Source organism: Humulus lupulus, chromosome 4 (assembly GCF_963169125.1).
Source record: "Humulus lupulus chromosome 4, drHumLupu1.1, whole genome shotgun sequence".
Lineage (NCBI taxonomy): Eukaryota > Viridiplantae > Streptophyta > Magnoliopsida > Rosales > Cannabaceae > Humulus > Humulus lupulus.
Window position 1 is genome coordinate 62,516,166 of NC_084796.1, and position 72,089 is coordinate 62,588,254.

Below are 72,089 nucleotides of genomic sequence, written 5' to 3' on the forward strand. Positions count from 1 at the left end.
GACCTGGATGACCCCCATCCTTGAGTATCTCACCGGGGGGAAGCTACCTGAAGGGCGTAATGATGCGCGGCGACTACTGTATCTAGCTCCCAGGTATACGATAATAGACGGGGTGCTATACCGATGAGGGCACTCCCTACCTCTCCTACGATGTGTTCTTCCAGGTGAGGCAAAGGCCATCCTACAAGAAGTGCATGAGGGCTTTTGCGGAGATCACACTGGGGGGCAAAGCTTGGCCCTAAAGGTCCTGAGGCAAGGATATTACTGGCCCACTCTGTCCAAGGATTCGATCTCGTATGTCAAGAAGTGCGACAAGTGCCAGCGGTTCACCACAGTTGCCCGAGCTCCCCCAGTCGAGCTGAAGATGATCTCTTCCCCATGGCCGTTTCAAGTTTGGGGAATCGACTTGGTTGGCGCCCTCCCTACTGGAAAAGGCGGGGTCCGCTATGCCGTGGTGGCCATTGACTACTTTACGAAGTGGGCTGAGGCAGAACCTTTGGCAACGATAACTTCCAAAAAAGACCTCGACTTTGTGGTTAAGATCATTATCTGCCAATTCGGGCTGCCCAAGAAAATCGTTTCCGACAATGGGACTCAGTTCGACAGCGACCTATTCACCGAATTTTGCGAAAGGTACAAAATTGTGAAAAGTTTCTCCTCCGTGGCCTATCCTCAAGTGAATGGCCAGTCGAGGCCATCAACAAGATGTTAAAGGTGAGCCTCAAGAAGAGACTAGACGAAGTGAAGGGGGTCTGGCCAGAAAAGCTCCCCCAGGTTTTGTGGGCATACCGGACCTCGCATCGGACTCCTACGGATCATACTCCTTTCTCATTGACCTTTGGGAGTGAGGCAGTCCTCCCTGTGGAGATTAAGGTACTTTCGCATAGGGTCCAGGCATATGATCAGGATCGCAACCATGAGCTACTCTGCACTTCCCTCGACTTGGTTGATGAAAGACGAGAAGATTCACAACTCCAGCTCGCACATTATCAGCAAAAAATCACTCATTATTTCAACTCAAAAGTCAAAAAGCGCGCCTTTAGCATGGGCGACCTGGTCCTTAGGAGGATTTTCTTAGCCGGTAAGGATCCCAAAGACGGAGTATTAGGACCGAACTGGGAAGGGCCATATCAAATCATCGAGGTCATTAAAGAAGGAACTTACAAATTAGCTCGGCTCGATGGAGGTGCAGTCCCACGAACTTGGAATGCCATCCATTTAAAGAGATATTATCAATGATTCCCTTGTAAGGCCTAAAAGGCCATTTTTTATGTATTACCCAATGAGAATTAACTTTTTCGTTTATGATTGTACATATTTACAAGTGTAATCTAAAGTAACCACGAAAGACCCTTTCCCAGTTACTTGGGGGGCATATGGTGCCTGGATATAACCAGGTCGCCATAAAAGGCTTAGAAGTTAATTCAAATCGATTGATCTTTGTTCTTCTTAAAGAGCACGAGATATTGATAAAAATTAACACGAACTAAGTTGTACCGTAGATATAACTAGGTCATAAAACTTAGAAGTTAACTTAAACCGATTGATCGATGTTTTTCTTAAAAATCACGAGATATTGATAAAAGTTAACACGAACTAAGTTTTCAAATTAAGTTTCTGGATATAACCAGGTCATAAAACTTAGAAGTTAACTTAAATCGATTGATCGATGTTTTTCTTAAAAAGCACGAGATATTGATAAAAGTTAACACGAACTAAGTTTTCAAATTAAGTTCCTGGAAATAACCAGGTCATAAAACTTAGAAGTTAACTTAAATCAATTGATCGTTGTTTTTCTTAAAGAGCACGAGATATTGATAAAAGTTAACACGAACTAAGTTTTCAAATTAAGTTCCTGGAAATAACCAGGTCATAAAACTTAGAAGTTAACTTAAATCGATTGATCGATGTTTTTCTTAAAGAGCACGAGATATTGATAAAGGTTAATACGAACTAAGTTTTCAAATTAAGTTCCTGGAAATAACCAGGTCATAAAACTTAGAAGTTAACTTAAATCGATTGATCGTTGTTTTTCTTAAAGAGCACGAGATATTGATAAAAGTTAACACGAACTAAGTTTTCAAATTAAGTTCCTAGAAATAACCAGGTCATAAAACGTAGAAGTTAACTTAAATCGATTGATCGATGTTTTTCTTAAAGAGCACGAGATATTGATAAAAGTTAACACGAACTAAGTTTTCAAATTAAGTTCCTGGAAATAACCAGGTCATAAAACTTAGAAGTTAACTTAAATCGATTAATCGTTGTTTTTCTTAAAGAGCACGAGATATTGATAAAAGTTAACACGAACTAAGTTTTCAAATTAAGTTCCTGGAAATAACCAGGTCATAAAACTTAGAAGTTAATTTAGATCGATTGATCGTTGTTTTTCTTAAAGAGCACGAGATATTGACAAAAATTAACGCGAACTAAGTTTTTTCAAAATAGTAACTAAAGTGCGTAAAGACAAGGAAATAAGTCAATTAAAAATAAAATTGATAATTAGATTGTCTCGAGGTGGAAACACCTCATGCAAAAGTTACACAAAAATTTGAGAATATTAAAGGAAAGGGTGCAAAAGAGGAAGGCCCTAAGCTCCGCCAGGCTGCCCCATGGAGGTCGCCGTCTTGCCCTCCTTCTCAGCTGCGCCGGAGACTTCCCCAGTCTCGGAAGGTGCTTCTTTCTCGAGGCGAGCTTTAAACCCCTCCAGCAAGGGCTCCCAGACGTCCGCTCCCATGAAGGAGAAGTCACCGTCCGAGTTGTAAACCCAGCAGTGATAGAGCATGTCCTCCATGGTGGTGCTGGAGGCTGCCTGCTCGGCTTCCAGGGCGGCCTTGGTCTCCTCGGCCCCAGCCTTCACGGTGTCTAGCTCAACCCGCGCAGCAGCGAAGGCGGCTTTGGTTGCCTCGGCCTCCTGAAGCTTGGGACAGGCTTCTTCCAGCTCGGCCCGTGCGGCCGCAAGGGTATCCTTAGCCTCCTACAAGGAAGTCTGGTGGGTGGCCACAACCGAGTGGTGCTCGCCCCTCATATCCTCGAGCTGGTCCTTGGTCCTGGCTATGCTCCTGTGAAGGGCCAAGGCACTCTATAAAAACGGAGAAGCAACTGCCTTAAGAAAAAGAGAAGGGAGAAAGGAAAAACAGGGCAAGGCATGCTAATCAAAGATCACAAAAGGATAAGGTCAGCTTACCGTAAGGGCCATGCCCAAAGAAGATTCCAGCACGCCCACCGGGCTCATCGTTTCGATGGCCCGTAGCTCCGTCTCTTTAAAGCGGTAGAAGTGGCTGACGGCGTAGTTCGCCGTCTCGTACACCATCCCGCTAAAGACATCTGGGATCTTCTCCAGATCCTGGGGGTTTACCGAGATGCGTACCTCGGAAGGCACAATCGCTGAAGTCCCGAGCTCCACCCTTGTGTCCCGGACGAAGGCCGGAGCTCGCGGAGGGGGTGGGGGCATGCTCCCTCCTACAGCAGGAGGTACAGTTTTCTCGACCTGGGCAGCTGGGGGCTACTCTTTCTCCTTTGCAAGAGACTTGGTTGGGGTCCCGGCGGCTTTCTTCGCCATCCGGAGCTTCTTCATTTTGGGCCCAGAGGCCCCAGCTGAGGGGTTCCCCCCGGAGAACACAACCCGCAGATTTTTTCCCCCAGACTAAGACATCTCCTCTAGCAAAACAAATATATGGTTAGTACACAAGTTAGCAGCCATGCAAAAACAAAAAGAAAGGGAAAAAAATGAGAAATTCAAGTATATATATGTACTAAAGGGAATCCTACCCCACCGAGCTAGAAGAAGAGTCTATGTTTACGACCATCGGCCCCGGAGCTTCCGCGGGGGAATCTAAGGCAATTATTTCTCGAGCTGGCGCAGGTTCTGGATCCAAGGCTGCCACAGGACTAGACTCTTCTACGTACTGCCTAAGACCTAGAGCTACGGCACCCTCCCAGAGTGATGGCCATGACCGAAGGTTAGTCCCATACTCCTCAAGTAGGATCGACCTAAAAGCTAGGGTGTTGTCTACAACTATGGTACCCCTAGGACGGCTACTTTTGTAATCCAGCACGAGCTGGTCGACGCAGTGGAGCAGGGTTTCATCTAAGTCTGGGTCACTTCGATGGCGTTGGACGATCTGTTTGGGATTGAACCTAGCTAGCCGGGGGTCTGCAGTGGCCCTATCTAAGTTCCTAAACGTGTAAGGGTTACCTTGGCCGGAGGGACCCGCAGCTGCTCCGGACCAGATCCTTTCCTCGTCCGTTCTTTGGGCGACCTCCAACTCCCGCTTCTTCGTCCTCCTCGTCCTCCTCATCTTCATCCCCTGCGACCTCCTCCACGATGATAAGCCTCATATCGCGAGCTGAGGGAGGCACCCGGGGCCTCCTCAGGTTCAGAGTCTGGCCTGGGGAGATCAGCTTACAGGACAGCATCGTCTCGTCTATCACGAGCTGACGATAGTCCTTTTCATTAGGGGGCAAGCCCACCAATGTCTCGTACTGGCTCTGATAACTCTACAAAATAGAGTTATTTTACCACTTTTTATGTGCTAATTGTTGCTTAATTCTTGAGTTTTTAAATAATTTATTAAATTTTTAAGTAATTTTGAATTTATTAGTCTTATCGTGATTTTATATACTTTTGTGTGTTTTTATAATTATTTTGTTGTAAAATATTGTAGTTAATTATTTAAAATTAATATTGTTAAATTATGAGTAAAAAGATGCAATTTTGAGCTTAAGTGTTTAAGTAAATTAAATTTTAATTAATATTTTCATGGAACTTTTATTGTATATTTTATTATTGGAAATATTTAGTTTTAATTTAATTTATGTTGATTTTTGTAGAGAATTTGTTGCAATTTTTGCTCTTGAAAAAGCAAGAAGAATAAAGGAAAATTGACATTTTTCAGGAAAAGGAAGAAGGGAAATGGCATTTTTAAAAAAGGGAAATGACATTTTTAAAAATGCCATGATCAAGCCATGGGCCCAAGCCCAATTTCTCCTTCCCAGCAAGCAACCTCACGTTCAACTCACCTCCTCCCTGATGCTCCAACTCCTTCAGCAAATACATAAGATGCTCCCCCAGCTCCTTTCCACGTGACCCATTTGCAGCTGCCTCCAGCCACCTGCTTCATCAAATTCCTGGGCCCTCTTCAGTTCACTCCCCAGGCCCATGCCGAAAACTTCCCAAGCCGCCTGGCAGCGCCAAGCAAAGCAATTCCCACGCCCAGCACCTACCCAACCAGCCCTTTATTTACTTGAGCCCAACAAAAGCTTGCTTTTGTACTCTTGTCTCTTTATTTAAAAATACCACTTCTTACTCCACTTTCTACACATTTTACCCTAAAACATCATTATTACACCCTATAATTTACCCATATTTGCCATATTATTATTAATTGAATTAATTTAATCAATTTAAGTAATTTAAATTGATTATTTTAATTATCATTTTTTGGCTATAAATAAGGGATTTGGGGTGTCCATTTGGAAAGAGGTTACTATACCATAATTTCTACACATTCAAAACCTCTCTATTCTCTTCATCTTCTTCTTCTTTTTGGCTATTTTCTATGTATTTTTAGAGGAAAAATTTGGGGGTTTCTCCTCCAAATTTTCCTATTTATGTTTGTAATTTTTAGTTTGTATTTGCTATTCTAGTTATGTGTTTCTAATCTTCTTAAGATTATTAAGGTGATGATGAAACAATATGTAACTAGATAATATTTATTTTGTATGTTGATTTCCCATTTTGTGCAACAAAGTTTATGGAATTTTCTTCTTCAAATATCTTCTTTCATGTTAAATATCATGTATTTTGGATTGTTAGCACATATTTAAACTTTGTTCTTCATTAGTGCAAATACATAATATTCTTTGTGTAAGATGTGTCATTAAATTGTACACATCCATGCTTGGAACAAAAATATTATGTTTTGCCTTATAAATAATGTTCATTGATTTATTTGTTATTTCATTAGATTGATTTACACTAAATGCTTTGAAATTATAATTTTGAAAAGTGAAGAAAAATCTTATCTTTTTAGAAGTAATTTGTGCTTAAAATTATAAATCTATTTGAAAAATGATAGTTTGATTTATTTTAACTATCACTAAAACTTGGGAATCAATGTACTTATAAATATTATTAAACTTATATTTTGTAGATTCTAATCCTTAATAATCTTATTTTACCATTTTGTTTGCAATTATTAATTTAGTAATATATATTGTCTTTAATTTCTATATTATTGTCTTTTATTTTTATTTTCATTATTTAAATTTTCATCAATCTTTGGGGCTAGGTTAGAATTTGTTAATTTTTGTTTAAAATGGTTTTCTTTTCGATTTTAGACAACTTCTTTGGGTTCGACATCCTTGCTTACACGATCACTATTCTATATGAACGATTCGTGCGCTTGCGAGTTATAAATATTTAAAACATACCCGTTTTGGGTCCATCAAGTTTTTGGCGCCGTTGCCGGGGAGTTGCAAGAGAAAAGAAACGAAATTTATCTCAAGGTTAGTGAATTCTTCTACTAGTTATTTTAATTTTTTGCACTTAAAAAAAACTAAAAAAAGAAAGATAAAAAGAAAATTTGGGACGATTCTACCACCCATAAAAAAATATAGTTATATTTTTATATTTATTGTTTTTTTTTTAGTTGACGGCACTTGTGCCTCCTGTCTATCCTTTTAATTTTTATAGTCGATGGCACTTGTGCCTCCTAATTTTGTTATAATTTTGTTGTAATTTATCTTGTTGTTATTTTTATTTTTTTTATTTTTGCAAGTTACTAGTTGATGGCAATTTTGCCTCCCAGTCTTTTATTTTATGTTTTAGTTGATGGCACTTGTGCCTCCTAATTTTTACCTTATTTTTGTTATGGTTGATGGCATGCTATGCCTCCCTACTCTTGCCTAATTTTTGTTAATCTTACTTAATTTTGTCTTATTTTTCCTTATCATTTATCATATTATTGAGAAAATATATATATACTTGAAAGTAAGAAAAAAAAGAAACTCAAATCTTGTCCTAGCTCTTGTTTGCATTTCTTAATATTGTTTATGTTATCTTTATTTTTATTTTTTTTTTGTGTTTAGTACTCTTCTTAATTTATGTTTTAATTGTTTTTCTTTAAAAAAAAAAAAAAACATCTCTTCAAATGGATCATTTTAATTATAGTTGGAATTCTGAGTACAACTATTATGAGCATTCAAATTTAAATTATGGAGAAACTAATGATATGCATGATTATGGTGAATCTTTTGATATCCATTTTGCCCCCACCTATAATCCAAATTTTTCATGGAGTCATACCCAGTCTCCAATAGAGCATGAATTCAACATACCTAATCCAAGTCATCCCCAATCCGACCTATCATATCCCATTGAATAAGAAACGAGCCCATCTTTAGAGGATACCCTACAACAGTTTATGCAATCAACCTACCAAATCTTACTAGCCCAGTCTCAGTCAATCTCAAAAATTGAAACAATAGTAGGACAACTTGCAACTGTTATAGAGTCGGAAAAACAAGTTTATCCCAACCAACCCATTCCCAATCCAAATAGTCAAATTCAAAGTGAAAAAGAGAATGAAGTAGTTGAAGAACTTGTAATATGCATCCAACCCCCTAATGAAACAAAAGAGTTGGATGAAATAATTTTCGAGGCACATAAGGAAAATGAAAAAGATATAATTATATTTCAAGAGCCCATAAATGAACAAATTTTTATATTTACTCAAAATGAAAAGGAGTCTAATATAAATATGCAATTTTCTTATTTTATTGAAATTCCATTAAAATTGTATATTTCTAATTTTCTTGTAGGTGTGATGTTATTAATTATTATTTATGGAATTTGCATCAAAGTCATAACTCACTCTACAAATGAAATTTTACACCATCGATTGGGTGTACGTTAAAAAAAAAAAAATTTATAGTCGAGCTAAAGACTATAAACTAAAGCGCTTTGTGGGAGGCAACCCATACTTTAATGTTTCATTTTATATTTCACTTTTTGTTGTGTGTGTTTTGTTTCATGTTTTTCAAAAGCTTGAAGGAAACTTCTTGCCTAAAAAGAAAAGAAGAGAAGAGAACAAAAGAGCCAAATCAATGAAGCATTCATCAAAGGGAGTATTTCTTAATTTTTTTCCATTTGATCAAACATTGAGGACAATGTTTCATTTAAGTTTGGGGGTAATGTGTATGTATTTTTCTTTGTGTTTATGTGTGTTTTTCTCTGTATTTATGCATGTTTTTCATTTGTTGTAAAATTCAAAAAAAAAAAAAATTCTCTATTTGTTTTTCTTTTTGTTTTTATGTGATTTTCATTTGTTATATAATGTTAAAAAAAATATATATTTTCTTTGTTTTGTTTGAAAAAAAAAAATATTGGTGATTTTCATTTTCTAATTATAAGAATTATGATTGAAATTGTTCTTAGTTCTTAAAAATATATAAATAATTAATAAGTTTTACTTTTAATTTCTAAGTTAGTTTTATTTAAATATATATTTTTCATAATATGTCATTTTTCTATTCTATTCAAATTTGTGATATTTGGATATTGTTTATTTAAACATTCAATTCTTTAAATCTCTAAAAAAAAAAATTGAAAAATCCTAGAATTTGCTTGATTATCTCTTGAGATTTAATTTATTTTTGTTTGCATAAGCTTGTCTAAATGTTCACATGATGATTTGATGTTTTTGTATTAAATATCTATTTTGAAAACAATTTTAACTTTTTAATTAATTACATAAGCTTTATTTTTATTTGTGATTTTCTTTGAATTATTTTCATTTTGTAATTTTTGAGTTAAACATTTGACATCACCAATTAAAAAAAAAAATGTGTGTTTTTAATTTTTCTTTTGCTCGAGGACTAGAAAAATATTAAGTTTGGGGGTGTGATAACTCTACAAAATAGAGTTATTTTACCACTTTTTATGTGCTAATTGTTGCCTAATTCTTGAGTTTTTAAATAATTTATTAAATTTTTAAGTAATTTTGAATTTATTAGTCTTATCATGATTTTATATACTTTTGTGTGTTTTTATAATTATTTTGTTGTAAAATATTGTAGTTAATTATTTAAAATTAATATTGTTAAATTATGAGTAAAAAGATGCAATTTTGAGCTTAAGTGTTTAAGTAAATTAAATTTTAATTAATATTTTCATGGAACTTTTATTGTATATTTTATTATTAGAAATATTTAGTTTTAATTTAATTTATGTTGATTTTTGTAGAGAATTTGTTGCAATTTTTGCTCTTGAAAAAGCAAGATGAATAAAGGAAAATTGACATTTTTAAGGAAAAGAAAGAAGGGAAATGACATTTTTAAAAATGCCATGATCAAGCCATGGGCCCAAGCCCAATTTCTCCTTCCCAGCAAGCAACCTCACGTTCAACTCACCTCCTCCCTGATGCTCCAACTCCTTCAGCAAATACATAAGATGCTCCCCCAGCTCCTTTCCACGTGACCCATTTGCAGCTGCCTCCAGCCGCCTGCTTCATCAAATTCCTGGGCCCTCTTCAGTTCACTCCCCAGGCCCATGCCGAAAACTTCCCAAGCCGCCTGGCAGCGCCAAGCAAAGCAATTCCCACGCCCAGCACCTACCCAACCAGCCCTTTATTTGCTTGAGCCCAACAAAAGCTTGCTTTTGTACTCTTGTTTCTTTATTTAAAAATACCACTTCTTACTCCACTTTCTACACATTTTACCCTAAAACATCATTATTACACCCTATAATTTACCCCTATTTTCCATATTATTATTAATTGAATTAATTTAATCAATTTAAGTAATTTAAATTGATTATTTTAATTATCATTTTTTGGCTATAAATAAGGGATTTGGGGTGTCTATTTGGAGAGAGGTTACTATACCATAATTTCTACACATTCAAAACCTATCTATTCTCTTCATCTTCTTCTTCTTTTTGGCTATTTTCTATGTATTTTTAGAGGAAAAATTTGGGGGTTTCTCCTCCAAATTTTCCTATTTATGTTTGTAATTTTTAGTTTGTATTTGCTATTCTAGTTATGTGTTTCTAATCTTCTTAAGATTATTAAGGTGATGATGAAACAATATGTAACTAGATAATATTTATTTTGTATGTTGATTTCCCATTTTGTGCAACAAAGTTTATGGAATTTTCTTCTTCAAATATCTTCTTTCATGTTAAATATCATGTATTTTGGATTGTTAGCACATATTTAAACTTTGTTCTTCATTAGTGCAAATACATAATATTCTTTGTGTAAGATGTGTCATTAAATTGTACACATCCATGCTTGGAACAAAAATATTATGTTTTGCCTTATAAATAATGTTCATTGATTTATTTGTTATTTCATTAGATTGATTTACACTAAATGCTTTGAAATTATAATTTTGAAAAGTGAAGAAAAATCTTATCTTTTTAGAAGTAATTTGTGCTTAAAATTATAAATCTATTTGAAAAATGATAGTTTAATTTATTTTAACTATCACTAAAACTTGGGAATCAATGTACTTATAAATATTATTAAACTTATATTTTGTAGATTCTAATCCTTAATAATCTTATTTTACCATTTTGTTTGCAATTGTTAATTTAGTAATATATATTGTCTTTAATTTCTATATTATTGTCTTTTATTTTTATTTTCATTATTTAAATTTTCATCAATCTTTGGGGCTAGGTTAGAATTTGTTAGTTTTGGTTTAAAATAGTTTTCTTTTCGATTTTAGACAACTTCTTTGGGTTCGACATCCTTGCTTACACTATCACTATTCTATATGAACGATTCGTGCGCTTGCGAGTTATAAATATTTAAAACATACCCGTTTTGGGTCCATCAGGCTCCCGAGGATCACAGACTTCTCTGTCCTCGCGAAGATAGCTGTAGAATTAATCTAAGTCATAAATGGAAACAGGAGGAGCTAACTGGTACTTAACTTACGAGCTAAGGTTGAAAGGCGCCTACGAGGTCGATTGAAGTAGTGCAGCTCGCAGTTTCGAAACCCCGTCGACATAAAGAATTGATCTTTAAAGTCGTTGGGGTGGCTGGACAGCTCGATGACCGCGGCCGTGTTGGGAAACCAGGTTAAGTAATAAAACCCGTCACCTCGCCCCCGCTGCTCCGGGCTGGCCTTGAGGCTGAAGAAATACAAAATGTCTGGAGGAGTGGGGACCTCCCACTCCTATTTCAAGAACAAGTACCTTAACCCCGCCAACAACCAGTAAGAGTTGGGGGGGATCTAGAATGGGGCCAACCTCACGTAATTGAGGAAATCGGCGAAGTACTGATCCAATGGGAGGAAGGCCCCCGCCTTGAAATTTTCGTCGCTCCAGGCCGAGAACACCTCATCAAGCGGCGCGCAGCTTCGCTCGCCCTCTAAGGGAGGTCGAGCAACCACGTTTCCTCTCCCCAACTCGATGTTATGGGAGAGGAATATTTTGTTCACCCTCGCCTAGTCAGTGATCTTTGAGACGATCCTCTCCGCCTCAAAGAATGCATCGGGGGCTACCTCGAGCTCCCGTTCCACTGCTGGCCCGAAGTGGGGGATTGGGGATTCAGCCATCACCTCATTTCCCTTGTTTTGTTGGGAAGACGAGCTGCCTACAGACTTCTTGGGAGCGTTCTTCTTGGGTCCCATCTGGTCGCCTAACGAACAAAAAGAAGAAATTTTAGAAGAAGGTGACCTAAAAATGGAGAAGAATCTGAATGTGTTTCCTTAACACGAGCTGAGGTAAGCCCAGTCCGTGGAGAGTGAGACCACGTGGTTCTATGAACACGCGCCTGAGCTCCCAACAGATCCCCGATTACTCGGAATTCGTGTGTCATGAGGGTCAGGATAGAATTTTCCTTGGGGGGGGGGGGGAAGTTTCAGTAGGCAAGCAAGGCAAAACCGCCTGTGAAGCATGTCCCCTAAGCTACCTGGTTTTGCACCCAAATTACTGGGTACTTTAAACATGCATACCCAAAATCCTACCCAGAAAATTTCTCCAAAAAACACACCAATGCTCCTAAACGGTTTTCTACTGTAAAGATACCCTAACCTAAAAGGCTTCTACCTTTCATGCCCGCAAAAAACCAGCAAAACCTTGCATGTGGCTACAATAAAATATTTACCTAAGCTACAGTGAAAATTAATTTCAAAACATGCACAATCAGGAGACTTACTGAGTGTTCTGGTTGAGTAGAGGGTGAAGGGGTCGTCTGGGTTGGGGCTTCACCGGCATGGTTGATTCCAAAGCTTCGAAGGGGACCGTACACCTGAACTTCTTGAGTGCTGGGAATGACAGCCAGAAAGAAGAGGATTTTCTCTTTTGAAAATGAAGAGAGAAGAAGAAGAAAATTTCTGAAAATTTTCAAATGAACGGGTGGCCCATGCGTAAGGTGGCCACCCCTTTTATATACGTGAAGGGCCACGTGAGGAGGGCCGTAGGATTGCCCTGATGTGGGATCCAAGGCCCTCCACTCGAAAGATGAAACGACAGCTGAGCATAGGCTAGGCCATTAAATGCGGTTCTCGGAAGACATACCGTCACCAACCATGATGTTCCACGTATTCGGCACATGCGTAAAATGTGGAATATGAAGAGTTCATGAGGGAGCCTAAAAGCTCCTACTGTGGCCCTATACGACGTCGTGTACCATGAGCAGGGACTTGGGGGCCAAATGTACGCCCTGGTTTTCCCACGAGCTGTTAGCAAGCTGAGGTACGGCCTAATCATATCTACCACGTGAACATCCCCAAGACTGGAGCTGCCATAGAAGGATCCTACCTCCTCAGCTCAAGGTAGCCTAAGGGTTCGCCAAGATTAGACTGAGTTTGGACTCTAAAGGCCACAGGTCGAGGGAAGCATCCAGCTCGTGGTACGAGCTAGGGTTGGAGGCTGTGACCTTTTATAAAGTCAACCACGCAAGGTAAACGTGCGTATATCAAACATCACGTGTCTGATATATCCCTGACTTCTCGGACAAGCAGCATGAACGTGCACATTCAGACACCCACGACTAGGTTGGGCCGTGCGGACCATTATCCCTCTTTCCTATTGATTAGACCACACTTCATGTATCCGGTTTTAGGAAGTAATCATGAATGTCACAGAGTTGACATGATAGGTAAGAAGGTCACGGGATGACCTTCTTAACAACTCCCAGGTGCCCTCTCCTATAAATATGGAGACCCTGGGAATTGCAAAGGGTTGGATTCTATTGTGTAAGAAATACCCTGTAAAAGAATACCAAGCATCTAGCAATAATATTGACTGGTGGAGTAGAAGGATTTTAACCTTTGAACCACCTAAAAATATGATTGTGTCACCAGCCCATTCTTAGAAAGATCATTCATCTATTTTGGTTCAACATAAGCACTAATCCCTTCCTCTTATTTTCTTAATTACCTGTTGGCGAAGAACCGCGTCAACAATATCTAACTCCAACCATTCAATACTATTACTATAAAATACAAAAAAAAAAGAGTTTATTATATATTTATACTATTACTATTACTATTACCATATAATATATATTTATATGTATACTATTACTATATAATATATTTATACTATTACTTTCTTGTCAACATTAGGCAAACATATATTAGCAAAACTAGCTCACAAGAATAACAGTAACACAGTAAGAAGAATCAAATGTAATAATGCACAAGAATCTGAGATTACACCATAAGTCTTTATTAAGCATCAACAATCTGAGATTACACCCTATACACAGTTGAGAAGAACTAGCACACTCAAATTATAACAGTTCACACATAATAGAAGTCCTGAAGAAACTCTCTCACAAAGCTAGTTCTCTCTTTCTTAAAGTCAATCTCTAAAAAATATTGTATTATAGAATGAGGTATATGCCATTCTCTTTGGTTTTCCTTTGTTAAGATTTTTAGAGAGCTTTTCATCCTCTGAAAAACAACTATCAGTGTAATTTACTATTAACACAGTTAGAAGAATAGTCTATCAAAAAACTTGATCTTGAACAAATATCCATAAAACAAATATTATCACTCAAAAGTTCTTAATTACAAGTGCCAAATGTACAACCACACATATTCTTTATCAACAACATTAACCACTTGTCAATTGAAAACATGCCAACAAATAATCTCATATTCTAGTTGTTGTATTATAAACCCCTGCAAAAACAGATTACAAACACACAGAAAAATGGCTAACAATATCGAAGACAAAGTCAGCTGACAGAAATTTAATCAAACACACCAAAAACGCCCAAGTTTTCTTTGTTCAAACTTAACCAAATCAGGTTAGTCCTACAGCCAAGGCAACAGAGGTCCTTAGTCAAATTCACTGTCAAACATGAGATTACACACTCAAGGCACACAATGACAAGAAGTTTTCTCAAGTAAGTCATATTCTGTTATATTCCACACTAGTAGGTAAGACTATAGTCAAGTAAGTCAACTAGTCATCTCAACAAGTTTAATATCACTTGTATCAGCATACATAAAATAATTTCTATTTAAGAAAGACACTGTGTGGAATAATTAGAGTAAACATATCTTTCTAGTGTTGTTAGAAAGCTGGCTTATAAGTTAGTTATGTAAGTTATATCCTACACATTGTATAAATGTTCCAGCTGTCTTATAAAGCTAGTTGGGTATTGTGAGGAAGAAAAAAAACTCAAGAAAAGAAGAGTGAAAACAGCGAAAAAAAGCTGAGAAGTGATATTCATTCTTGCAAGGTTGAGTTCTGTAATGGTGTGTGTTCTTTCTTACTTTCTTTTCTGGTTTCTTGCAGTGATCATAAGGTGTTTGTGTGTGCTATTTAATTCTTTAACTGAGCTTTTTGTTTCTTATTGAAAACATTTGGAGGTTTGGAATTGGTGAAGTAATATCTAAACAAATGCATCAAGTTCATTTAATTTTTAAATGTAGAACATCATATTGCAGTTGATTATATATTTAGATAGGAAATAACTTGGCTTAAAATACACACTATATAATGCATAATCCAAATGCAATGACAAATGATGCCAAAGCAATTATTGTAGTTTCCACTATCTTTTTACAGATTGAAACTTAGAATCAATAAAGAGATTGTCAAGCCCTTGGGGCTGGTTTTGGCCGTGGAGTAGAGTGGTGTCTAGCCAACACTCATTCGAACCATGTATGTGTTTGTGTTTGTGTTCCTCTTTATGTTTCATTTCTGTTTTGATTTGATTCCTTGATTAAACGAGTTTTGTCTTTAAGATTGACTATTGATCAATTGTTTTCTGGTTTATGGTGTGTTTTTTGGTTTATGGTGTGTTGATTTTCACTACAATTTATCAAATATATATCATCATTAGGACTATATTATTATTATTATTATTATTATTATTATTATTATTATTATTTAATTCATTTTCATTGGTCTTGCTTTAAAATCTTTCCAGATACTAGCTGAAGCAAAGATGAAGGGAGAAATAAAGCATTGATAATTTTCCTTTTCTCATACGAAATTAAAATTTATTATTAAATGTATTTAAATCACGATAAAAATGAATGAATATTACGCATGCGGTGAAGTTTCTATTTGAGAGAAGAGCTTATCTATACAGTTCCTATCTGAACACAATTCAAAGAATGAATCTCAAAGAACTGCAAAAGTTGAGCTAGTACATATATATATGTCACAATAAACATTAAACACGATCAGTTGGTATCCAACTCAATCTAATTTCACACTAACCACATAATTTTGGACAACTACAAACCACATTTCTCAAAGCTGAGTAACACATTAGAGCATAGAAAACTCACTCGGATATGAAAAATCAGAAAGTTCATTCAGAAAAATCACATTTATAAAGTTCATTCAATAGAAAAATCATAACAACAATTTAAATGCAGACAATTCTCTCACCCAAAACTCTTTAAGAATGAAGGAACATTCTCTTTAAAAACAAAGGAGTCAGAAAATTTCAACAAAAGTGAAAGTGCCCAGCACATGTAGTCTCTTAGCATTTTTCACAATTCAATCATGCGCCATTAAATTTAAAAGAGTCAATCCAAAAACAGAATCAGGTCTTGCTTTAAAATCTTTCCACAAGTTTTATGGAAAAGTAAAATAAAATGAAAGGCTTTCCAAAACAGAATCAGGTCTTGCATATGAATGTACCATACAACTCTACACCAAAGGCTTTTCATATTATGCATACACCAAAGGATTTTCATGTATGAAAAGTTAGAATATGATATTATACATAAAGCATTATTATACAAAAACCTGGCTGTTAGAAAGGAGAGGGTCAATAAAAACCTGCCTAAGTTCATACGCCACGACAGAACCTCTTCCAGCCCTTCTTTAAAGCTTCTAGGGTTGTAATTCAACTCTACTTTGGCCTTCTCACAAAAATATACCAACTGATGCCTTCATCACTATTCGCTTTCCAACTTTATACCGCCATCATCACGTTTGTACCTGTCCGTCAGATCAAATACCGAATCTAGCCAATGGCTCAGATTAGCCCGACCTTTGACCTCCTTTTGGGATTTACATATATAGCCTCATCTCCTTTACTTCTTCACTTTCATTTTCAAGCTTTCAAAGAGAAAAAAAGAAAAACTAGAACCCAGACATTGTCTTGTCCTTGCATGTTTTCCAAACCGAGAAAACAAAATAACCTTGGCTGGTTCAACTCTGTGAGATCGTTCTTGCAACCACTCCTCCGGTCATCAATCTCTCTATATCCGGAAGCCACCGTGTGTAAGTTTATGTTCTTGATTCCGTATGTTTATATATATTCTGCTTTTATATTTCTATGTTCTCGTTGCACCATAGGCATATTTACTAGTTTTTTCAGTAGTTTTATAAGAATTTAGTAATCTCAATCACATTGTTTAGCTGATATTGTGTAGACTTTGGGTTCAAAAAATTCCTGATATCATGGGTTTCAAACCCAGATTCAGTGTAGAGGATGCAAATGTAGATGTTTTTTTATTATTTTTTAGACTACGGGTGATGTACAATGTAGACCAAGAAATGGGATACTGAATTAGGGTTTTAAATTGCGCGTTTCCCAATATTAGCACATATTTGAGTAACCGTCAACTTTTTCCCTGAAAATCCGAGATTCTTTACAACAAATCCACTTCCCCTCTTTTGCGTCAAATACACGCTCGAAGTCTGACCCTTTCAATAGCTCAGGTTTCTCCTGAGTTCGACCTGTTCTTTCAAGATTTCGATCTCAATCGAGCCTATCCCATTGTTTTCGAGCTTTCAAGCTCGAATCTCCTTGGATTTTATTCTTCATTTCTTGTGTGCCTGGCCCTCACCCTTTTCCTTCTTGTTAGATGTCGCAGAATCTTGAAAAACGGCGGGGGTTAGTGCTCACAATTCCCTATTATCCGGCAACTCCAAGCCCTGAATCGCCCTTCACTCGAAATCAGCGACTAATTTGTGAGCACAAAGTGAGGTGTGAGCAAGAAGATATTCGAGCTCACTTCCAGCGTCAAATCGACGAGGTTGAGGAAAGAAAAAGGAAAAAACTTCAGGTCGCAATCTATCCAGACCCGGACCCCGAGCTTAGACCGATCCCTCTCGACCCCAAGCTCAAAGTAATGGTTGCCTTCAAGCCGGGTGATCTCATATTCTCACTCATGGAGACATCAAATTTCCCGTCCACCTCGTAACCAGTTGCCATTCCTACCTCGAGGGAGGAATTTTTTGAGGCCGAGCATTATTGGAGCTCGGTTTCTTCGTTAGGACAAATCACCAACATCCTGGCTCGTCTCGGCCTAGGATTGTCAGGCTCACTGAGGTGTCGAGCTCCTACCTCCAACGAGCGAAGCTACTATGCCCCGAGAGATGGCCGCCCCGACAATAAACTAAAGCTTGCGGCCTGGAGTCGCAAACATATGAAGGTAGGGGCTATACTACCCTTGAAGTCCTCTTTTAAGGACTTTTTGGATTTTGTTGGGCTCGTGCCCTTCCAGCTCCAGATCAATTCATACAGGGTCCTGTCAGCCCTGAGGTCGCTATACCATGAACTGAAGTGGTAAGGACCTTCACCAAGGGAGATCCTGTATCTCGTTTGATTGAAAAGCAACCCCTCCCGAGCTCGGGGAGGAGATGGCTTCTATTACCTGTCGAGCTATCCATAGGAGAAGAAGATCTTTGAGGACATACCCAACCATCCTCCCAATTTCAAGCTGGCCTTCTTTTGGACAGACGGCCTAGCTCCCTCAAAGTTTTATTCATTCAGAAGAATTCGTAAGTATATGGCCCTCTTTCCTTTCATGCTCATCTAATGTTTAGGCACGAACTAATTATAGCATATTTGACCCTTCAGCCAACTATCATCGTCCTACCCCTACGGACACAATGAGGAGCACAAGGAAGTTCTGCTCCACCTGCCATACGGTAGGCACTCCCTGTCTTATCTTCTTCATGAAGATAAGCTTCGATCCTGCGGTCTTCTGGAGCAGGACCAGTCAATGGACGGCACCGCCTACCGGAAGTACACCATGTGGGAGCATGTGCTACTCCCTACTGACAAGCTTCCTTCGAGGCAGAGGTCAACAAGCTCGAAAGCACGATCCCCAGCTCGCCGTCACAGGAGTCCGTCCTCGGGGAATGACGCCAACGACAAGGCCTCGAGCTTGAGTGACAGAGGTAAGGTCATTCTCAGCTCGACCTTATGGTCTTCTTCCATTCTTAAACATAGACTCAACACCCTGATCTTATTCCCAGATTATAGGGATAACTTCCATGTATGATCTTGGGTAGATGATAGGGTCCATAGGTTCGATAGCTGGCTGGGGAAATACCAAACAATGTATATTCTGAATGAAGTTTGGGATGGGATATCCGTCCAATACGGAACAAATGAATATAGGGACCTTTCGAGGTTAACTTCCATGTATAGGGAAGGGACTCCCCCAGCCTCCTCTGAAGATAGGGGGATTACCTAGTCGCCGAGCATGAGCTCGGGGGAGAGTTCCAGTCAGTTTTCTTGTCACTTGTCTTTATTTCCATTAACTGTCTGCTTCACGCTTACTTTAACATTTTAAGCTCGTTTTCTAATGTGATTTGATTATGTAGGCACTATGGACTCTGACCTCGAGACCATGCTCAACAGCTGCTTGGGGGCCAAGCAAAGCAAGCGCCTGAGAGCATCCCAGAAAGTTGGTCGGCCTACTAAGGTCCCCAAAAGGACCGAGGTGACTCCTCCTCCTCCGGGCCCCCAAGGCCTGAGCTAGGTTGTGACCTCAGACCCCCAGGTCGAGGTTCCTATGGAAGCTGCTCCTTCCCTGCCTCCTGCTACCCAAGCCCTCCAGATGACCGCACCAGCTCCAAAGAAGCCAGTTCCAACTCGGGAGCGCTTGCTGTCGATTTCTACTCATTCTAATGAGTATGTTATCGACAGTGCTGCGGGGACTCACAGAGCCACTCTCAGCTCGGACGTCTTGTCTCGAGTGGGCCAAAGCTTCAAAAATCTTGGGGCTCCTCAATGGCAGTTCCTCGTCAATGCTTGGGACTCCAATGTCCTCTATGTCAAGAGTACCGAGCTCATCTCCTCGGTAATTTTTCTTAATTTGTCATTTATTTGAGTTTTGTTCTCGGAACATGTTATAACTAAATGTTTGTGTGTTAGGCTCTCTTTGCAATTTCTCAGCTAAATTACAAGCTGAACAACGAGGTTCACGTGAGCATGTCCTACGCTTAGGAGTCGAAGGATCTCCAGCTTAAGCTCGCTGATAAGTTTAAAACGTCCAAGTCAAAGCTAGAGGCTGAGCTCGAAGAGAGGAACTTGAGGATCAAAGAGCACGAGGAGAAGAGTTCCAAGGTCGAGGAGCTTGAAAAGCTAAATGCCAAGCTCGAAGAGGAGAAAAAGGCCACCTTTGAGATAATGGAGGGTGAAAAGGCTCGCCTCCTCAAAGAGTTCAAGCAGAGGAAGGATCAAGCAGTTGACATGGCCATGTACAGGATTTGGGCCAACAATGCCGATCTCGATACGAGCTTCTTGGGCACCCTTGAGGACGAGATTCTAGCTAAGTGGCAGGCTCGGCTGGAGGCGGAGGAAGCTGAGAAGGCTAAGGAGGGGTCAAATGTTGCCAAGGGGGATGCTCTTGCTTCCTAGGAACTCGGTCATGGGTTGCATCCCATTAAATTTTTTGTAATAATTAGAACTTTTTCACTTTTATGCTTTCGTGGCAGTTTTAATTTACAGCTCATAAAAGAGCTATTTTTGTTTATACAAGCTTACACTTGGTATTTACTTTAATATTTTTGCCTTACATTTCTCATATCGAAATATTTTAAGCAATTTATATTAAACTTTTGCCTTTTATGTTTGTTTATTCATATGAACATCAGTTGGATTTCATCTTGAGTTTTGATGCATTCATGCATAGTTTGCTCTATGTATCCATACCCGATCTCGTTTTGTGTCAAGGTCGGATCTTACTTTTACCACACACTCAAAATTACTTAAGTGGTATGTAAGCTAGGTAGTTTAGTTGTATATTGGTTCTTATAGTCACTTTTCCTCTTCCTAAGACAATTCCTTGAGGTTATGAGGTCGAATATTTTGTTGCAAAATACTCCAGCCTCAGTATCAGTTTTAGTTGATTTGTTCCAAAACTATTTAGGTCGTGTTTGGTTCGTAATCCATACACTTATATATTTTTGATCTAGTTATATCCAGATCACATTAGTTCGCATATCTAGTCGTATCTAGACACTTATTTTTTAATAATCTGGTTACGAACAAATTATCTTAGCTCGCGCATCTGGTTATATCCAGACACTTTATTTTTTAATAATCTAGTTACGTCGAAATTATCTTAGCCCGCGCATCTAGTTATATCCACACACTTTATTTTTTCTGGTTACGTCCAAATTATCTTAGATCGCGCATCTGGTTATATCTAGACACTTTATTTTTTAATAATCTAGTTAAGTCCAAATTATCTTAGCTCATGCATCTGGTTATATCTAGACACTTTAATTTTTTAATAATCTGGTTACGTCCAAATTATCTTAGCTCGTGCATTTGATTCTTTCTAGACACTTTATTGTTGACGCCGTTTTTCGTCAGCAGTGAAAGAAGAGCACGTAAATAATAACTGATAATGGCCAATTTAAATACGACAACACAAACACACGATTTTTACGTGGTTCAGTAGTTAAATCTGCCTAGTCCACGAGTCTCTGTTATTAAACTCAAGATTATCTCTGAAAATTCTTTAAACATGAATTATTCAGAGTTTTCTCTCAAGGTTCAGAATTTCGGTCCATTACAATGGCGCATGACCCCTCTATTTATAGAGAAGGCTGCAGAATACTATCCCACATATTTTGGGTAGTTACTCTTTTTGTGAATAAAATTAATGGCTTTAAATTCCTATAATCAGATATAAAAGGAAACGTCCCCTGAAGACCAGGGGACGTATAACTGACCAAATAATATCCCCAAGGCCTTACAACAATAAATGCAGACTGCGTCTCTTATGGATAACACTTATAGATATTCTAGGTTTTTATCATATATCTCCAAGGCCTTAGCTTCCCAGGTTTCTCGTTAGCTTTCGAGCTAGAGACGTCTCCCGAGGTCACATGGCTTTCGAGATCGTATGTGCGTCGAGCTCGGGACCCCTGATCCGAGGTCATCCCTGAGGATGGATGCATCTCCGGAGCTACCTCTCGAGATCATGAACACTTCGAGGTCACCATATCCGAGGTCGTCTATGTCTTGCAGGCTCGATATTCAATCCTGGAGCATACTTCAAACCTTATGAGTCCACTTGCTGCGAATCCACCTTTCGAGGTCATATATTTAACATAGCTCGAAATCTGGGTATAACATCTTGCCCCCTCAAAATTATTCGTTCGAATCCTAAGAGAAGGAAACTTTTGAACTACTTTCTTTGAGAACTGTACAGTCATACACTTTTGAAAATGGACACGCGTCAGCTGGGTATTGCTCATTTTTGGTACTTGAGTACCTTGGAAACATGCCCACGATCATCCGTCTGCCACCTTTTCGGCGCCATCTTGTCATTGATCCCCATCCGTTGGATCTAGCAAGGATTTCATTCAACGCCCCAGATTAATCCCCCTTTTTCCATCTATATATACGAGACCCCACTCTTCATCTTCTTTTTTACCTTCGTTCACCAGGAGCAAGAAAAAAGGAAAAACAGAACCAGAGACCTTCCTATAAAGCTTCTATCCCGTGCATGTTTTCTCAGCCAAAGAAACAAAGAAACCCTGGTTTGTTCGAGTCCGTGAGTTCTTATTTGCAACCTCTCCTTCAATCAACGATCTCTCTGCAATCTCCATTATTGTGTAAGTGTGCAATCTTCGTTTTCCATTTTGTTAGTTTTTGTTCATGCTGTTCTTGCTGTGTATGTGTATGTACTAGTTTACATCCTTAGCATAATACGATAGGAGGTTTTTATCCGATAGGCTCTTGGCTTTTTTTTTTACTCCCAACATAGAATTTGCATCACTGGTTCATACCCAGTTTTGATGTTTGAACAAGGTTCCTGCTTTCTGGGTTTTAAAATTTTAAGAGACGTTTCTTGTGCACCAAGATTTCGGGTAAAAAACATTGGCCTTGACAAATGCACGAAACCCAAGGCTGCCTTTTCTGGTTAACCGCCACTCTTTTTTCCCTTGATTTTCGGGATTTTCAAAAAATTATCCACTCTCCTTCCTTTTTCGTTGAACGCACGTCCTGACTCTTTAATAAGAGCCTTAATATGTAGCTTGTTTTGTTCCTAAACCCCGAGCTCGTAACTATCGAGCTCGAAACTCTTGCATGCATGGCCCTCACCATTTTTTCTTTCTCGCTAGATGTCACAGAATCTGGAAAGACGGTGGGGGTCATTGCTGGCAATCCCTTACGAGCCAAAATCTCCGAGCCCAAAATCATTGTTCGCCCGGAATCAACGTCGGATAAGAGAATACGAGCTTGCGCGCGAGCAAAATGACATTCGAGCTCACTACCGCCGCCAGATAGACGAGGTCATAGAGGGGAAGAGGAGAGTTCTTCGGGAGGCCCTCTATCCGGAATCCAATTCAGGACCTAGGCCGATTCCCCTCGACCCTGCACTAAAGGTCACCGTCGCATACCATCCAGGAGAGCTCCAATTTTCACTGATGGGGGAACCTTCTTCCTCGCAGCCGAGGAGAGAAATGTTTGAGGCCAAGCACTATTGGAGCTCGGTTACCACAACTAGTCAGATAACTGAAATCCTGGCTTTCCACGGCCTTAGCCTGTCAGGCTCCTTGAAGTGTCGAGCTCCGGTCGACCATGAACGAAGCTGCTTCGCCCCTGGGGGCCGCAACGCCAATGTGAAATACGTGGCATGGAGCTAGGAACACATGAGGGCGGGAGCACTATTGCCCTTGAAGTCTTTTTTCAAAGACTTCATGGATTTCGTTGGGTTGGCTCCGTTCCAACTCAACACCAATTCTTACAGGGTGCTGTCTGCCCTGAGGTCCTTATACCACGAGATGGGGTGGAAAGGATCTTCGCCTCAAGAGATTTTGTATCTCTTTTGTCTGAAAAGTAACCCCTCCCGAGCTCGGGGAGGGGATGGCTTTTATTATCTCTCGAGCTATCCCAAGGAGAAGAAGGTCTTTGAAGATCTTCCCAATCATCCGCCTGATTTCAAGAGGGCCTTCTTCTGGACAGACGGTCTGTCCCCGTCTCGACACTACTCGTTCAGGCGGATTCGTAAGTATTCTTGTTATCTTTATTTCTGTGCTCGAGATTTTAGCTCTTAGATCCGTACTTAGTAGAAATATGTCTTGTCTTTCAGCCAATTTTCAGCATCCCACTCCTGACGAAACAATGAAGGAGCATAGGGAGACCTTGCTCCAACTCCCCCATGGCAGGAGGTCTCTCTTATACCTTTTACACGAGGATAGGCTCCGAAAGTGCAGACTTTTGGGGGAGGGCCAGTCCACCTTTGACTGGTCCAATAAAAAATATGAACACTGGGAGCAAGTGCCACTGCCCACAGGCGCCCTTCCTCCGAGGAGAGAAACGAGGCCGCCACTTCCAGTTCGCCTGAGGAGTCCGCTGTCTGGGAATGAGGCTAATGATGAAGCCTCGAGCTTAGATTCAGATGAAGGTAAAGTACTCCCTACCTCGAGAATGTGGTCCCCCACCTTACTAAAACATAGGCCCAATAGGTTAGTCTCATGCCCACAGGATAGATACCACTTCTACATATGGAGTTGGGTAGATGACTGTGTCCATAGGTTTGATAGTGGGCTCAGGAAATACAACACCATGTATACCACGGACGAGGTGTGGAACGGGATAGCTGTTCAGTACGGGACCAACGATTATAGGGACCTTTCGAGGTTATCACCCACATATAGGGAAGGTACTCCCCCCGCCTCCTCTGAAGACGGGGGAATTTCATGGTCCCCAAGCTCGAGCTCGGGGGAGAGTTCCAATTAGGTTTCTTCTATCATCACTTTACATGTCTGTGATACTGAAACAACTTGTATGCTTCTCTTTTATTAACTCACTCTGTGTTGTGACTTGTGCAGGCAAGATGGACTCCGACCTCGACAACATCATCGATGGTGCTGGCGCAAAGAGGAGCAAGCGTCCCAGAGCGGGGTCACTGAAGACCGACCGGCCGGCCAAGGGCCCCAAGAGGTCCAAGAAAACCCCTCCTCCTGCTCCGCCGGTTTCGAGCTCCATCGCTGCGGCGACTTCCCAGGTCGGCGCTTCCACGACGGCGCCGCCCTCGCAGGTCGTCGCCTCTGTAGTGGCGCCGACTTCGCTGGTCGGTCCCTCCGTTATGGTTGAGTCCCAACCTCCTATGGTGGTTCAGTCATCCTTACTTCCGCCTTCTAGAAGGCCTTCTGCTTCTCGAGCTCAGAAGCAATCAGTTTCCACCCACATGGATGCATATGTGGTCGACAATGCCGCTGGGTCCCATGGATCTACGCTGGTCTCGGATGTTATGTCCCGGATCGGCCAGAGCTTTGGCAGTCTCGAAGCTTCCCAATGGCAATGCTTGAACGATACCCAAGACTGCACTATCCTCTATGAGAAGAGTATCGAGCTCGCTGTCGCGGTAAGTATCCTTCTATAGTCCTTCTTGGTTATAATCACACAGACTTGCTGTTAATGATGACTTTTCCTTTTTCAGTCTCTTGCCTTTACCGCCCAGCTCAATTATAAGTTGAACAACGAGATTCATTCGAGCAAGTCTCATGCCCAAGAGGCAGCGAATGCGAAGCTTGAGGCAGGAGCCAAGGAACGTGAGGACATGGCCACCGAGCTCGGGAAGCTGAAAACTGAGCTCGAGGAGCATAAGAAGGAGATCACCCAGCTTTAGGAGATCAACAAGAAGCTTGAAGAGGAAAAGGCTGCTACCTTTGACATCATGGAGGATGCAAAAGCTCGTCTCCTTGCTGAGTACAAAGAGAAGAAGGAACAAGCGGTTGACTCGGCCATGTACCGAATGTGGGCCTACAATGAAGATCTGGACACCAGCTTCTTAGGTCCTCACGAGGCGACTCTTCTTGATAGGTGGAATGCTCGGCTCGAGAAGGAAGAGGCTGATGAGCTCGAGAAGGAAAAGGCTGCTCGGGATGCTGTTTCAGAGGGAGCCCAGGAGGATAGCCATGCTATTCGTCCTGAGGAATCCGGTGCTGCTGATGCTGAGAAGGCCAAGGAGACTCCTCTTCCTTAAATCTGATCTAGGGGAAACCATCTATTGGGGTTGCGTCCCCTTATTTTTGTAATTATTTTAATTTATGCCCTCGGGGCTGATACAATTTCTTTAAATATTACTTATATATGCTTTACATTTCTTGGCTCGAAATATTTGGCACATTTTTTATGGATGGATCATTTATGTTTATTTATTCATACAAACATATTGTGGATTTAGATTCGAAGCTCAATGCATTCATGCATAGGTTGTTCAAATTATCGCTTCCGACCTCATTATTTTTCAAAGTCGGATACTACTTTAACCATGAACCCAAAAGTACTTATATGGTATGTAATGTAAATGATTTGGTTATATCTTTTTTGCTTAGTCACTTTTCCTCATCCTTGGTTTTCGTTCCAAGGTTAAGAGTTCGAAACTATTTTTCTTTAAGACATTCCAGCCTCGATCTCGACTTATCCCGAAGTAGGTGTAGGTTCCTACTTATCGTCGATTAGTTTTTTGGCTGGTTTGTTCCAAACCTGTTAAGTTTGCACATCTGGTTAACTCCAAACGTTTTCAGTTTTTGATAATTCGGTTATGTCCGAACTATCTAAGCTCGCGTATCTGGTTACATCCAAATACTTTATATGTTTTTGATAATTCGGTTATGTTCGAAATATTTAAGCTCGCGTGTTTGGTTATATCCAAATACTTTATTTTTGATAATTCGGTTATGTCGGAACTATCTAAGCTCGCGCATCTGGTTATATCCAAATATTTTATTTTTGATAATTCGGTTATGTCCGAACTATCTAAGCTCGCGCATCTGGTTATATCTAAATGCTTCATATATTTTTTATTTTTTAAGCTGATGGTATATATACCAATGATGCCCCCTTAATATCCTATGACTGTGACCATAGGTTATTAAATTAAGAGAGATTGCAAAAATAAAAAATAAAAAATAAACAGAGATAATATACTGAATGAAATAAATCTTTATTTGGTGGTAATCAAAAGACAAACAAACTAATACAAATAGAAGCTCATGGTTATACGCAACACTTTCCTACACTACTGATAGTAAGGTCTAAGGTGTTCGCCATTCCATACTCGGGGTACTAGGCTCCCGTCCAATCTCGCAAGTTTGTACACACCAGGTCGGATGACTGACTCTATCTAGTATGGTCCTTCCCAATTCGGCTCGAGCACTCCAGCTGTCGGATCTCGAGTTGCCAAGAATACGCGTCTCAACACCAGATCTCCCATTCCGAACTTTCGATCTCGAACCCTCTTGTTGAAATATCTGGTAGTTCATTGCTGGTAGGCAGCATTTCTCAGCTGAGCCTCTTCTCTTTTTTCTTCAATCAAGTCTAAGGTTTCCTCGAGCTGAGTATGGTTTGAACTTTGGTCGTACATCTGAGTTCGGATCGTTGGGATTTCGACTTCTATGGGCAACATTGCCTCGCAGCCGTATGCTAGAGAGAACGGGGTATGTCCTGTTGAGATTCGAGTCGTTGTCCTGTATCCCCAAAGGACTTGGGGCAATTCTTCAGGTCACCGTCCCTTTGCTTCCTCCAACTTTTTCTTTAGAGAACTCTTGAGAGTTTTGTTCACAGCTTCGACCTGGCCATTCGCTTGAGGGTGAGCCACTGATGAAAAACTCTTTATTATGCCGTTCTTTTCACAAAAGTTGGTGAACAAGTCGCAATCGAACTGGGTTCCGTTGTCGGATACGATCTTCCTCGGTACCCCGTATCGGCACACGATGCTCTTTACTACAAAATCAAGGATCTTCTTTGAAGTTATAGTTGCCAAGGGTTCAGCCTTCGTCCATTTTGTGAAGTAATCCACGGCGACTACAGCATATTTCACTCCGCCTTTGCCAGTCGGGAGAGAGCCTATGAGGTCGATGCCCCATACCGCGAAAGGCCATGGGGATGTCAACATGGTCAGCTCGGATGGTGGGGCTCGAGGTATCGTGGCGAATCTCTGGCATTTTTCGCATTTCTTCACATACTCGAAAGAATCTGTTTTAATGGTTGGCCAGAAATATCCCTGGCGTATGATTTTCTTGGACAGGCTATGCCCCCCGGTGTGATCTCTGCAGAACCCTTCATGAATTTCTTCAATGATTTTCTTAGCTTTGGGAGGGGTTACGCACCTGAGTAACGGCATGGAATATCCCCTTCGGTACAGCCTTCCATCCAAAATTGTGTAACGGGGAAGTTGATACATCAACTTTCGAGCTTGGTTCCGATCTTTTGGAAGAACTCCGTTTTCGAGATAATCAACTATCGGGGTCATCCAGGTCGGCTCTGTCTCGATCATACACCCATCTTCCTCTTCTGGCTCGTTAATGCTAGGCGCTGATAGGTGTTCTATGGGTACAACATTCAGCTCTTCGTTTTCGACGGACGTGGCGAGTCGAGCTAAGGCATCTGCATTCGAGTTCTGCTCACGGGGAACCTGTTCGATTGTATAGAATTCGAAACACTCTAACGCAGATTTTTCCTTCTCCAAATAAGCTGCCATTCTCGTGCCGTGAGCTTGGTATTCACCCAAGATTTGATTAACCATTAGCTGGGAGTCACTGTAGCAATGTATAGCTTTAGCTTTGAGCTCCTTAGCTATACGAAGTCCTGCAAGTAAAGCCTCATATTCGGCCTCATTATTCGACGCATTGAAGCCAAATCTTAGGGCAGAATGAAATCTGCTTCCTGCGAGGGTAACTAAAATGACCCCTGCCCCCGCTCCATTTTCATTTGGCGAGCCTTCGACGTAAAGTTTCCACAGCTCGTGGGCCGTGGTTATTACCTCGTCGTCGGCTATACCAGTGCATTCCACTATAAAGTCCGCCAGTGCATGTGCCTTAATGGTCATTCTCAGGTGGTAGGTGATCTCGAACTGACCGATCTCAACAGCCCATTTAAGAAGTCGACCTGAAGTTTCTGGTTTAGACAGAACTTGCCTAAGTGGTTGATCAGTCAGCACATGGATGGGATGTGCCTGAAAGTAGGGGCGGAGCTTACGGGATGAATGAATTAGACTGAGCGCGAGTTTCTCCATCAATGGATATCTTGACTCTACCCCCAGTAATCTTTTACTGATGTAATAAACAGGTCTTTGCACCCTCTCTTCTTCTCGGACGAGCACTGCACTTATCGTGTGTTCGGTAGTTGAAAGGAATAGGTACAGTATTTCCCCCGTTTCAGGTTTTGACAGGATGGGTGGTTCCGCAAGGTGCTTTTTGAGCTCCAGAAAGGCCAGCTTGCATTCCTCTGTCCATTCAAACTTCTTACCTCCTCTCTGTAAGTTGAAAAATGGAAGACCACGATCAGTAGACTTCGAGATGAATCTGCTTAGGGCCGCCATCCTGCCAGTCAGACTTTGGACATCCTTGTGCCTTCGAGGTGAGGGCATGTCAATCAGGGCCTTGATCTTGTCGGGGTTAGCCTCGATTCCACGAGAGTTCACAATAAAGCCCAGAAATTTTCCTGAAGATACCCCAAAAGTGCACTTCTGAGGATTTAGCTTCATGTTATACTTCCTGAGTACGCCGAAGCACTCTTCGAGGTCATCAACATGGTTCTTGTCGAGTCGAGACTTTACAAGCATGTCATCAACATAAACCTCCATGTTTTTCCCTATTTGTTCTGAAAACATCATGTTTATGAGCCGCTGGTATGTGGCTCCAGCATTCTTGAGCCCGAATGGCATGACATTATAGCAGTATAGCCCTTTATCTGTGATGAAGCTCGTATGTTCTTGGTCAGGGGCATGCATGGGAATCTGGTTATATCCAGAATAAGCATCCATGAACGACATCAGGCCATGCCCCGCCGTGGCATCTACGAGCTGGTCGTTCCTTGGTAACGGAAAACAGTCTTTTGGGCAAGCTTTGTTGAGATCTGAGTAGTCAATACAGGTTCTCCACGTCCCATTGGGCTTTGGGACCAACACCGAATTGGCTACCCAGTCAGGGTAAAAGGCATCCCTAATGAATCGGTTCACCTTCAACCTGTCAACCTCTTCCTTTAACGCCTTCTTTCTGTCTTCATCCAGCTGTCTTCGCTTTTGTTGCTTTGCGGGAAAGCTTTTGTCTATGTTTAGAGCGTGGCTTGCTACATTCGGGCTTATCCCCACCATGTCTGAGTGCGACCACGTGAAGACATCCTGGTTTTTCTTCAAAAAACAAATTAATTGCTATTTTGCCTCGTCTTGGAGGTGTTTTCCGACCTTCACCTTCTTCGAGGGATCAGCTTCCTCGAGCTGAATTTCTTCGAGCTCCTCTAAAGGTTCGAGGTCAACTTTCTCCTCAATCCTCGGATCGATCTCTTCGTCAATCTCTAAGACCGTTCCGTCTTTGTTTTGTACGATGACGAGTGCTTGAGCGTTCATTTGTTTCTTTCCCCTCAAGGAGATGCTATAGCATTCCCTCCCTGCCAATTTGTCTCCTTTTAATGTCCCGACTCCGCTAGGGGTCGGGAACTTAAGGGCCAGATGCCTTACTGATGAAACTGCCCCTAGCCCGACCAGGGCGGGTCTCCCGAGCAGCACATTGTAGGCAGATGGTAAGTCTACTACCACGAACTCCATTATCTTGGTCACCGAGACTGGATAGTCTCCCAAGGTCACGGGGAGCTCAATGGATCCCATACAGGCAGTTCCTTCTCCTGAAAAGCCGTACAAAGTAGTTGCACATGCTTTCAAGCCGTACAAAGTAGTTGCACATGCTTTATAAAGGATGTTGACTGAGCTCCCATTATCTATAAGAACTCGGTGGACCCTTTTGTTGGCCAGCTGAAGAGTAATGACCAGCAGATCATGATGAGGGAACTGGACATGGGAGGCGTCTTCCTTGGTGAAGGTTATCGGTTGTGTTTCAATCCTCTGGCTTTTTGGTGCCCTAGGTTCGGGTTCATAAGGAGACCCGTCCCCTATCTTCAATTCGTTAACATACCTCTTTTAGGCATTCCTGCCCCCTCCTACAAGATGAGGCCCTCCCGAGATGGTTATTACATCCTCTCCATCTATCGGTGGGGGCCTGTCTTCTTCCCGAGCTCGGGAGTTATTGTTTTGTGTGGTCGGAGGCGCGGCTACTCTCTGGCTCGCGGCCGCCTGACCAGTACTCTGGTTTTTGACATAATGCCAAAAGTAACCTCTCGAGATCAACCCTTCGATCTGGTCCTTCAGTTGTCGACATTCATCAGTTTTATGTCCGGTGTTTCTGTGGAACCGACAATATTTACTGGAATCCCTCTTGGATTTTTGATTTCTCATCGGGTCTGGGCACCTAAAGGGGACCTGGTTCTCATTAGCCATGTATATGTTCTCCCGAGACTCATTGAGCTCGGTGTATACTTTATACACGGAGAAATACCTTTCCCCTTTCATTTTCTTTCCTCCCTCAGCTTCGGGGTTACTTCCTTCGTTCTTTTTCCTCTTGGAGGGGTTCTCCGTGGCAGGCTTTAGAGCTGCTGGGTTCGCAAAGGTTGAGGCAGAGTTGATGTTTATCGTTGTAGTTTCGGACTGGGAGGTCGCTTTGAGCGTCGACCTCGCTTCCTCTACATTGACAAACCTCTGCGCTCGTCTGTTAAACTCGGTTATTGACCTTACCGGTTTTCCTTGCATGTCGTCCCAAAGGGCACTTCCCGGTAATACACCAGCTCGGATAGCCATTAGGTGCCCACTGTCATCCACGTCCCGAGCTCGGGCTACTTCTAGATTAAATCTCGTTAGGTAACTTTTCAATGTTTCGCCCGGTTGCTGCCGGACGTTAGTTAAGGTGGATGCTTCTGGTCTGACCCCCACCATTGCTCTGAACTGCTTCTTAAAGTCTTTAGACAACTGCTCCCATGAGGTTATTGAGTGTCTCTTATACTTTTCGAACCAACTTTTGGCAGGCCCTGCCAATGATGTTGGAAACAACATGCACCTGAGCTCGTAACCCACGTTACTGGCTCTCATGATAGTGTTGAACGTGCTCAAGTGACTACACGGATCGCTCTTTCCTTCAAACGTAGGGACGTGAGGAATCCGAAACCCTTGAGGAAATTGAGTGTCAGAAATATGGGGAGCAAACGGCTTGAGCTCCTCATCAGAGTCCTCATATCGACCATTCCCTCGTTCATTCTTTAAAAGCCTAAAGGCTCTTTCGAGCTGATCGATTCTTTCTTGGACTGGGTCAGTAGGAGGTACTGTCTGGAATTGATTGCCATCGATCGTGATTCCAGGCTCGCGTCTCCGCAAGGGATCTCTACGCCTATTCAAGCGATCCCTTAGGTCCGGGTTTGTTTGCTCTCCATTACCCCAACTCTGGTTCAGGTGATTTCGCAGGTCGGGACGATTCTTGCGGCTTCCAGTGTTATTACGACCTTGGTCATGTTTACTAACGGACCTGGTCTCTCCGGACTCATCACTGGTGAAGCTCATTGCTCGGTTATTCCGTGATGGATTCTTTCTATGTCGCCTCGTCTCCGCCGTGCGAGACCGAGACGTTTGACTTTTCTCAGATGGAGCGCCTCTCCGCTCCTGGAAAGTCTCCCTGTTTCCTTGTCTTTCCCCCGTACGCCCTTCATTCTGATCTCGAACAGGTTGAGCGTTCCTGCGGGGGGGCGAAGGATATCTTATGGGTGACGGAGGAAACTGTATAGGCGACGGTGGCTGCCACCCTTGTCGCGGCCTAGAGGGTCCGGAATTTTCCCGAGATGGGTCGGTCGCATTTGGTGCGCTCCCAGGTACCTGAGTCCGAGCCTCTGCAGGGGTTCGGTTATTCTCAGCTCTTGCAGGCACTTCCACAGGTGGGTTAGCCGAGGCCCGAGCTCGAGTACTCCTCTGGGGCCTAGGTGGAGCGGATGGCTCTGCTGGTGTCAGAGGTTGAGTCGGCCTCCTGGTGGCAGCATCCTTTCATGGACGCCTGCGGGGCCTCTAGGGAGGAACATGCATGTCCCTTGGAGGAGGAACTTGGTTTTCGCGCGGAGGCGGGGGCTGAGCCACCTGCGCCTCTGCGGCTATCCTTGTCAACTCCTCATTCCGTTTGTTGGCCTCTGCCAACAGCTGCTTCAGTTGCCGGTTTTCAAGTTCCACAATAGGAACGTACCGCTTCGGATTGTAGTACATATCCTCATCCCTTGGTGGAGGTGGTGGTACCCGGGAATCAGAGGACCCACTTCTCTCCTCAACATCCGGGTTTTCCAGGACGTCTTGGGTAATTTTCTTCAGGTATGTTCTGATTGTTTGTGGCCATGATTTTCTCAAGGATGAATGCTTAAGGCTCTCAATGAAAGCACCAAACTGTTGACGTCGTTTTTCGTCAGCAGTGAAAGAAGAGCATGTAAACAATAACTGATAATGGCCAATTTAAATACGACAACACAAACACACGATTTTTACGTGGTTCAGCAGTTAAATCTGCCTAGTCCACGAGTCTCTGTTATTAAACTCAAGATTATCTCTGAAAATTCTTTAAACATGAATTCTTCAGAGTTTTCTCTCAAGGTTCAGAATTTCGGTGCATTACAATGGCGCATGACCCCTCTATTTATAGAGAAGGCTGCAGAATACTATCCCACATATTTTGGGTAGTTACTCTTTTTGTGAATAAAATTAATGGCTTTAAATGCCTATAATCAGATATAAAAGGAAACGTCCCCTGAAGACCAGGGGACGTATAATTGACCAAATAATATCCCATGATATTATGGGATTTACAACAATAAATGCAGACTGCGTCTCTTATGGATAACACTTATAGATATTCTAGGTTTTTATCATATATCTCCAAGGCCTTAGCTTCCCAGGTTTCTCGTCAGCTTTCGAGCTAGAGACGTCTCCCGAGGTCACATGGCTTTCGAGATCGTATGTGCGTCGAGCTCCGAACCCCTGATCCGAGGTCATCCCTGAGGATGGATGCATCTCCGGAGCTACCTCTCGAGATCATGAACACTTCGAGGTCACCATATCTGAGGTCGTCTATGTCTTGCAGGCTCGATATTCAATCCTGGAGCATACTTCAAACCTTATGAGTCCACTTGCTGCGAATCCACCTTTCGAGGTCATATATTTAACATAGCTTGAAATCTGGGTATAACATTTATCTTTTAATAATCTAGTTATGTCCAAATTATCTTAGCCCAGGCATCTAGTTATATCCTGACTCTTTATTTTTTAATAATCTAGTTACGTCCAAATTATCTTAGCTCGCGCATCTGGTTATATCCAGACACTTATTTCGAGCATACAATTTTAACTTCTTTGTCGCGTTAATGGTCCAGAAACTTTTCTTTTATGTTGTTTATTTTTTTCAAACTTATGGTATGTATACCACTGATGCCCCCTTAATATCCTATGAGTGTGACCATAGGTTATTAAATTAAGAGAGTTTGCAAAAAATACAACATATAGAAACAAGAATGACTTTTGATCAAAAGTGAACACTTTATTAATAAAAAATTTGTAAAAACAAACATGCTTGGTTACAATGAGACATCATTCCTACACTATTGATAGTAAGGTCGTAGATGTTCGCCATTCCAAGCTCGCGGTACCAATTCTCCATTTAATCTTGCCAATTTATACACTCCGAGTCGGATAAATGACTCGATTTGGTAAGGTCATTCCCAATTAGGCCCACGTACGCCAGCAGCCAGGTTCCTTGTAGCTAGGAACACACGTGTAATGCCCCAAAATCCCTAATAAGGTTTAGGACCTTGATTAGGAGGGCGAGAGGGCCAAAATTGATTTATTATGCAATTAAATGATTATATGCATGTGTTAGGTGTATTAAATATGCATGTGAACCCATTTCTAATTAATTGAGTGATTTTCATATTTTGGTCATTTCAGGCATATATGTGATATGTGTGTGGTGCTTTATTATTATTTGGTTATGCTAGGGTTACTCAGCACGAGACGATCCTAGGAGGTAAGCTAGTGGGAAAGTCACAATGCGATTTATACTTGACTCGGAGTGAGTCTAGTGGCATTTATCATTACCAGGTTATTGGGTAATGGGAATCAATATTTGATGATAAATTGGGAGTTAGTAAGATCAGGGGGAAATTCTGGAGGTTTTGAATATTTTGCCCCCAAGGACGTTTTCGGGACCCCGAGCGTTAGGATTTGCTTGAGGCTACTTAAGCATGAAGTAACCTATTAAGAAATAAAAAGAATGTTCAGTAGGTTCTCTCTCCCTCAAAGTTCCATTTTCGTCTCTCGATCGCATTTTCAAAGGAAACTTATGTTCTAGGACTCCCATTCAAGTGAGGATCGAGGCATAGCGATCCTAGGGAAGATTAGAAGCTTATTATCCGGAAGATTTAGTTGGAAACAACTCAATTGGACGTAATCCAAGTTTTAAGTTCTAAGTTTTTAAAGTTTTTAAGGTTGAGTCGAACTTTGTGTTTTGATGAGTTTTGATTGATTTGAGACTTGGGTTTTGTTGGTTTTGGATCATGGGGATGTTTGGGAACTTTGATTTTTGAGTTTGGAGATGTTTGGATAGGTTTTTGGAAGGTTTTAAAATGGTAAAATTGAGGAAAAATGGCTGGTTCGTGGTTGGGCTGCGACCCTGTTCTTGGGCGCCGCAGCCCAGGCTCGATGAAGCAGGTGGAGGTTTCTGTTTGGCCTGAGGGCCGCAGCACTTGTCAGGGGGGCTGCAATGCTTGAGGTCATTTGTGGCCAAAATGAAGTTTTGATTATGGGAATTCAAACCTTAGGCCTCGAGATCGTTCCTACTACCTAGTTTAGTGGGATTCGATGTCCCGGAGGCTAGGTCTTGGTCTGGGAACCTTTTATATCTCATTTTGATGAGGGTTTATATTATGGTTGTGACTAGGTTATCACTAGGGGCTTGGCATTAGGATCGTGCTTGTGGCTCGTTTATTGGTAACCTGTGCTTGGACCAAAGGTAAGAAAACTGTACCTTGTATATGACATGCATGGTTATTATTGAGGCATGTCGAGTGTTTAAATGTTATGCATGTGATGCACGAGAAACATGTGGTTAGGGCATGCCATGACTGTTAAATATGAGATTGATCAGAGCATGAGTCTCTGTGTTTGTGCATGATCCTAATTATGTTAGGAATTGTTAAGTAAGCATGTTGAATGCCCTGTATTTTGATATTTGACATATGATATATGCTTACTTGTGTGTGGCACTAATTAATCAGAATCGGCACTGGTCGCGTGTTACTGACCTAAGAGTCAGAAATGGCATAAGCGTCATGAATGCAGAGCCGATAAAAGATTAGATCTAATCGACATCGGCATTGAATGACTCATATGGAGTATTAATGCTGGACCAACCCTATGTTCGATAAAAATTATAAACGCTTGACTAGTCTATGACTAGTTACTCAGAGCCAGAGCCAAAGGCCTAGGTGACTGTTTTGTCACATGGCTAAGGGAGCGGTACCCACAGTAGTGACTCTATGGTCACTCGGTAGGTTTATGCTGGTGACTATTTCATCAGATACCTATCTGGTTTAAGCTAGTGAAATGATCACTTATCTGTAAAGGGAACGCAACAGACCTTAGTGACTTGTTAATTAGTCATTCGTTTAAAGGTACAGACCCCCCGTTAGTGACTTGTTAATCAGTCACTCGTTTAAAGGTACAGACCCCCGTTAGTGACTTGTAAATCAGTGACTCATTTAAAGGTACAGACCCCCTGTTAGTGACTTGTTAATCAGTCACTCGTTTAAAGGTACAGACCCCCTGATAATGACTTGTTGATCAGTCACTCGTTCATTGTCTGAACTTATTTGCATGCGTGATTAAGGCTATTATTGCTAGGCATGCATGTTATGATTTGATGTTATGTTATTACTATTCATGAGTATATTAAGTTTTCTAGCTGGGCTTCGGCTCACAGGTGCTATGTGGTGCAGGTAAAGGCATAAGAAAGCTGGACCATCCTTGAGTTGGAGAGCTTAGGTGACGATGTGTACATATGCAGCTACTCGACCACCACAGCCGAGGGTTGGAAGATGAAGTAGGGTTAAACCCTGTTTTGCCGCTTAGATTGTAAATATATTCTTGTAATAGACCTTTAAATTATATTTTTGGGATCCCAATGTATACAGTAAACGTTTTAGTGAAACGTTCTATCTTAACCAAAAAATTTAATCCCTAAACCGCTAATCATACTTAGTTACACGATTATGGCCAAATGACTCGATTAGCGAGTTTAGCACTGTTTAAAATGCGCATCGTAATGGTCCCTGGAGTTTAGGGCCTTACAACACGCCTTAACACTAAGTCTCCCAATCTGAACTTCCTGTCCTGAACCTTTTTATTGAAATATCTGGTAGCTCGCTACTTATATGCTGCATTTCTCAATTGAGCTTTATCTCACCTTTCTTCAAGAAGGTCCAGACTTACTTCAAGCTGGGATTGGTTCGAGGCTTGATCATAAGCATGGATACGAATAGTGGGTATTTCGACGTCGATTGGTAACATGGTCTCGCACCCATATGCCAGGGAAAAAGGGGTATGCCCTATTGAAGTGCGACACATAGTTCGATATGCCCACAAAAGTTGGGGTAACTCCTCGGGCCATTTTCCCTTAGCTTCTTCTAACTTCTTCTTGATAGAACTCCTGAAAGTCTTATTAACAACTTCGACTTGGACATTTGCTTGGGGATGGGCAACGGAGGAGAAGCTTTTTATTATTCCATTTTTTTTCACAAAAATGGGTGAATAATTCACTGTCAAATTGAGTACCGTTATCTGATACTATTTTCCTTGGCATTCCATATCGTCAGATGATGTTTTTTTACCACAAAGTCCAGGAATTTTTTCGAGGTAATCATTGCCAGAGGTTCGGCCTCGATCCATTGTAAAATAATCGACCGCGACCACTGCATACTTTACTCCACCTTTGTCGGTTGGCAACGAACCTATGAGATCGATTCCCCACACCGAAAATGGCCATGGGGAGGTCATCATGGTTAGCTCGGATGGAGGAGCTCGCGGAATTGTAGCGAATTGCTGGCATTTATCATATTTCTTGACATGCTCGAATGCATCTACTTTGATAGTGGGCCAGAAGTATCCTTGTCTTATAATTTTCTTTGATAAACAATTCCCCCCAGTGTGGTCTCCACAAAATCCTTTATGAATTTTTCTAGGATTTTCTTAGCCTTGGGTGGAGTCACACATCGGAGTAATGGCATAGAATATCCCCTCCGATATAGCCTTCCTTCCACAATAGTGTATCTTAGAATCTGATACATCAGCTTTTGAGCCTTGTTCCGTTTTGCTGGGAGAATGTCGGTTTTGAGGTAATCAACTATTGGGGTCATCCAGGTTTGTTCAGAGTCAATCATAAATACATCTTCCTCTTTAGACTCGCTAATACTGGGAGTCGACACGTGCTCTATTGGTACTACGTTTAGCGTTTTGACTTCACTGAATGTGGCGAGCCTGGCTAGAGCATCTGCATTTGAATTATGTTATCGGGGGACCTACTCTATGGCATAGAACTCAACATGTTCGAGCGCCACTTTAGCTTTTTCTAAATATGCGGCTATCCTTATGCCACGGGCCTGATAATCCCCTAGGATTTGTTTGACCACTAACTGCGAGTCACTGTAGTAGTGTATTGCTTTGGCCTTGAGTTCCTTGGCTATCCAGAGTCCTGCCAATAAAGCTTCGTACTCAGCTTTGTTATTAGACGCTTCGAAGCTAAACTTCAAGGTGGAGTGAAATCGATTTCCTGTTGGGGTGATCAATATGAATCCTGCCCCTGATCCATTTTCGTTTGAAGATCCATCGACATAAAGTTTCCACAGCTCGCGGGCTGGGGTTGTAACTTCATCATCAGATACTCCAGCACATTCTACGATGAAGTCTGCCAGGGTCTGCCCCTTTATGGTCGTTCTCGGATGATAAGTGATCTTGAATTGTCCGAGTTCAACAACCCATTTCAATAATCTGCCCGAGGCCTCTGCTTGGCAAGACTTGTCGCAGTGGTTTTGTCTGTCAGCACGGGGATGGGGTGCACTTGGAAGTCAGGTCGAACCTTTCAAGATGAATGGATCAAGCTAAGCGCTAGTTTTTCGATTAATGGGTATCTCGATTCTGCCCCCAGTAACCTCTTGCTGACATAGTACACTGGTTTTTGTACCCTCTTGTCGTCACGGACGAGCACAACACTAATAGCGTGCTCGATTGTGGCAAGATATAGGTATAAGACTTCTCTTGTGATAGGTTTTGACAAGATCAGAGGTTCCGCGAGGTGTTTCTTTATGTCTTGGAATGCGAGCTCGCATTCCTTCGTCCACTCGAATTTTTTGCCTCCTCTCAAAAGGTTGAAGAATGGAAGACATCGGTCTGTAGATTTAGAAACAAACCTGCTCAATGCCGCCATCCGTCCAGTTAAACTCTGAACATCTTTACACTTTCAAGGGGAGGGCATATTGATTAACGCCTAGATTTTGTCAGGATTAACCTCTATTCCTCGCGCGTTTATGATGAAGCCCAGAAACTTCCCCGATAGCACTCCAAAATAGCATTTTTGGGGGTTGAGTTTCATGTTGTACTTCCGTAACACAGCAAAGCATTCTTCAAGGTCATCTATCTTCTCGGAGAACATTCTGTTCACCATACTTTGGTACGTTACTCCAGCATTTTTACTTCCGAAGGGCATAACATTGTAACAATACAACCCTTTATCTGTTACAAAGCTCGTATGCTCTTGGTCTGGTGCATGCATGGTGATCTAGTTATATCCAGAATAAGCTTCCATAAATGACATAAGACCATGCCCAGTTGGGGCATCTACGAGCTGATCGATTTGAGGTAGGGGATAACAATCCTTTGGACATGCCTTGTTGAGGTCAGAGTAATCGATGCAAGTTCGCCACGTTTCGTTGGGTTTCGGGACCAACATCAAGTTGGTGATCCAATCAGGATAGAAGGCATCTCGTATGAATCGTTCCGCCATGGAATTCATCTTTCAAAGAAGTAGTCTCCCCAGACTCCTGAAGAGGAATATGCAATGAGAAAAGTTCCTTACGCATCTGCAGTTGGAAGACTGATGTATGCCATGTTGTGTACTAGACCAGATACCTGCTATTCAGTGGGAGTAGTGAGCAGGTATCAGTCAAACCCAGGACCGGAACATTGGAGAGCAGTTAAGCATCTCATGAAGTATTTGAGACGGACTAGGGCTTATATGTTAGTCTACAAGGGTGGTGTTCTGAACCTTGTAGGCTACACCGATTCAGAATTTTCGACTGATGTCGATGACAGGATGTTTACTTATGGAATGGTGTTTACTCTTGGGGGTGGAGCTGTGATTTGGAGAAGCGTAAAGCAGTTTGCAATCTTAGATTCCACCACGGAGGCTAAGTACATAGTCGCGTCAGCAGCAGCAAAGGAAATAGTCTGGCTAAAGAAGTTCTATTCAGATCTTCGTGTTATTCCAGAAATGGATAAACCGCTTGTTTTGTTTTGTGACAATCCAGGAGCGATAGCCAACTCGAAAGAAACTCAAAGTCACAAGAGCAGTAAGCATATAGAAAGGAAGTATCACATTATTCGAGAATATGTGGCCAAGGGAGATGGGAAGGTTATAAAGATTGCAACTGAAGACATTCTTGCGGATCCGTTTACAAAGACACTACCAAAAGCTACATTTGATAAGCATATCATGGAAATGGGATTAGTAGAATTAAGGCATTAGTTTCAATTAGTGCAAGTGGGAGTTTGTTGGGGTTTTATGCCCTAATTAAAACCCAAATTCTTTGTAATCTCATTTTATTATCAATAAAAGAATAGAAATCATTTTTTGACTTGGTCAATCACTTTTCTCACATGTTTTATTTGTTTAATATAAACTTCTATTCAATCCCGAGCATATAGCTATTCTTATTTATAGTGACGTAATCACAGTGGAATATAAATATGATTATATGTTCAAAATAAGTTAGTCCTAAGATTAGTCAGTGCACAGGATTTACACTGACTTGCTAATCTACGATATGATCTACTTACACATTACAGTGTTCTGTTCATTCCAAAACATTAGCAAAGTAGATAAGATCGGATGTATTTGTTACATCAGACTGGACCGATATTGACAGTTGATAAGATAAGTAAACATACTGTTATTATCTATTCTAGTCATATCATATAGTTGACCATAGGTCAATTCAATCTCAATTCTGAGTGGTTAGTATTCTAACTGATTGTATTATTTGAGTTCTTTAACTTGCTCATTACCAGCTTACCCTACGGACTAGCCTATGCTTACATCTTGGGAACTCGGTAGTATAACTGAGTGGGAGTGTTAATCATAGATATGAACATCTATAGCTTCTGATGAAGAAGTGAAACGATGATTTCCTTTTAGTTTGGTTCAAGGTGTTAAATGATAGAGATCTCATTTCTGTAATTAAATTAGTTTACTGAAATATCATTTACAAGGAACTAAGTGTTTTAAGGATAAAATACAATGAGGGGTAAAACGGTATTTTAGTCCTATCTCATGGTAGACCGTCTATAGAGGATTGAGTGACAATTATGGTTGTAACAATGGATAATTAATAGCATATCTATATTTGTTATAGAGCGTTCTATGAATTCAAGAGTGCAATTCCAAGTCTACAGTGGAGTCACGAGAAATTAATAAGTTAGTAAATTTATTTGTTAGATTTATGATAACTTATTGGAGCTTGATTTCATAGGCCATTGTCCCCATTGTACCTTGGATAAAATCATCTAGATAGTCTCAATTAATTGATTTAATTATCAATTAGAATTATCAAAGTTGACCAGGTCAATTTTGGATAGTTTCACAAAGTTGTTTAATTTTGAGAAGAAAAGAGAAATTATGGTAGATTTATTAATTAAGATAAATTGGTATCTAAATTAATAAATAAGTTTAAATCAAGGTTCAAATTATAAATAATTAATTTGATGAAGGATTTAAATAGTTATTTAATTAATTAAATCAATAGAAAATAATACTTTTCTTGATTTTAAGTCCAATAGGCTTATAATCAAATGGGAGATTTCACGGGCCTAAAGCCCATGATAATTTCGACCTAGGGCTTTAAAATGGCTATTATTTTATTGATTTTTTAATTAAATTAAATGGCCTAATTGAGTCTATAAAAAGAGTGCTTAGAGAGAAGTCAAAACACAAGTTTAATGACTGGTTTTCTGATAGTTTTAGATTCTCTCTGAACACAAGTGCTTTTCTAAGCCTCTTTGTTATTTTATCTTCTTCTCTCTATATCTATCTAATGTGTTGAGAATTTCCCACACTAGTCTAGGTGATTCTAAGGATACATTGGAAGATTGTGAAGAAAAAAGAAGATTGGTTCAGATTCTTGATAACACTCTGCGACAGAAAGGATACAAGAGTTAGAGAAACTGAAGGAATGACTCTTTAATTCCGCTGCGTATACTGTAAGTATTCTATTTTTTGTTTCTCTTTGAATTCAATTTTAGAAACATGTTTTAGGCTATCTCATATTACTTTGTTTAATATTAGATATACATGAAAATAAATAAAGATTATGTATAAGTTTCCCAACAACTGGCCTCAGAGCATTTGGTAATCTTTCTTTTCATGTATGAACATGTTTAAAATTGGATTATTTGATATGTTTGAATAATTGGATGGTTTTCATGTGTTTTATGAGCATATTGATTTTTTATGAATTTTAGCAATTTTTAGGTTATTTTGTTGTGTTTTCTATGCTATTAATTTTTATATATGCTTTATTTTGTGTAAAACATGTTAAAAATTAATTAGAAAATGGTTTTTGTTTGAAAAATTGCTTAAAAATTTTTTTTTTTTAAAAATTTACATTGGTTGCCATGCGCGCACCAGCGCACGCACGCGCGCGCCACCAGCAGCCAGAGCATCACTCGGGTGAATAGTACCCGTCGGATACTGTTCATCCATAATTTTTTTTTTTGAAAAATAAAGAAAATTAAAATTTTAGAAATTTATTATTTATAATCAAAGCCAAAAATATCAAATTTGTTATGTATTTAAAATTAATTTTTAAAAATAAGATATATTTGTTAGTTGAGATTTAAATAATTAGATATTTTCTACAAAGATTAAAATTCAAAATTTAAAATTAGACTAACAACTTCATTTTAAATCTTTTAATATATTAAAATATTATAATTTTGATATAAGATATTTTCATTTAAATTCTTGATTTTTTTATTAAATCTTTATTTGAAAATATAAATATCTTTTTATTCTATAGTTTTTAATATTTAAATTATTTGAAATTTGAATATTGTTAGTTAGATATTTTTATGGATATTTGAATTTGTTTAACTATTTTGAGATATTTTAGGGTTGTTATAACTATTTTTTTTAAATGGTTAAAATATTAGCTAATAGTTGTAATAATATAAGATATTTTTGGAATATAGCTAAGATATTTATTTTAAAATTTAAAATTGGTTAAATTTTGAAAAATATCATTTTTTTCAGCCAATTAATAAAATATTGTTTTAATAAATGGGATTTAAATTAACTTTGGTATTTAAATTAAATTAATTTTTTTTAAATTAACCTAAAGCCAAGTTGATTGTTGATAAATGAAATTTAAATTAACTATTATTAATTGTTGATAAATTTCATTTAAATTGACTTATTTTTTAAAAAAATTTAATTAATTTGAATTTTTTTGATAAATTCTAGATAATTGATTGTGGTATTTTTGCAAATGAAGTACATTGTGGTATTTTTGCATAAATTCATAGAATTGCTCAGATAGTAACTATATGTGGTATTTTTGCAATTGGGCTTAGATGCATATAGTGGCCCATATGTTTGTTAGATATATGGTATTTTGCCAAATAAAATATTCATAAAATGATAGGTTTTATTTGGGCCCATTAGAAAATGTAAAGTTTTAATCTCCTCTCTTGTGAGTGATTCCACTTGTGAAGGCCCATTTGCTTTGCATGACTATAGTGGACCTAATCAAATAATAACAATTAATAAAAGGAAGGTTTAAATTCTTGTCTTTTGGACCTTGTATGCAAGATAGGGGGCCTTTGTAGTGGAAACGACATACTGGATCCAGCCCTCCTCCATACAAGCCCAATTGTTAAGACCCATTTCCCTGAGTTAGACTTAATTGTATAGGTTCACTATATTAGTTACACCTAAATATTGATTAGCAACGAATTAATTCTCAATTAATTGAATTTGTTTCAATGTGACACTTTAGAATTAAAAAGAAATTATAGGACTTTGGTTTTAAAAATTTTAATCTGTTTAATTTTTTTTTGGGAAAACCATAGTCATTAATTTTCTAAAAATAAATAATAAAAATACTATTTTTTAATTTTATTATGAGCTTATTTTAAGAATTTTATTCGATCTCCACCGTTGGTTTAACATAGTCAATAGCTTAATGGGGCCTCGAGGCACTTTGATTCGTCCCCCTACGGAAGGTGTTCATTAGTTATTTTGACAAGTTTAGATTTCGAAAGATAGATAATTATAGATCAAATTCTACTAGACTCACCCCTACGGTGACTACTATGACTAAATCTATGATTATTGAAACCGTGGGTCTAGCTCATAAAATAATAGATTTTGTTTTCTTATTTTGATCGAATAGTAGTGTCCATTATTAAATGAGTTTACAACTCTATTTAACTAGTGGTATTTTTAACTCTCGCCAACCGAGACAAGGATATCATAGATTAGTTAAAAACCTAAAGAAATAGAGATATGATTGTTTTTGGTATTTTTTCTCATATCTTACATATTTTTGGTATATGTTGTGCTATTTCTTGAAATTTGTGTGAATAGAAGTTTTATTGAGCAAATGTGATTGATTTCTATTTTATTGGTAATTTGTAGTTTTAAGTTATGGTTGTGTATACTCCCATCCTTTCTCAACTTTCGATGGAGAAACTCATTGGACAAAACTTCCTTAATTGGAACCATAATATCAACATAGAGTTGATTGGTGACAACTCTGAATTCGTCATGATTGAGGAATCCCCAGAACGAGCATCGTGTCTGCACGTTCGTGATGGCACCGTAAATGCTTGGATAGCACCATCTCCGCACATACGTGAAGATACCGTAAATGCTCGAATGGTATCGTGTCTGCACGTTCGTGATCAACTAAACTATGGTCTGACGCATCTCATGAACGAGCTTCAGATTATGGAACCTATCATGGGTGGACCTAGTAAAGGAGGAGAAAATAAGACTACTGTTGTTGCTGCTAATCCAGCTAAGGCTGAAGCTAACCAAGCTTCGTCTTCTAAAGTTGGAAACAAGAGGAAAATTGGACAAAACAACAACCCCAAGCCTGCAAAGGCGAGTGCACAACCAAGTGCACAAATGCCTAAGGGAAAGAACAAGAAAAACAAGAAAAGTAACGGTAAATGTTTTCACTTCAAAGAGAAGGGGTATTGGAAACAAGATTGCCCCAAGTTTCTAGCAGATAAAAACAAAGGTAATGATTATAGTTCATTTATCTTAGAAACGTGTGTTTTAGAGAATGATAAATCTGTTTGGATTATTGATTCTTGATCTACCAACCATGTTTGTAACTCTTTACAGCTTCTTGAATCATGGAAGGAAGTAGACGAAGGCAGCTTAAAGCTTAGAGTTGGGAACGGAGCGTTCGTTAAGGTCCAAGCTAGAGGAATAGCTCGTTTGAAGTTCGGAAATAAATACTTAATTTTAAAAGATGTATTTTTTATTCTGGATTTTAGTAGAAATTAAATTTTAGTTTCCATATTGCAGTTAGAATGATTTGTTATGACTTTCACAAGTTCTAATATATCTATTTCTTTCAATGGCTCACAATTGTGTATTGCATGTTTGGAAAAAGGGCTTTATATTCTGCGACCTAACGAACCCCTCGCTCTTAATAATGATTTATTCAAAGTAGCTAAACCTAGGACCAATAAATGTCAAAAAACCGATAACGATAATATGACGTATTTATGGCACTTGAGACTAGGTCACATTGGCTATGATAGGATTCAAAGACATACAAAGGATGGACCTTTGAGGGAACTCACCTTAGGTGAGTTACCTATCTATGAATCTTGTCTAGAAGGCAAACTGACCAAGCGTCCATTCTCTACAAAGGGTGATAGAGCCAAAGAACCACTTTTTCTTGTGCATTCAGATGTGTGTGGACCTTTGAATGTACAAGCCAGGGGTGGTTTTGTGTATTTTGTCACTTTCATTGACGATTACTCTAGATACTCATGTCTTTACCTAATGCATAAGAAATCATAAACATTTTCAAAGTTTCAGGAATTTCTAGCAATGGCTCAGAACCAATTTGGTAAAACATTAAAGATCTTGCGATCTGATAGGGGTGGAGAATATTTGGATATGCAATTCCAAGATCATCTAACTGAACTTGAGATTTTATCACAACTTACTGCCCCAGGTACTCCGCAACAAAATGGTGTAGCGGAACGCTGGAACAGAACTTTATTGGAAATGGTTAGATGCATGCTTAGTAACTCAACTCTACCAACTTCGTTCTGGGGACATGCAATTGAAACCGCGAACGACATTCTCAATGTTGTCCCATCAAAATCAATCTCCAAAACACCTTTAGAACGCTGGAATGGTCATGAATCTAGTTTACGCCATTATAGAATCTGGGGTGTCCTGCTCACGTCCTGAGGAAAAAGGAGGGAAAGCTAGAACTGCGAACTGAATTTTGCATGTTTGTTGGCTATCCTAAAGGTACTCGGGGTAGAATTTTCTACAGTCATTCGGAAAAGAAAGTGTTTACTTCTACAAATGCTACTTTTCTAGAAAATGACTATGTCTAGAACTTTAAACCTCGTAGCAAAGTAGTTTTAGAGGAGATGGTTAAAGAATTGACTCCAACCAATGTTCTATCGTCATCAATTTGAGTTGATTATGAAATTCCCACTCTTCATGTCCAACCGACGCAAGTCGATTTAAATGAAGAAAGTACCACTGTTCCTGAGCAAATAGTCACAGAGCCTCGTCGTAGTGGGAGGGTTTCTAGGAACCCAGTTCGTTATGGTTTGGATGGTGAAACCAATATGGCTATTGGTGAGACTAGTGATGATGATCCGTTGTCTTTCAAACATGCAATGGCTAGCCCTGAAAAGGAACTATGGCTCGAAGCCATGAAACAGGAAATGGAGTCCATGTACTCAAATTCTTTCTGGGATCTTGTGGAAGCACCTAGTGACTTTAGGGTCATTGGGCGCAAGTGGATCTACAAGAAGAAATGAGGTGTTGATGGAAATATCGAGACTTATAAAGCTCAATTAGTGGCAAAGTGTTATACCCAAAGAGAAGGTGTGGACTATGAGGAAACTTTTAGTCTGGTAGCCATGCTCAAATCCATTCGCATCCTCCTATCCATAGCAGCCGCTCTCGACTATGAGATCTAGCAAATGGACATCAAGACAACTTTTCTTAATGAAAAGCTTGGCGAAGTCATTTATAAGGATGAGCCAGAAGGATTTAAAGTATCTGGACAAGAAGGAAAAGTTTGCAAGTTGAATAGGTCCATCTATGGACTTAAGCAAGCTTCTCGTTCCTGAAATCTTAGATTTGATGAAATAATCAAGACCTATGGCTTTGAAAAAAATATTGATGAGCTCTGTGTTTACCAACTGAAGGCAAATCAAATAGTGGTATTCTGGGTTCTTTATGTAGATGATATCTTACTCATTAGAAACAATGTTAAGAAATTATCAGATGTGAAGAATTGGCTGAGCACTCAATTCCAGATGAAGGATTTGGGTGAAGCAAGTTATGTTCTAGGTATCCAGATCATCAGGGATAGAAAGAACAGACTCTTAGCTCTATCTCAAGCAGCTTACATAGATAAAGAGCTTGAACGTTTCTCAATGAAAAATTCCAAGAAAGGGCGTCTACCGTCCCACCATGGAATTCATCTTTCAAAGAAGCAGTCTCCCCAGACTCCTGAAGAGGAAGATGCAATGAGAAAAGTTCCTTACGCATCTGCAGTTGGAAGTCTGATGTATGCCATGTTGTGTACTAGACCAGATATCTGCTATACAGTGGGAGTAGTGAGCAGGTATCAGTCAAACCCATGACAGGAACATTGGATAGCTGTTAAGCATATCCTGAAGTATTTGAGACGGACTAAGGATTATATGTTAGTCTACAAGGGTGGTGTTCTGAACCTTGTAGGCTACGCCGATTTAGATTTTCAGACTGATGTCAATGACAGGAAGTATACTTCGGGAATGGTGTTTACTCTTGGGGGTGGAGCTGTGATTTGGAGAAGCGTAAAGCAGTCTGCAATCTCAGATTCCACCATGGAGGCTAAGTACATAGCTGTGTCAGAAGCAGCTAAGGAAATAGTCTAGCTAAAGAAGTTCTATTCAGATCTTCGTGTTATTCCAGAAATGGATAAACCGCTTGTGTTGTTTTGTGAAAATACAGGAGCGATAGCCAACTCGAAAGAACCTCGAAGTCACAAGAGGAGTAAGCATATAGAAAGGAAGTATCACATTATTCGAGAATATGTGGCCAGGGGAGATGGGAAGGTTGTGAAGATTGCAAATGAAGACAATCTTGCGGATTCATTTACAAAGACACTACCAGAAGCTACATTTGATAAGAATATCAAGGAAATGAGATTAGTAGAATTAAGGCATTAGTTTCAATTAGTGCAAGTGTGAGATTGTTGGGGTTTTATGCCCTAATTAAAACCCAAATTCTTTGTAATCTAATTTTATAATCAATAAAAGAATAGAAATCATTTTTTTACTTGGTCAATCACTTTGCTCGCATGTTTTATTTTTATGATTATTTGTTTAATATAAACTTCTATTAAATCCCGAGCATATATATAGTGACGTAATCACAGTGGAATATAAATATGATTATATATTCAAAATAAGTTAGTCCTAAGATTAGTCAGTGCACAGGATTTACACTGACTTGCCAATCTACGATATGATCTACTTACATATTACAGTGTTATGTTCTTTCCAGAACATTAGCAAAGTAGACAAGATCAGATGTATTTGTTACATCGAACTGGACCGATATTGACCGTTGATAAGATAAGTAAACATACCGTTATTATCTTTGCTAGTCATATCATATAGTTGACCATAGGTCAATTCAATTTCAATTCTGAGTGGTTAGTATTCTAACTGATTGTATTATTTGAGTTCTTTGACTTGTTCGTTACCAGCTTACCCTATGGACTAGCCCATACTTACATCTTGGGAACTCAGTAGTATAATTGAGTGGGAGTGTTAATCATAGATATGAACATCTATAGCTTCTGATGAAGAATTAAAACGATGGTTTCCTTTTAGTTTGGTTCAAGGTGTTAAATGATAGAGATCTCATTTCAGTAATTAAATTAGTTTACTGAAATATCATTTACAAGAAACTAAGTATTTTAAGGATAAAATACAATGAGGGGTAAAACGGTATTTTAGTCCTATCTCATTGTAGACAATCTATAGAGGATTGCGTGACAATTATGGTTGTAACAATGGATAATTAATAGCGTATCTATATTTTTTATAGAGCATTCTACGAATTCAATAGTGCAATTCTGAGTCTATAGTGGAGTCACGAGAAATAAATAAGTTAGTAAATTTATTTGTTAGATTTATGATAACTTATTGGAGCTTGATTTCATAGGCCCATGGTCCCCATTGTACCTTGGATAAAATCATCTAGATAGTCTCAATTAATTGATTTAATTATCAAAGTTCACTAGGTTGTATAATTTTGAGAAGAAAAGAGAAATTATGGCAAATTTATTAATTAAGATAAATTGGTATCTAAATTAAAAAATAATTTTAAATCAATGTTCAAATTATAAATAATTAATTTGATGAAGGATTTAAATAATTATTTAATTAATTAAATCAATAGAAAATAATACAGGCCTTGATTTTAAGTCCAATGGGCTTATAATCAAATGGGAAATTTCACGGGCCTAAAGCCCATGATAATTTCGACCTAGGGCTTTAAAATGACTATTATTTTATTGATTTTTTAATTAAATTAAATGGCCTTGTTAAGTCTATGAAGTGAGTGCTTAGAGAGAAGTCAAAACACAAGTTTAATCACTGGTTTTCTAATAGTTTTAGATTCTCTCTAAACACAAGTCCTTTTCTAAGCCTCTTTGTTATTTTCTCTTCTTCTCTCTATATCTATCTCATGTGTTGAGAATTTCCCACACTAGTCTAGGTGATTCTAAGGATACATTGGAAGATTGTGAAGAAAATAGAAGATTGGTTCAGTTTCTTGATAATACTCTGCGACAGAAAGGATACAAGAGTTAGAGAAACTGAAGGAAGGACTCTTTAATTCCGCTGTGTATACTGTAAGTATTCTATTATTTGTTTCTCTTTGAATTCAATTTTAGAAACATGTTTTAGGCTCTATCTCGTATTAATTTGTTTAATATTAGATATACATGAAAATAAATAAAGATTCTGTATAAAGCTAATCTACCAGTAGTATCCGCCGAGGTCGAGGCAGAGTTAGCATTCATTGTCGTAGTTATGGGCAGAGAGGTCATATCTAATGTTGACCTTGCCTCGTCTACATTAACAAACCTATGAGCTCTTCGATTGAACTCGGTTAAGGACCTTATAGGCTTTCTTTGCTAGTCTTCCCAGAGAGGACTCCCAGGCATTACTCCGGCTCGAACGACCATTAAATGGCCACTATCGTCGACATTTTGAGCTCGAGCGACTTCTAAGTTAAACCTTGTGAGGTATCCTTTTAGTGACTCATTTGGCTGTTGCCGAACATTGGTCAAGGTTGAAGCTATAACGCCTTACTTCCTTAGAGTCGTTACTAAGTGAGTTTAAAATGTGCATACAACTCGCTAATCGAGATTTTTGGTCAAAAAGTGTAATTAAATCACAAACAGGGTTATAAACCTTGAAAATAATTCCATTTACTGAAAACCTTAAAGTATCTGACATCTGGGATCCCAAAATACTATTTAGAAATATTTACAACATAAAAGTACAACCCAAATTGACTAAACGACAAAATCTAGGTTTTAATGCAACCATCACCCAAAATCCACTGGCTGTGGCAGCCAGGCAGGCCAAACATGTACGTGTCGCTCATCACGCTCTCCGTACTCATGGTTGGTCAATTTTCCCCTTGCCCTTACCTGCACCACAGAGCACCCGTGAGCCGAAGCCCAGCAAGAAAACCCTCACAAGCAGAAAACATATGCATAACAAACACATAACATATAAACAGGCCATCAATAGGCTAAACACATACGACCAAGCCGTGCCAGGCGCTTTACCAGGCCCTGGGTTTGTGGTCCACACCGTGACGATATCCCAGGTATCCTTTAGGGTCTCGCCCTAGCAACTCGCACTCCACGTGCTCAACGCTGCTCCCGGCCCCTTCCCGTACTCGGCCTTGCACTCAACGTGCCCAATGTCATTCCAGGCCCTTTGTCGTTCCCGGCCCCTGGCGACCTCGACCTGCGCCGTTCCCGGCTCTTGCCGAACATTTACACAATAGCATTCATAGCATAATAAACATACACTGAATACTAACAAATTCAGACAAAGGGCTACGCCCTGCAATTCAAACATATTGGGCTCAGCCCTGCATACAAGCTCTATGGGAACAGTGGTTTCCTTACCTGTGTCCCGAGCTTTCCGAGCACCGATATCCCGAGCACAGTCCCCTAACTTGAGCCTCGCCGAACCCTAGTCACAACACATTAACTATACTCATCCATCAAGTTCTAATCCATTAAATAACTTTGAGCCATAACTCTATCAATTCGAGTGATAAAATCCATCCCGAGCCTTAACCTTTGAGTTCCCAAGCCTAAACACACTTAAAAACACAAAATGGCACTAAGAGTCGCGACCCTACCCCACAAGCACTGTGGCTAGCCTCGAAACAGAGGCTAACACCTCCCTGAAACACGTACGGGCCGTAGTACACTTGACCAAGCACCGCGGCGCGCCTCAAGCACCATGGCCTCCCAAGGCCGCGCACGCACACAGGCCGCGACCCTCACCTCCAAACCCAGAAATCTCCATCTTTTCCTGCATTTTCTTCAAGCCATCTCATCCAAAATCAAACTAACAATTCCAGATAATCATCACAAAGGTTCTAGCCCAGTTTCAACATCAAAAACATGCTCCACAAACTCAGCTAAGCACCCTAGAATAGATCTAATCCTTCTCACATGCATTTCCTAAGAAAACAGTAGAAATCAACCATAATTCTCAAAGTTAGAACTTACCCTTGCTGAGTTATGATTCAGAGTTGATCCCCTAAATTCCCAACTTCAATTCCTCAAGCTCCAAGCCTTGGTTTTCTGGTTAGGGTCTCCCAAGCTCAGCTCTAATTCTTAGTTCTTGACTGTGTTTCTTCCCCTTGCTTGTTTCCTTGAATTGTCTTAGAGAGCAAAGATGAGAGAGAGAAATGCTCTCTTCATCTGAGAAGGCAAAGTAAATGTCGGTTTCTAAGTTTCTAAACACTTCCTAAGCTTTGTTTTATTTAACTTAAGCTTTAAGGTTACCTCAAGGCTCAGGGTGCCAAAAACGTCCCCGAGGGCAAAATGGTAAATTTCCCCAATATCCCCTCCTAGACATTCTAACCTCAAATATATCTCCAAATATTTATTTTCATAACCCGATAACCCCATAATACATCTAATACCCAAAATACCCCTCGACTCGCCCTGAGTCAGATTCTCAACCTCGTTGTGACTTTCTGGCTAACTGCTCACTAGAATTGTCTTGGATCGTGCCACATAGATAAATCACATACATATCGCATGTATCACATTTAAACCCCTAATATCAAAACGGGGACCACATGCATATTTAATTCAGCTAAACATGCATCTCTATCACATATTCACATAAATTCACATATTAACATGTTAAATCATTTATTGCCCTCCAGGCACGCTAATCAAGGCCCTAAGCCCTATTAGCAAATTTGGGTCGTTACAACTATCCCCTCCTTAAAGAAATTTATTCCTCGAAATTACCTGAATAATTTAGGATACCGCTCCCTCATCATTGATTCAAGTTCCCACATCGCCTCGTCAACCTTGCTGTTCCTCCACAACACTTTTACCAAGGCGATGGTCTTGCTCCGCAAGACTTTATCTTTTCGGTCAAGAACCTGAACTGGCTTCTCCTCATAGGAAAAATCCTGATCTAGCTCTAAATTCTCATAAATCAGGACATGCGTTGAATCTGACACATACCCCTGGAACATGGACACATGGAAAACATCATGAACTCCTGATAAAGCTGGAGGCATTGCTAGTCTGTAAGCTACCTCTCCAACCTGTTCTAGAACCTCGAAGGGGCCAACAAACCTAGGGCTCAGCTTGCCCCGAACACCAAACCGTTTCACTCCCCTCAAAGGCGAGACCCTAAGAAACACATGATCACCAACCTGAAATTCCACGCCCTGCATTTCAGGTCTAAATAACTCTTCTGACGACTCTGGGAGGCGAGCATTCGCGTTCTAATCTTCTCGATCACCCCATTGGTCCTTTGAACCATCTCTGGACCCAGATATCTCCTCTCACCTGTCTCATCCCAATGAACAGGTGATCTATACTTCCTTCCATAAAGCATCTCATACGGAGCCACTCTGATGGTCGCCTGATAGCTGTTGTTGTACGAGAACTCGATCAAAGGGAGATAATTACTCCATGATAACCCAAAATCTAGCACACAGGATCACAACATGTCCTCCAATATGTGAATTTTCCTCTCAGACAGTCCATCTGTCTGAGGATGATAAGCGGTACTAAACCATAACTACGTGCCCATAGCCTTCTGCAGACTCTCCCAGAACTTGGAGGTGAAGGTGGGGTCTCTGTCGGATACTATCGACCTCAGAGACCCATGAAGTCGAACAATCTCTTTCACATATAACTCAGCATACTACTCAACAGTATAAGTTGTCCCAACAGGCAAAAAGTGGGCGGACTTGGTATACCTATCCATGATCACCCACACCGAGTCTTGCTGCCTCACGGTCCTCGGTAAACCAACCACGAAGTCCATGGTGATGTCTTCCCACTTCCATTCTGGAATCCCCAGAGGCTGTAGCAACCCTGCTGGCCTCTGATGCTCAGTCTTAACCTGCTGACAAGTTAAACACTTGGCCACATAATCCACCACATCCCTCTTCATGCCCGACCACCAATACAAAACTCTCAAATCTTGGTAGATCTTCGTCGTGCCCGGGTGCAAAGAATAGGGAGTGGTATGCGATTCATCTAAGATTTCCTGCCGGATATCAGAATCCATCAAAACGCAGATCTGACCCTTGTACTTCAGTAATCCCATCTCTGAAATAGAAAAGTCCTTAGTCGCTCCGACTAAGACATTCTCTCTGTGACCTCTCAACTGGGAATCTTTCCCATGCGCCTCCTTGATCCTCTTGAGAAGTGTAGAATGGAGAGTGATGTTCGCTAACTGACCAACCACCAACTCAATACCTGCTCTTGTCATTTCCTCAACTAGCTTATCAGATATCTGTCTTGAGCTAAACAACTGCCCTGGGCCTTTTCAACTCAATGCATCAGCCGCCACATTAGCCTTCACAGGATGGTATAGGATATCACAATCGTAATCCTTAACCAATTCCAGCCACCGCCTCTGGCGCATATTCAGGTCCTTCTGAGTAAAGAAATACTTCAGGCTGTTATGGTCGGTGTATATCTCGCACTTCTCACCATTAAGATAATGTCTCCAAATCTTAAGTGCGAACACCACTGCTGCCAACTCCAAATCATGCGTGGGATACCTCTGCTCATACTCCTTTAACTGTCTCGATGCATAGGCTATCACCTTACCAGCTTGCATCAACACGCACCCCAAACCCTGTCTGGACGCATCACAATAAACCACAAACTTTTCATTGTCTGTCGGCAAACTTAGCACTAGCGCGGTGATCAGTCGCCGCTTCAACTCCTTGAAACTGTTCTCACCTCTGTCCGTCCAGACATACCTTGTCTTCTTCTTTGTTAGTTCTGTCAAAGGCGTAGCTATTCTGGAGAACCCCTCAACGAATCGCTGATAGTACCCCGGTAAGCCCAAAAAGCTTCTCACTTCAGGAACATTGCTCGGTCTAGGCCAATATCTGATCGCCTCAATCTTACTTGGGTCAACCAGAATCCCCTCCTTACTGACGATATGGCCCAGAAATGTAACTTGTGGTAACCAGAACTCACACTTACTAAACTTAGCATATAACTTATGCTCCCTCAATCGCTATAGAACCAACCACAGATGCTGCTCGTGCTCTGCCTCTGACTTAGAATACACCAAGATGTCATCGATGAACACAATCACAAACTTATCCAGATAATCCTTGAAAACTCTATTCATCATATCCATGAAGGCTGCTGGGGCATTGGTTAATCCAAAGGACATAACCAGGAATTCATAGTGTCCATGCCTCATTCAGTAAGCGGTCTTTGGTATGTCCTCCTCTTTAATCCTTAACTGATGGTAACCTGATCTAAGGTCTATCTTGGAAAACACTGTTCTTCCCTATAGCTGATCAAATAAATCGTCGATCCTAGGCAGTGGATACTTGTTCTTAATGGTTAACTTATTCAGCTCCCTGTAATCAATACACATCCTAAGAGATCCATCCTTCTTCTTGACAAACAACACTGGAGCACCCCATGGTGAGAAACTCGGTCTGATGAACCCCAAATCAAGTAACTCTTGCAACTGAATCTTCAACTCCTTTAACTCCGTTGGAGCCATTCTGTAAGGTGTCCTAGATACTAGCTCCGCTCCTGGTACCAACTCTATAACAAATTCAATCTCCCACTACGGTTGCAACCCTGGCAAATCTGTCGGAAACAAATCCAGAAACTCACACACCAATCTAGTCTCACCCGGTCCAACCGACAGCACCCTAGAGGATCCGCAACGCTTGCTAGGAATCCCATGCAACCTTCCTGCATTAGGTCTCTAGACCTCAACGCTGAAATCATTGGTACTCGCAGTCCACTAAATGTCCCCACAAATACAAAGGGTCCCTCCCCTTCCGGTTCAGAAGTCACCATTCTGCGCTTGCAGTCAATCGTTGCCCCATACTTTGATAGCCAATCCATCCCTAGAATAATATCAAAATCATCCATCTCTAACTCAATCAAATCAACAGACAATTCCCTACCATCTATCTCTACTGGCAATGCTTTAATCCATTTCCTAGAGACTACCAGTTCTCCTGTTGGCAACAAAGTCTGGAATCCCCTAGCATTCACACCACTAGGTCGACAAAGCTGATCTATCACTCTAGCAGATACAAATGTATGGGTAGCCCCTGAATCAAACAATACAGTGTACAAAGAACCAGCACTAGAGTTCTGACCTGTCACAACTGAGGGGCTAGCCTCCGCCTCAGTCTGTGTCAAAGTAAATACCCTGGCAGGAGCAAGACTGTCACTCTGCTTCTACTCCTCCTTCTTGACTTGAGGGCAATCCCTCTTCAAATGACTGTCACTCCCACAAACAAAGTAGGCCCTCATCCTGTACTCACCATGGTGTCGATGTCTGCACCGCGGACACACTGGGAAACTCCTCCAGTTGTCACTTCCACCCTGACGGCCAGTAGAAGCACCCCGTGCCCTCCTATCTTAACTGGGAGGAACAAAGGAATCTGGGGCCTTCCTCTTCTGCTCACTAGAGCCACCACCCCGACTGCATCCAACAAAAGGTGGCACTGTCCTCCTGGCATCGCGCCTAACAACGCTCTCCCTCCATATCTGATCTTTGACCCTCTCAGCTGTAAGGGCCTTGTCCACTACCTGAGCATAAGTAGTAGTCTCTGGATCCAAAGTAATATTCACATCGCGGGCGATCATAACGTTCAATCCCCGCACAAACCTGTCTCTTCTTGCCGCATCAGTCGGCACTAAATCTGGCGCAAACTTCACCAATCTGTCAAACTTTAAAGCATACTCTGTCACTGTCAATCGGGTCTGGGTCAGGTTGATGAACTTGTCAACCTTCACAGCTCGAATCGCCACACTGTAATACTTCTCATTAAACAAGTTCCTGAACTCTTCCCAAGTCATAACTGTTACATTCCTTCTCTAAACTACCACGTCCCACCAGATGCGGGCATCTTCTCTAAACATGTAACTAGCACAGGCAACTCTCTCGTTTCCCTAAACCCTCATAAAATCCAGAATTGAGGAAATCATATTCACCCACTACTCTGCCCGCAGTGGGTCTGGTCCACCCTCGAAGGTGGGAGGATGCTATTTCCTTAACCTCTCATACAAAGGTTCCCACTTATTCTCCATAGCAGATTGAACCGCCCTGGCGCCACAACCTACAGAACTGGAAGCCCAGTGACTTGAGGTAAGGCCTACTGCCTCAACTATCGAAGCTCTTCCTCTATTCGCTGCAGTCTCGCTTCCATCTCGGCAAACATCTCTTGCCAATTCTGTGGGGCAAGTGGAGGGTCCTGACCTTGGTTGTCATCCTCGGCCTTACTGCCGCGGAGTCTAGATGATTGTCAAGGCATCTCAACAAATATGCTTGCAACTAATGACGTCGCTCATCAGACATGATAACAACATCCAAAACCACCTCCCAAACACACTAGCCATCCACAAACAGTAATTCACACAACGTACCGATAGCATATAACACACAACGGGCCATGCCCTAGCATCATGCATATGTTAACTCATTCATCATGCTCTATATAAAATAAGTAGGTAAACAGGGCATCCAAGCACATATTCAAGCATATTAGTCAATCATACCAACCAACCCTTAGTCGAGCTTGTCACTGACAACGAGCGTACATGTTCGGTCAATCTCCAGAACCATAAACCTTGGCTCGCTCTTATACCAAGTTGTAACGCCCTACTTCCTTAGAGCTGTTACTAAGTGAGTTTAAAATGTGCATACAAATCACTAATCGAGATTTTGGGTCAAAAAGTGTAATTAAATCACAAACAGGGTTATAAACCTTGAAAATAATTCCATTTACTGAAAATACTCTTTAGAAATATTTACAACATAAAAGTACAACCCAAATCGACTAAACAACAAAATTTAGGTTTTAATGCAACCATCACCCAAAATCCACTAGCTGTGGCAGCCAGGCAGGCCAAACATGTACGCGCCGCCCATCACACTCTCCATACTCATGGTTGGTCAATTTTCCCCTTGCCCTTACTTGCACCACAGAGAACTCGTGAGCCGAAGCCCATCAAGAAAACCCTCACAAGCAGAAAATATATGCATAACAAACACATAACTTATAAACATGCCATCAATAGGCTAAACACATATGGCCAAGCAGTCCCAGGCGCTTTACCAGGCCCTGGGTTTGTGGTCCACACTATGAGGATATCCTACGTATCCTTTAGGGTCTCGCCCTGGCAACTCGCACTCCACGTGCTCAACGCTGCTCCCGGCCCCTTGCCGTACTCAGCCTTGCACTCAACGTGCCCAACGCCGTTCCCGGCCCCTGTCGACCTCCGTCTGCGCCGTTCCCGACTCTTGCCGAACATTTACACAATAGCATTCATAGCATAATAAACATATACTGAATACTAACAAATACAGACAAAGGGCTACGCCCTGCAATTCAAACATATTGGGCTCAGCCCTGCATACAAGCTCTATGGGAACAGTGGTTTCCTTACCTGTGTCTCGAGCTTTCCGAGCACCAATATCCCGAGCACATTCCCCTAACTTGAGCCTCGCCGAACCCTAGTCACAACACATTAACAATACTCATCCATCAAGTTCTAATCCATTAAATAACTTTGAGCCATAACTCTAATCTTCGGAACCTTGAATTCTATCAATCCGGGTGATAAAATCCATCCCGATCCTTAACCTTTGAGTTCCCAAGCCTAAACACACTTAAGAACACAAAATGGCACTAAGAGCCGCGGCCCTACCCCACAAGCGTCGCGGCTAGCCTCGAAACAGAGGCTAACACCTCCCCGAAACACGCACAGGTCGCGGCGTACTTGACCAAGCGCCGCGATGCGCCTCAAGCACCATGGCCTCCCAAGGCCGCGCGCGTACACGGGCCGTGGCATGCCCCTCCTAGGGCCGCAGCCCTCACCTCCAAACCCAGAAATCTCCATATTTTCCTGCATTTTCTTCAAGCCATCTCATCCAAAATCAAACTAACAATTCCAGATAATCATCACAAAGGTTCTAACCTAGTTTCAACATCAAAACCTATAAAAAACCTGCTCCAGAAACTCAGCTAATCACCCTAGAACAGATCTAATCCTTCTCATATGCATTTCCTAAGAAAACAGTAGAAATCAACCATAAATCTCAAAGTTAGAACTTGCCCTTGCTGAGTTATGATTCAGAGTTGATCCCCTAAATTCCCAACTTTAATTCCTCAAGCTCCAAGCCCTGGTTTTCTGGTTAGGGTCTCCCAAGCTCAGCACCAATTCTTAGTTCTTGACTATTTTCTTCCCCTTGCTTGTTTCCTTGAATTGTCTTAGAGAGCAAAGCTGAGAGAGAGAAAAACTATCTTCAGCTGAGAAAGGAAAGTAAATTTCGGTTTCTAAGTTTCTAAACACTTCCTAAGCTTTTTTTTATTTAACTTAAGCTTTAAGGTTACCTCAAGGCTCGAGGTGCCAAAAACGTCCCCGAGGGCAAAACGGTAAATTTTCCCAATATCTCCTCCTAGACATTCTAACCTCAAATATCTCTCCAAATATTTATTTCCATAACCCGATAACCCCATAATACATCTAATACCCAAAATACCCCTCGACTCTCCTTGAGTCGGATTCTCAACCTCGTTGTGACTTTCTGGCTAACTGCTCACTAGAACTGTCTCGGATCGTGCCACATAGATAAATCACATACATATCGCATTTATCACATTTATACCCCTAATATCCAAACGGGGACCCACATGCATATTTAATTCAGCTAGACATGTATCTCTATCACATATTCACATTTTAACCTGTTAAATCATTTATTGCCCTCCAGGCACGCTAATCAAGGCCCTAAGCCCTATTAGACAATTTGGTCGTTATAGAAGCCTTGGGTCTAATGCCCACCATGGATTTGAATTATTTCTTAAAATCTCTCGACAATTGTTCTTAGGAGGCAATCGAATGTCTTGTATATATCAAACCAATTATTTGCTGGTCCTGTGAGAGAGGTGGGGAACAGCATACACCTGAGCTCGTAGCTCACATTGATGGCTTGCATAATTGTGTTGAATGTGCTCAAGTGGCTGTATGGATCCGAATTTCCATCGAATGGCGGGACATGAGGAATTCTAAATCCTTGAGGAAACAGGGTGTTAGAGATATGTGGGGCAAAGGGCTCGAGTTCCTCATCGAACTCTTCATCCCGTTCCCAGCTATGCTCGCTCTGTAAGAGCCTAAATGCTCTCTCCAACTACTCAATCCTCTCTTGGACTGGATCTACAGGAGGCCTGGCCTGAACTGGAGGGAGCTGGTTATCATTGATTACAACTCCAGTTCCCCATCTCAGTGCAAGATTGTACATCGGCTGCTTGCGACCGTTCTAATGATCTCGTAGATCTGGATTCAGGGGATTATCATGCCCCCAATTATGGTTTAAGTGTTCCCATAGGTCAGGGTGATCTCCTCGATTCCCGACATTCCTTGGCTCTGTGTCATAAATGCTCACAGACCTAGTGTAATCCAAGCTTTCACTTACGTAGCTCGTCGCTCGGTGATTACGAGGTGGATCCCCTGTTGGTCTCCTTGTCCCAGCAGCTCATGATCGTGACATTTGGCTTCTATTAGGTTGAGGGGCCCTGCGATCTCGGGCAGCCTCTCCATTTCCATGTCCCCGTCTAGCCTGTCGATCCCTATTTTGAGGAGCAGGTCGCAAAGCATCTTGAATTGGTGAGGGATGCTGTAAAACGCCCTTAACTAGTACTTAATAAAACATTCACATTTTCATTGGTCTATAAAAGAAAGCCACTTATTATAAAGGTTTTAGTGGGGTCTTGCTTAAAAACATGCAAGTTGGGCCCAATAGTTTTAAAAGAAAATATCAGTTTTTATGCAAAGTTCTAAAACAACCAATAATTCAAGTCCCGCTAATAAGTTAAAAAAAAGGTCTCATAAAACATAAAATTATTAAAAATGGTGTTTATAATTTATTGTTTTTCGTCCATAGGATGCTCCCACGCCATACACACCAGGACGATAGAACTTCCCACATCATCACGCGTGCCACAGAGAAAACATATTTGCTACTTGGAAGGGAAAGTAAGGGGGTGAGCTAAAAGCCCAGTAAGGAAGTACAAACAACAAGCAAGTAAGATACAACAATTTACAAACACTATCATTCATCTTTATACATTATAGCATCATCATAAAATTGGCATCAATATCATAAACATAAACATAAACATATGCCACCGTCATATCATAAATATCATAACATCATAACAAAATCATAAACATCACCAAACATCATAACATATTCATAAACAATTCCTTGTGAACATGGCCCGCTAACTTGTCCATGCCACCCTTTGAGGTAAACAAGAGTCTCTGGTCCTTGAATAACCTCGGTGTGTCCGCCCATGGAGTTACGTCTTCATATCCTTAGCAACTCGGGTTACGTCTTCTTATCCTTAGCAACTCATTTTGATGTGTCGCGTTCATCACGCTAACTTCTATTCATATCATACAACATTCATACAAGCCATCATATCATCACATTATGGCATTTATAATTCATAACATTTCATTCACACAACTGTCTTACCATTCATAATATAACAATCACAAATTCTATCTGACTTCCTTACCTCAGGTCCAAGCTAAGTAAAACCACAACTTCTCAACGAGCCTATATCATAATCAAAACGGCATTCCTTAGCTTCATATAATTACTATTTTGCCCTCTCATATAACCCATGTGGGCATGGGCCATGCACACATGGTAGGAGTTACACACAACATACACATATGCTTAATTACACATAAGGTCATAAAAAGAATAATGTTCATTCTACCTATATTGCATGCATGATCTTTCTATAAAAACTACATGGTTGCATAATAAATATTATTTTGGACGTAAAAGTGAATTTGCATGTAACATGCATACGTGGGAACGTTGCGTAAATGTGGCGTTTAAAATGATAATTTCATGCGTCTTACTTCTATCGTTTTATAAATCATAGACTTGTTGCATGTGTTTGTTTACCATTGTTTTTCTTCTTAAAACTACTAGGTTGATTAAATCTCCCAAGACGTTCTTTTTATCTCATAAAACAATTTTATTTAGCCATTAAAAATATATAAAAGACTCATTTATTATTTTTAAATTACAAAGAAAAGCAAAGGCATTGGAAATTATTTTAAAAAGAAAAATACCTATGATTATCATGTCTCCTTAGAAAATAACAATTTAAGTTAAGTTAATAGAGTTACATAATTTGATGTGAGAAAAATAATAATTTTAAGTGTGGGAAAAATATATTTTGTGTGAATTATTTTTAATACTTAATTTTTATGTAACACAAATTCATATGTGAAAATTTAATAACTATTTAAAACTTTTTAAACTGAACTTTCAACCATTATTTTAAAAATCACAAGTGAATTAAATCCAACAATTTTCTTAATCCAATTAAAGAAATTCATAACTTGTAAAATAACCACTCATATTATATTAAAAACATCACTTTTAAATTTTACCATTGTTTAGGTTATTTATTTATTTCAAAATACCAATCAAATTCATTTTATTGAAACACACTTTACATTTTTAAACAAAAATTTCAGCAATCAAATTTATCATTAAAATCACCATCCTTATTTTTAAAAACTCATATTTCCTAAAAAATATAACAAAAAATATATAGGTAATTATTTGTGCAAAAACATCATTTCAATTGTGAATTAAAACACCATTTTATTTTAACAAACACCACTTATCATTAGCGTCATTCTTATGCATACATATCCTTATTTCATCAATCTTTTCACCATTTATTCAGAAAATCAGCAAGCATAAATCACCATGAATTTTATCTATTACCTCATACTTCATAAAATTCATACAAGATCATTCATGTTTCATTAACACAATAATTCACAAATCCTAACACATATCTAACACATATTCATATTTAACCTTATAAAACCTTATTCTTTTTCTAATGAGTTCATGCATGTAACCCAACAAAATAATAATACAACATGCATGAATAACATAACACATATCCTCATATATGCTTTTATATTAAACCTAACATGTTCCTATTATTTTTCATGCATACCATAATATATTGATACATAATCTCATATACACCCTATCATGTTTCTAGATTCACAATTGATCTAAAACATATAAGAAAAACAATCCTGCTTGAACATCACCCCTAGGCCGAAACACCTAGGATACCCAACAATAATTTACACAAAATCCTCATCTACATACACATGAAACCTAGCATGTTTCTAACATGTAAATGTGACACAAAATAAAACAATCCAATATGCCCAAACCACATAGGCCGAAACATACATACATAAAATCATAAAATATCATCAGCATCATATTTCAATAATCATCTCATTACACATATTATGAACATACAACAAAAATCAAACCAACCCATAAACACATGCCTACGCCTAGGTCTATTTTTCCATGCATCAAAATATAAGAAAAACATTCCATCAACACCACATATTATCCTATTACAAACAAACCACTTTCAGCCATAGTCTCTCCAAAACATCAATCATCAAATACCAATAACCAAAAGATTGAGGGAAAAAATCAGTACCTCTCTTGATAGAAATCAAGAACCCAACTAGGACCACCTCCTTGCTAAAACCCTAGGGGTTTTCTTTTGAAAATTAAGATGGAGGAGAAGTAGAACAACAAGTTAAAAACAACTCTAATTAACATACTAAAATTTAAAAGAAAGCAAAACATAAAAGAAAAAAATCAAAGACCATACCCGAAGATTGATCCTTTCTCCTTCTCCTTCTTCTTCTTCTTTCTTTCTTTCTTCTTCTCCTTCTCTCTCTATCACGCCACACTCTCTCTCTCTCTCTATCCTCTCTCTAGATCATGGCAGCGAAGAGAAAATGGCCCTTCCCAACCTTTCCTCCCCCCTTTATCTTAATTCTCTTAATAAAGCCTAATCAAAACAAAATGGTAAGTTTTCTTTTCTCTTTTTATTTTCTTTTAATTTCTTATTATTTTCTTTTATCACAATTGATTGGAGATAAAATGGTGATCACATTCCTTTCCAAAAATGGCTATTTTCTTCAAATTTTGACTTTATTGCCTTAGAAAATAAATAGAAAAATTCAATTCCTTTCCCATTGCATGCTACACGTCCACCATCACTTACCCTTTCTTTTTTTTTTTTCAATTAAATCAATTAAAATCTAATAAAAGGAAATATAAGGTGTGTACAAAATCTACACATGTGTACCATGCTACCATGCACTAACACACACTAAATCACTAGGGTACAACACTATCTACCATGCACCTTAGTGCATTCAACCAAATCTCACATAATCACATTTTTAAAATAAAAATAAATATATATCATTTAACAAGTAATTTCACAAAAATATTCTACAAACAATTCTAACAATTAAATCAAATAACAAACAATCAAATAAAACAAACAACAACTAAATAAAATAAACAACTGTTGACGGTGAAATCTCGTCAACGATTAAAGGTTAGAAAACTAAGATTTTTATAGTAAGGGTAGCTTAGAATCAAGAGGAAAGAACTTCAATCAATAGAAAAAACCAGAGCAACAATGGAACAAAGATCATGTATTTCTAAAATGTCCCCTCATACACTCAGTTTTCCAACCCCTTAACCTGAGGGGTTGGGGCCTATTTATAGAGGGGCTCTATTGGCCCAGGATACAAACAAGTCCCAGACCACAGGGACGTACACAGGTACTCTGATAGTGTAGTGGCTCAGGGCGTAGTGGTGTCTACCCTGATGGTGTCAGAGTCGTGGCCCAGGACAAAGTACTGTCGGCTCTAGCGTATGGTCGGGGGTGTCCAAGTGGTACCACTACTCTTCGTACAGGTCCGTACCGCCACTACTCCTCAGACGCAAATCATAGGGTCATGCCTCTGTTCTCTCTACAACCGTATGCCCCGTGTCAACGCACGTGTTCCGTACTCGGTCGTCGTCATCAATCCCCGTTCAATGCTCCATGTTCGTTTGGCCTATCAACAAGGTTCCTCCAAGTGATCCCATGCCTATGTCAAGGAGGCTTCAACCTATGCATGTCCTGAGAAGTCAAGGCGCCAGGGGTCAGGGGCCGGCTTATGCGGATCGCATAGACACGAGGCTCGCAGCATGAGCGTCGTGGCAAGGCCACACCCTCGCATAGCGAGGGTACCTCGCGTAGCGAGGGTACCTCGCGTAGCGAGGCTGACCCTTTTCCCTCGGGTATAGGCATGGCTCGGGCGTCGCAACAAGGTAGCACCCTCGCGTAGCGAGGCTGCCTCTCCTCCCCCCGGGTGCAGCGTCACGAGGCTAGGGGCACGGATGCCACAACAAAGCCCCACCCTCGCATAGCGAGGCTGACCTTCTTCTCCCGAGTGCAGGCGGGGCTTGATGCCTGATGGAATGGGGCGCACGCGGGCGACTGGCTGGGGACCCTCGCATAGCGAGGGTGAAGTTTGGATTGGCAAGCGGCCGAAGGCCCTCGCCTAGTGAGGGTGACTCTCTTATCCCAACTCCCTCGCCATCATGTGACGCCCTTTTAGGATGTCTCGTAGTATAGAGCTTCACTCGTGAATAGAATTCACACGGAAAAATTTCCACATTTACACTTCCCCCCGAGTCTATAAGTACACTTTTAAGTGTGTTTGTAGACTCTTTCTATTTCTCTTGCCTGACATGTACGGCCAACCTTGGGGGACTTAGCCTTGGAAAGTTTCACAACGTCGCTCGAAGAAGCACGAAGTGTGGCTTGGAGTTGTGTTTCTTTATAGTATCCAAAGAAACACAACAGCCACCTAACACATGGGGGATCCATGAAAATTCCTAAGATTGCATAAGGACCAATCATCCCCAATCGCAGATCCCAAGCTTACCCATACTCTTGATCTCCTCCATTCATAGGGAGATAGATCCAATGGCTAGGGAGCATTGACTTTCCCTATGAATACGCCCAAGTCTTGAAGCCACTTCTTCTCTTTTTCTCCTCTCTTTTTTTTTTTTTTTATCAAACTTAAGGGGCTCTGGTAAGTCCCTCTTATTACTGTTGTTCATGGATTACGTATTTTTCTCTGATCTGATGGCGATAATCTTTCTGGTGCACCTTGATTATACTTGTAAGGACACGTTAACCCGTTGGGCTGTTGAGGTCCTTTTATATTCTTTGCGAGCGCTTTTTATTATTTTTTTGCGAGAAGCGTCCCTCTCGTCATTAGGCATAGTACTATTTTAGCAAGCGTCTTCTTTGAGACCCTTTTTGCGAGCGTCTACGTTGAGACCCTTTTTTGCAAGCATCTACTTTGAGAACCTTTTTGCGAACGTCTACGTTGAGACCCTTTTTGCGAGCGTCTACTTTGAGACCCTTTTTGCAATTTTTGAGGTGATCTCCCCTCATGTCAGGACTTATATGGCTAGATGGTCCTCGTCCAATTTTAAACTTCGCCAGCGACCCTTCTAGCATGATGTCCCCTTCTATATTGACTCTTCAGACGTATTAGCAGTAGGGTGACTGGAGGAAGGTTCGCTTTCTTCAACATGCGAGTCGTTATGGCCTTCTTCCACACGTATGCACTTGTGTGCTCTATACGACCCCTCATTGGCTGGGGACTTTACATGGGACTTGTTGTTTCCTGCCTTTAAGTTTGCATGGCCATCCTCCACGCGAATATACTTTTGCACCCTCTCGTAGAAGTCATCTAGGTCAGTGACTTCCCTCTTAAGCATGTTATCCCACAATTTGCTTCCTGGACGCACTCCGGCTGTGATGGCCATTTTTAATTCCCTGTGGGTCAAGCTCCCCACTTTGGCTGCCTCCATGTTAAACCTGTGGATGTAACCCTTCAGACTTTCGTTTTCTCCTTGTTTTACATTGGCGAGGCTGGTGCCTGGCATTGTATAATCACGCACGGCGTGATGCTGTCGGAGAAACTCATCTGAAAGTTGCTGCCAAGACCTGATGGATCCTGGGCGAAGTCTTTTGAACCATTTGTATGCAAGTACTTTCAATGTGACCACGAAACAGTGGCATCTAGCCCCGCTGCTGATCCCTCTTAACTTCATCATGTCATTGAATGCGTCCAGATGGTACTTGGGGTCTGTGCTCCCCTCATAAGGGGTCATATGCGGCTCCTTGAAGTTGGCTGGGAGTCGGATGGCTTGAATCTCTTTAGTGAAGGGCGATTCATGATCGAACTCATCCTCGATGGTTTGTCCTCCAGGTGCGATGACAATCTTGCTTCGCAGGCTCCTCGTCTCTGTATCGAGGCCTTGCCTCCTCTCCTTCAGGGAGTCTCTCAACATGGAGGGGTTGACATCTTCCTTTCCTATGTCATCTCGGGGGATAGTAGGAGGTGTTGTTCTCTTGTCTGCCCCTCCCTTGTTGAGCTCTTCTCGTAGACCTGAGGGCGTCCTCTTTGAGGTGACCTCGATGTCGTTGTGAGAGCCAACATTGTTCCTTTGCCTTGGCCCCTGAGGTGGCCTCGATGGTCCGGGATGCTCATGTGGTTTCTCCCTGCGGGTGTTACTGGTGGAGTGTCTGGTCCTCCCGTCGTTTACCGAGACAGTGGTTTCCTGACCCTTCTCTTTCCTCTTGGGCAGGGTCACGTTCGACTTACCTTGCAACAGGCCATGGTTGTAACGACCCAATTTCGCTAATAAGGCTAAGGGCCTTGATTAGCGTGCCAGGAGGGCAGGTTGGGATTTATGTGTGATTTTATGAGTTAAATGCATGGTTATGATTTAAAGCATGTTATTTGGGCTATTTGTTTAAACTGAGATGTATAACTGTATTAATATGCGATGATTGTTGAGACCAGAGTGGTATGTGGGTATATCCGTGATTTGTAACTTTCGGCACGAGGCGATCCTAAAGCTGGATAGCGGGGAAAAGTCACAACGGGGCATTATGATTGACTTTGGGCAAGTCAAGGAGTATTGTTGGTATTGAGTTATGAAAATAAATAATTGGAGATATATTTGAGGTTAGGATGTCTAGGCGAGAATACTGGGGGATTTTACCATTTTTGCCTCGGGGACATTTTGGTACCCGAACCTTGAGGTAACCAGCCTAAGTTATAAAAACAAAACAATTAAACCATTTGGAGACTTAGAGAACCGACCTAGCCTCCACCCTCTCCTCTTCTTCTTTCTTTCCCTTTCTTTCATGAAATCCATAGAAAACTTAGGGGAAATCAAGCTTGAATTTCTGAATATTGATGGTGGGATTTGGAGGTTTAGCTCAAGAGTTAATCAAGAACAAATCGGGGTAAAGGTAAGCAATTAATCCTTTTTCTCAAGTTAAATTCTGAGATTTTGTTGGGTTGTGAATGTTTATGGATTTTGATGTTCAAGGTGGAGTTTGAGGCTTGAAACTTTGAAGATAGGTCATGGGATCCTTTGGGAAATGATTCTACAACTGAGGTAAGGTTTAAATTAAAGTTTGATGGTTAAAATTGAGAATTTCCATGGTTGGTTTTGAGTTTTAGGTTTGAAATTTCAGAAATTTGGAATTGGGATCTTGGTGAGTGTTAGGTTGGATTTTTGGTGGAATTGTGTTGTTTAAACCATCCTAATGTTGTGATTATTAATTGGTTTTGATTTGGGAGTTTTGGGATGGCTTAAGGTGAGGTTTTAAGCTTGAAAATGGTGGGTTTTTCTGGGTTCGAAGGGTCGGGCCGCGGCATGGTTCTTGGAGGGTCGCGGCCCTTGAAGGCTAAGTTGTGCTGAGGATGGAGGGCGGGCCGCGGCATGGTCCTTGTAGGGCCGCGGCCCTTACATGTTTCTGGGAATTTTGTGGCTCTGTTTGGGGGCCATGCCGCGGCATGGTTGGGCCATGCCGCGGCGCTTAAGGAATTTTGGGATTTTTAGAATTTGGGCTTGGGAATTTAACCTAGGGTGCTCGGGGTTGAGTCTTTTACAATGTTTGGTGAATTTCAACGTTCCGAGTACTAGAACTTGGTTTAGAAACTCATTTGAGATTAATCTTATTGGTATCCATTATCTTGGTTGTGACTAGGTATTAAGCTAGTGCTCGGGAAGTGGATCGTGCTCGGGGGCCGTCATTTTTCTATTCAAAGCATTTGGAATTAAGGTAAGAAAACTATAACACCCGTAGGATAGGGCGTGGACCCATAGTGTGATTGCCGGGCATGACCCTATATTGCATGTTGCATGATGAGATGATTGCAGGGCATGGCCCCAGATTGTGTTGTGTGCAAATGTTTAACCTTAAATGAATCTTGATGTGTGTGAATGACTATTTCGAATGTACTATATGTGTGATTATGATGAAATGAACGGCAAGTGCCGAGTACGGCTTAGGCCGGGGCGGCCGTGGGCCGAAAGTAACACCTAGCACATGGGATGCTATATTCAGGGTGGGACCCAAGGGATACATGAGTTATCCTCGCGGTGAGAACTGATACCACGGGCTTCGGTAAGGCTCTGGGGCGGCATGGCCGTGTTTGCTTAGTCTAATGGTTGACTTGTTTATTTGTGGATTATCTGATATGATTAACCATATATATTTGCATATGTTATGTGCTGCATGAGTTTTCTTGCTGGGCTTCGGCTCACGGGTGCTCCGTGTTGCAGGTAGGGCAAAGGATGAGTCAACCAACCATGAGTACGGAGAGCGTGAAGCGACGCGTACATGTTTGGCCTGCCCGACTGCTTTGGTTGGGGTTTACTCGAAAATGGCTGTAATGATCTATGATTTTATGATTTCTTAACCGTAACCTTATTTCAAGATGTAATTAGTTTTCAAACCTTATTTTTGGGATCCCAAATGTTAAATGATAGAAGTTTCAATGAAACGACGCATTTTCAACGATTACAGCCTTAACTTTTAATTAGTCACACTTTTGTTCAAAACCTCGGTTAGCGAGTTCATTGCACACTGTTTCGTCTTAAAAACTCACTTAGTAACGGCTCTAAGGAAGTAGGGCGTTACAACTTGGTATCAGAGCGAGCCAAGGTTTATTGGTTCTGGAGATCGACCGAACATGTACGCTCGCTGTCAGTGACAAGCTCGACTCAGGGTTGGTTGGTATGAATGATTGACATGACTGAATATATGTTTGATTGCCCTGTTTGCCTGCTTATCTATATGGAGCATGAGAAATGAGATGACATATGCATGAGATACTGATAGGGCCTGGCCCTTGACTATTGCATGTTGAGATTGATGCATGCTGAATAATACTATTATGCATATGGATGAATATTGGCATAATGGTTCGCATATTGAGTGTATGTGGTTAATTTTCTGAATTAATTCATTAGTTATATCTGTTTATTTGCTTGTGTGAAGCATGTTGAGATCTGGGTATACTTGGTGATGATGAATTTGGTAGCTAAATGTATATCATTGTGGATTTGACCTAGTATATGCTTGTGTGTGCATTATTCCTGTGGATGTTTGGACCTAGTGGTGGTTTGGTTCAGAGTAGGGACCACAGAGTTCAGGAGTTGGGTCAGTTTTGACAGGTGAACTCGTGTTGTTGGTTCCTAGAAGGGTTTGTGGACCTGATATTGTGTTGAGAGAGGGATTCTAGGTATAAGTTGGAGTTGGGATCTCCAGTTATCCCAAAAAGCAGCAGCAAAGGGTCACTAGGGTGTGAGTAAGCTGTGGAGTTTGTCAGTTGTGACGGGATAGAAGGATAGCGGATTTCTCTGGGGAAATAGCTGATTTCGAGGTTTTGACAGTAAGGTTACAAGTGTTGGTTTACTGTGAAGTACGGACAGACAAGGGTATTATATGAAAGGCTTAAAGGGTGTTATCCTCGGGTCTTGAGGAGAGTTCGAGTTGACAAGGAAATTTTCAATAGACGGGCAGAGTTAATTCCACCCATGGTTAAGAGGATGAGAGATCCTGATTAGAGGGTTATGTTAAATGTTGAGGCAGAGGGGTGCCTGGAATTGGTACTCGGGCTGAGGTACTGGCTTAATGGGTTGGAAAGAACCTAGATGATGAATGGTTAGAAGAGATTTTAAAGACATGATTAGAACCATGGAGACGGGCAAATGTTTAAGTCTGGTTTGGACTGTTAGGGGTAGCGACAGCGTAGATCAATGGGTTTGGTGAATTGGATAGTTCACTTCGGGAATTTATACAGATGGATGTATCTGGAATTGGTGGCGACCCATTTAAGGACATGAGAGCCGGATTGGTCTAAGGCATTTGGGCTGCTTTGGGGAAAGAGATTTTGTCTGCATGTGGATGGTGGAGAGGGCCATATTGTTTGAGGAATTGATGGTTGATGTATAGAGCATGAGTGCTAGAGCCGCAAGGGCGGTGCTTCCTTTGATGGAATTAGTAAAGATAGATTCGTGATAATCAAGTTGAAAGAACCCTCGGATAGTGTTGTGGCTTCTGGATTGCCAAGAAAAGGGGGAAAAGTCTGACTGATAAGACGGTACTTTTGTTGATAGAACGCAGCGAGGTCGGATTCTCAATTTTGAGGAAAAAGGACTCCAGACAGTGCTTGGGCACCTAGATTGGGGATGGAAAGAAGCCTGATCGAAAAGGTAGTTATCAAGATGGCGACAGGAACCAGAAAGTTAATTGGTATGCACATGAGGAAGAGGATGCCACCTGAGAGGAGGTCAGGTGAGGACATGACTTCTACGTTGAATGACTCGAGATGTTAGGATGAATTTCCCATGGTGCGGGAAACGGAGCACTGGAATGCATCGATACATTCAAGGTTGGAGGCTGAGTCCTCAAGGATGAGTATATAACTGATGAGCTTATGCTTTGGGCATGTAACGAACTGGAAGGGCTCGGTGTTAAGATGCTCCGTGAGGGTGATGGACATAGAGAGGTTGCCTCAAAGGTGCTATTCGGGAGGCTGAGGACAGTAATACTTATTGAGAAGGAATTAGAAACTCTGGCAGATGGATTGTTGAGGAAATCATCTGGAGTACGTAAAGGAGGCAGAGCTGACCAGTGGGAAAGTTATGTGGGTATGCAAAGAAAGATTTAGGGAATACTTCAAGGTCAGACTACAGATAGGATCGGTATAAGGGATGTTGTAGAAGACGGTTTTGGCCGACAGAAAGTCTATTGGAGCAATTGAAGGAATCTGAGCCTGGTGTAACTAGTGTGTTATACTGCAAGGATTGCTAGTATCGTCGGGTTAGGACGAAAAGTACAATGTTGGATTCAAGATGGGACGATGTTCCCAAGAGTTGATCTATGACCTGGTTAT